The 72089-nt window shown below is 48.2% G+C and overlaps 1 long non-coding RNA gene across 1 annotated transcript; it reads left to right on the top strand.

Moving 5' to 3' along the window:
* Positions 1 to 34425: 34425 nt before the first annotated feature.
* LOC146032492 (uncharacterized) lies at positions 34426 to 70825 on the top strand. Its single transcript, XR_014457929.1, has 3 exons — positions 34426 to 34623; positions 69456 to 69589; positions 70507 to 70825. It is a non-coding gene; the product is annotated as an uncharacterized LOC146032492 (long non-coding RNA).
* Positions 70826 to 72089: the final 1264 nt, after the last annotated feature.

The following is a 72089-nucleotide window of genomic DNA, read 5'->3' as shown; positions in this document are numbered from 1 at the left end:
CAACATTCCATTAAGGCTAGAGCTAATTCCTGCCATGCAAATGAATGTGCTCGTTGTGCGAATGTCTACATCTATACATTAATTCGCAGACAAGCAAATATGTCCAAAACCCATCGTAACAGGCTCACCATTGAATGATTTTATATGCTGTTTCTGGTGCTATTTGGGCTCATCCATATGCATGCATAGTCTTTTGGTAATTGAATGTATTGCAAATCCACACAACAGTGCTCAACTCTGAATAATCCCTTCTGTTACAATTACTAGAGGAGGCATGGAAAAAACACTGGAACTCTCTGCCAATCATCATCTGTTCCTCTAGTGATGTCCCCATCAGTCATTACATGTTCTCAGTCTCTGTTCTCGCCGCCTCTGCCCTGTTGAGTTGAAAGCTTAATGTTTTATGAATTCCTGTGGCTCCAATTGACCTTTAAGGATTTGTAAAAGCTCTGTGGTCAAAGTTTGGGCACTTTGTACCACCGGGTTCCTTGTTTCCCAGGTCCAAGACATTCGCTTCTGAAGGGTTCCATAAATTTCTGAAAACCAAGCATTGCTAGATCCATTACCATTAGTCAGTCAATAAATTGGTTCACCAAAGTCACATAGCACACTTACCCTCAGAAACATCTACCGCCTGTATGGCCTGTATGGCTTATTGTAGGCTAAAAGTATAATCCTAGGCAAGTGGTCTTATAGCCAGAGATACTGAAAGCTTTTTATATAACCCAATGTTTGGCTACCTTAGCCTTCACAGTCTCAAATCCACAAAGATGTTGTACTTCCAATTTATAACTGTATACACCAATAGTCCAAATCGGCCGATTTTTATCTGGAAGAGTGGATTTTAGTTGTAATTAGAAAGCTACACGTGGAGCGATAGTCTGTGGGCAAACAGTCAAGGGTTAAGTGCAGGGCAGCACCTGTGTTATTATACGGTCTCACTTGTGTGACAGTCACCTCCAAAGAGCTTGTGTGTTATAGCAGCGGTCCTGCCTAAACTTTTTACGGTGGGGTGGCTGCAAGGAATGATTATATGGGTTCAATGTATATAGGACTTATATCCATAAGAATATAGATGTAAAATAACGATGTCTTTGCGTGAGTAGATTTACTCTCACGATTATTATTACTATTGCTCCTATCCCTGGTACACCCCATTCATTGCTGTCTGTTAGATCAATGGAGCAATGGATCGAGCTCACTGTGTTAAGTTCTATACTAGCCTGGTTGATTCGATGTTTATCTAGTTTGGGTTTATTATGCATATATGTATATATGTGTGTATGTGGTAGTCTATATATATATATATACATATATGTATGTCTCTTTTTCTGCAGGGGCTAAATTTGAGCCTCAAGTGATATTCTGTCCCCTTATTTCTCTATGTACATGATCCTTTTTACTCTGTCCCTATGGCTATATTTGAGTACTTATGTAGTTAGTTCTCCCCTTATATGCCTCACCACATCCACGGGAGAACTACCCTGGGAATACAGACCCGGCCAATTACCACCCGGAAGAACCAACACCAGTTCCCCTTGCCCCCCCCTCCTTTCACCCCTTAATTTTCCAATTGGATTACAAAACCCTGCAACAATAGTAGAGGTCGAGGACACAATTCCACCCACAACATCAGGCGATAGGAGTTGGTGATTCGTGCCATCTTGAGCCACTCCTGACATCAACATCTTCTTGTCCTCCGTCCATATTGCACGTTTGGGGACTGTATCACAGCTACCATTGGACGTTTTGGACCATCCCCACCACCAAGTGGGTGATATCAGTGTCCATCAACCTGGATGCTTGGGACTTCCTGGGTCAAACCCCTACATGGTTTGGTTTGGTGAGATGACGATTTTAATTATCTAACTACATTATTGTCATTTGTTTTTAGCCTGTATATTCTCTGGCTTGCAGTTTTTTAGAAAGTATATTAAATCATTTGTGATAGATCTAACCAATCTCTTAATTTTATTTTTATTATATGCAAAGTATTGCACACAATACCATTTAAACCAGCGCTGCCCACCCCCCCTTTTTCCTTTAGTTCTCCCCTTATATACACATAAAAAAGCTCTATAAAGCTGACATTGCATTTTTTATGACTTCTATGGCAATTTAGGATTTGCTTATAATAATCTAAAACATCTTAATGATATATATGAAGTGTATAGCTGCTTATGATATTTATCCTTTCCATATATATATTTTTTCATGGCCTGCCTCTTGCTATGATTTGACAATATCTGGTAAAATAGGATATATTGTTAACAGCAATAAATAATAAAATAATAAAATAATAAACAAAACACGGAAAAAATAACAACACAAAAAAAAAACAATAATAGTAGAAAATAGTAATTGGTGGTGCCGCTACTTGGGCTTGAACACTGGTCTCCTGGGTTGCACGGCGGTCACCTCAGCTGATGCGCCACAGGAGTTCCACTATGGAATTATCCCAATAAATAATACTTACCTTAAATTTTATATATATATATATATATATATATATATAAAAATTACGTTATGCTTATGACTATGTGTCTTTAGATCAGTTATCTTTGCAATAGCTCATTGTAAATCGTCTGGTGTTTCCTATATCTCTCTCTTTGGGTACTAATTTATTCAATTTTAAACTTGTTGCGGTTTACTTGCCATTGAAAGCATATACTATACTACTAGGTGATTCATCGCGCCCTACGGGCGCTCTTCACACCGTCGTAGGGGGCTGCGCCCCATTAAAATGACAACAAAATATTCGTAGGAATGAGTGGGCAAGGGTTAGTGGGGTGAGGGTGTTTTGGGGAAGGGGTGTGGCTCAGCGCGTAACGGCGCATACATAGAGGGCCATGCTCCGTGCATCGCAAGGAGAGGCTCCTTTAGGAGGCCTGTCCCTGCGTCCATCAGGTTACACATTGGTGCTGAAAGTCTTGGTTTTACCAAGCAATTATGGGCGTTAATGGGGGCGTTGGTGGTGTGGTGTTGTGGGGTTTTTGAAAGTCTTGCTTTTACAAAGCAATTTTGGGCATTAATGGGGGCGTTGGTGGTGTGGTGTTGTGGGGTGGTGTTATGTAGTGTTATGGATGTTATTGCTGTGCTGTAAGTGTAGGTAGGTGTGCATGGGGTGGTATAGAAAGTGTGTGTGTGTTACAATGGTGTGTGAAAAGTACCTTTTATCCGTTGGTGGTATAGATGAGTGGCCTGTTGGTGTCCAAGGCGGGCAATGGTGGCAGGCATCAGCCACAGTAGTTGTGAGCCAGGAGGGGGTGGCAGGCAGCTGGCTCAGGCGGCCGGTGGTGGCATGCATCGGCCAGAGTATGTTTGCGTCAGGAGGGGGTGCCAGGCAGCGGGTGCAGGCAGCCGGTGTTGCCAGGCATCAGCAACAGTAGTTGTGAGGGTGGGTGGTGTGCCAGGCGGCATCTGCAGGCTAGCGGGGTGGCAGGCTGCAGGAGGAAGTGTGAGGCAGCGGGCGCAGGTTAAAGTCTGCTTGCGGGGCTGAGCGCAGGGTTGGCAGCAGGAGGCAGCGGGCGCAGTGTAAAGGCATCTTGCGGGGCTGCGGGCCTCAGCGCAGGGTTTGCAGCAGGAGTCAGCGGGCGCACGGCTTTCTCGGCACAGTGTGTGTGCGAAGCATGTTCCCGCGAGAGTTGTGACGCGACACTGACTGCCCTGAGCGCAGAAGCCGGGGCACAGGGACCGTGCTGGTGGATTTTGGTGCATTGCTTGTTTCAAGGTGTGCGTTATTGCGGGGGTTAGTTGGGCATAGGCTGTGGTGTAGCTAGGTTCCACGGTGCCCGGAGCTAGGGCATGTTTTGCGCCCCCCCCCCCCATTTGTTATAGGTGGGACCCTTGCGCGGCGGAGGGGACTAACATTATGCCACGCACCGTAATACCCCCTACACATTAAGCCACACACCGTAATGCACACTACACACTATGCCACAAACTGTACTGCCCAGTACACAATATGCTGCACACTGTGATGCTCATTACACATTATGCCACACATTGTTGAATGTAATGCCCCCAGTGCTTATAAATAATAAATAATGGCAACAGTAGTGCAGCTTTCACAATGCCCCTCAAAAGTGCCACTTACATTTTGTTCCCAGTCCAGCCAGGCCGCCCAACATTTGCTGACTTCACTGCTGCTGTGGTGATGGGAGGAGACCAGAGCAGCTACACAGAGTAGAGATGTGCTGCAGCTGTCTCTTGTGCTCGGTGTGGGGTGGGAGTGGGGGAGAAAAGAGGCAGCTTCCCTGCTGCGTGCTGCTGCCAGCAGGGGGGAGGGCATCGTCAGAGGGACGGTGAAGGACGGCAGGAGGCGATACTGCTCCCTGGTGGGATGGGAGGCAGCTTCTGTCTTTTTGGCAGCAGCAGGGGGCAGCGGTGTAGCTGGGTGCCACGGTGCCCGGAGCAAGGTCATATCCCCCCCCCCCCAGGTAATGAATTGGGTGCGTGGCTAACATGTGTTGGCATGTTACATTTGAAATATATGACGCTGTGGCAGAATCTGCTGCGCTATATAAGACACTGTAACGGAATCTGCTGCGCTATGTAAGACGCTGTAACGGAATCTGCTGCGCTATGTAAGACGCTGTAACGGAATCTGCTGCGCTATATAAGAAACTGTAACGGAATCTGCTGCGCTATATAAGACCCTGTATCATAATCTGCTGGGGTATATAAGACACTGTAACGGAATCTGCTGCGCTATATAACACACTGTAACGGAATCTGCTGCGCTATATAAGACCCTGTATCATAATCTGCTGCGGTATATAAGACACTGTAACGGAATCTGCTGCGCTATATAACACACTGTAACGGAATCTGCTGCGCTATATAAGACCCTGTATCATAATCTGCTGCGGTATATAAGACACTGTAACGGAATCTGCTGCGCTATATAACACACTGTAAAGGAATCTGCTGCGCTGTATAAGACACTGTAACGGAATCTGCTGCGCTGTATAAGACACTGTAACGGAATCTGCTGCGCTATATAAGACGCTGTAACGGAATCTGCTGCGCTATATAAGACACTGTAACGGAATCTGCTGCGCTATATAAGACCCTGTATCATTATCTGCTGCGGTATATAAGACACTGTAACGGAATGTGTTGCGCTATATAAGAGACTGTAACAGAATCTGCTGCGCTATATAAGACACATATAAGAGAGATTAACCCCACCCCCACAAATCCCCCAAACCCCATAATTATTTATCTTTAGTAAAAAACTAAAATCCACCTTGAGAAAAGCAGGGTGGCAGCATAAACCAGAGAGACCCAACCCCCCCCCCCCCCCCCCCGACCCCACCAAACCCCCAGACCCCATGATTATTCCCTTAATTCTTTATTTAAAAAAAAAAAAAAACGAAAAAATCTACCTTGAGGAGCACAGACACTGTCATTCCTTTTAGTACATCTCCTTATTCCTGCTGCTCAGCGCTGCCCGGGAGCCGGCCCGAGCAGCAGCAGCAGCAGCTTGGTTAGGGACTGGAGTGAGACATGTGACGTGACCCCATCACGTCGCGGCCGGGACCAGGTGAGCTGCCGGGCAGACGGGGCAGGTGCTGGTCAGGGCAGCCACTGGCGCAGGCTGCCCTGCGTGTGTAGGGCAGCAGGACTCTCATTTGCGGAGGGGAGGCGGCGCCCTGCGCCCCAACTCCGCCCTCCCTACGCCTCTGGCAGGGGGCACAGTGCGGGACACGGGAGTCAAAGCTCCGGAGGTGGACTCCCGGCTGACGCATGTCCCAGGGGAGGCAGGGCAGCGCGCACAATTTTGTGTACATCAAGTGTGCGCCGGGCCCGTCCGCCGCTGTCACTGTTGGGGGCGTGCCCCAACTGCGGAGAACCTGGGCTAAGCTTCCTTCCGTCCCCCAAAGTCTCCCTTGCATTCGCGGCGCACACTGGCTGTATTAGCAGGGCGGGGGAGCCGGCGGCAGAGCTCCGACGCCAGGAGGTACGCCTCTGGGCATAGGTGTGTGGCGTGCAGGGTTCTGTTCTCTTATATATTTGGCTACGATTTTGCTGGCTGGCTGGGTGGTGTGTGACCCCGCCCAGCGTTACAGCCGCAGATGATTGACAGATGTAGCCAAATATATAAGAGATGTAATGGTTTGCTATTGATTGCATACGTCTGTTGTACTAATTAAATGACTGAATACGGGTGATTTACACACCTCCATGAATTTGATTGGTGCTTAGTCTTTTAAAAACCAGCAGAATACTAGGGGCAGTATCTTCTGAAGAAACCGTCATACCTAAAGGACGGAGAAACGCGTTAAGAGTGCCCCTATCCCGGCCTGACTGTCACCTGCCACCAAGTCGGACCTTGCCAAACCTGGGATACCTTGATCACAATAAAGGAGACCCTTCAAAACAGGTCTGTGGATACGGAACTTTCACCTGTTAAGTGGAGCGCGGTGGATGCCGTGAATCAATCGACAGGAGTGGAGGTAGCTATACGAACGAACTGTGTATCTGTATTCCGTCTAGCGTCTGCTCCCAGCTGAGTCTGAGCAGTCGGCTCCCTGACGCAGTTAGCTCACCTCACTGCTGCGGTCAGGTTTTGGATACTAAAGCCGGTCATTACATCCAAGGCTACACGATACCTCACACTGTCAGGACCGCTCCTTCACCACACAAGCTCTTTGGAGGTGACTGTCACACAAGTGAGACCGTATAATGCCCTGCACTTAACCCTTGACTGTTTGCCCACAGACTATCGCTCCATGTGTAGCCTTCTAATTACAACTAAAATCCACTCTTCCAGATAAAAATCGGCCGATTTGGACTATTGGTGTATACAGTTATAAATTGGAAGTACAACATCTTTGTGGATTTGAGACTGTGAAGGCTAAGGTAGCCAAACATTGGGTTATATAACCCCCCCCCCCCTCTCCCCTATTTTATATTTGATATTAAACTGTAATATATCTGTATTTATGTACTAACTGACATTGATGTTCTTTATGTGTAATAATTTACAATAATACAAATTAATTTAAACGTGTGCTTCTTGCGCTCTCTAGTTTTTACTATTTTCTTATAAGTGTAGCGATTGTTAAGGAATCAGGGAGCCTTAATTGGGAGCAGCAAGCTACACATGTATTGAATTTTTCAGTGATTTATATTTCAAGTATAGTATATTGGGGAGCCCGATTGTCCGGCTTTCCCTTCTCCTTCTCGGTTTCCCCCGACACCGTGTGTTTAAATATATCACACGCCTGCCGGAGGTTTGCCGAGTTGGGCGCAGGAGTGAGCCGGGTCAAAAATAAAAGTATAATCCGGAAGAGTTTCTCCTGACCATCGTTTCCAGGCATGACATTTCATTCTCAATTCAGAAATAGCACTGGTTTAAAAACTGGCTGATAATCTCAAAAGAATTTTGGGGGTTATTAAGAAATGATCACTTTTGTGAGAATTCGCAATCCATTCCAGGTCAGGGGTGCCACCATGTATGCTGTAACAGGCCAGGGGTGCTATCATCTGTGCCGTATAATTCCAGGTGTGCTCCATGTGTGCCTGTATCAGTCCAAGGGTGCTGCCATGTGTGGCGTATAATTCCAGGGGTGCTGCCATGTGCAACATATAATTCCCAGGTAGTCGCCATGTGTGATGTTTCATCTCAGGGGTGCCAATTTGTGTGCTGTATAATTCCAGGGGTGCCTCCTTGTGTGCCATATAATTCCAGGTGTCCTACTAAGTGTAACTTGGTAGCACCTCTCATTATGTTTAAAAATATGGTGTGCAGTCCAGTCCCCCCCTCTTTCCCAAATATTTGTGTATATATTGTACACTGAAGGTAAGGCTCCTTCATTCTGGCACTGGCACCCCTCCCATCTACCCTCAGGTGTTTTAATTAGCACAGGTTCCTACATTGCTGACTGCATGTTAATATGGGCTCTATTTGAAGGTAAGACCTAGATAAATTTATATAATGTATTAGTATTAGAAATGTTAGGGACCCATCTAATGAAGTTCACCTGGACGCGGTGGATGGGCCCACATATTTGCGCAAATGTGTGCTAAGAACTTCAATTATACTCCATGTTAATTGTAAGAGTTATCAAAATTATTTTTACTATCAGTGTTCTTAGCACCTAGAGTGTGCATCAGTATTGTTCTTTTTTCCTGTATGGTACTAGAAGCCTTAACTTGGTAGCACCTCTCATTATGTTTAAAAATATGGTGTGCAGTCCAGTCCCCCCCTCTGTCCTACTAAGTGTGCCATATCAGTCCAGGTGTCCTACTAAGTGTGCCATATCAGTCCAGGTGTGCTACTAAGTGTGCCATATCAGTCCAGTGTTTGTGCCGCCCACTTCTGTCTCTTAGCTTAGTCATCCAGCTACCTCGGTGCGACCTTTTACACTAAAAGCAATATTGTGAGCTGTGAGGAATACACTGGAATGAGTGGAAATGAATGTTATTGAGGTCAATAATACTGTAAGGAAAATACATTCTGTGATTTTAGCTTTTTGGATAATTTTTTCGAAAAAAAATACAGATCCAAAATCAGGTGGCAGGTGGCTGACGTCTCATGATGTCAGCCACCCGTCCCTGTCCTCATCCCACAAATAAGAGTCAGTTGAGTGTTACATGGCTCAACATTGGCATCTACTACAGTATGGTGACATCTTTTATGGTGAAGATCAATTGCTGGAGACAAACTTAAATATGGTCAGACCTTTGACCCGGGGAGCGTGTTCTGGACCTTCCACTAGATGGATTTCGATGGAAATGTCACAGACTGATGACAAAAGGTCTGCGAGTGCTTGGGTTCCTGGTGTGACGTCCTGTTGGTGGGCGCCATGGACATAATTGACCAAGGGAGCCTCTTCTGGGCTTTTCAGTGGGCAGTTTTAGATGAAAACTTCACAGAGGGGCGGCAATTGGTTTGGGAAGCAAAATTGGGAGGGTTGGGAGTGCAGGAGAGCTACAATGCCTTCTAAACTAAATCAATCTCTGGGCAGGGCGTCCTCTGATGCTAAAAGAAAGGCAGCGGCAAGAGCAGCTGAGACTCCTGAGCAAGACGCAAGCTCAACTGGCAGATCAGGCATTGCTTTGCCTGGGGGTCTACAATGATGTTAAGAGGAGAGGGGGGGTCTGCTGGAGGGCAGAGACAGATATATGTATAATGGGCACTACTGTGAGCATTATGTATAATGGGCACTACTGTGAGCATTATGTATAATGGGCACTACTGTGAGCATTATGTATAATGGGCACTACTGTGAGCATTATGTATAATGGGCACTACTGTGAGCATTATGTATAATGGGCACTACTGTGAGCATTATGTATAATGGGCACTACTGTGAGCATTATGTATAATGGGCACTACTGTGAGCATTATGTATAATGGACACTACTGTGAGCATTATGTGTAATGGGCACTACTGTGAGCATTATGTGTAATGGGCACTACTGTGAGCATTATGTGTAATGGGCACTACTGTGAGCATTATGTGTAATGGGCACTACTGTGAGCATTATGTGTAATGGGCACTACTGTGAGCATTATGTATAATGGGCACTACTGTGAGCATTATGTATAATGGGCACTACTGTGAGCATTATGTATAATGGGCACTACTGTGAGCATTATGTATAATGGGCACTACTGTGAGCATTATGTATAATGGGCACTACTGTGAGCATTATGTATAATGGGCACTACTGTGAGCATTATGTATAATGGGCACTACTGTAAGCATTATGTATAATGGGCACTACTGTGAGCATTATGTATAATGGGCACTACTGTGGCCATTATGTATAATGGGCACTACTGTAAGCATTATGTATAATGGGCACTACTGTGAGCATTATGTATAATGGGCACTACTGTGAGCATTATGTATAATGGGCACTACTGCGAGCATTATGTATAATGGGCACTACTGTGGCCATTATGTGTGTCCAAGCTAGACATTGCCATTTTTTTGTAAGCAAAATCTACATTGTTGCCAATGCTCCCCCCTCCTCCCCCCCCCCCCCCCCCCCCCCAGCGAGTGCTGCAGTGTCAGCGAGGTGCATCGTTCTCCTGTGCTGAGAATGTCATGTGCCCGTTATCTATTTTACAATTGTATTACATAAATATTAATGTCATAATATTACGTGTATACCTGATACTGAGATTGTACACAGCTGTAACCAAACATTTCGCTGATTATTACACTCTGTGTACAGTAAACATGATACTTACCAATGTTCCCCTCAACTCCTATCGATAACAAGATAAGTGATAGATAATACTCTGTACTAAACAAACAATATAAAACATGGATCAGCCTTTTTGAAGGGCATTCAGTTCTGACTTAATTACACAAACATTATGTTCCTAATGATGTGCAGCAAACATAAAAGGGTATCTGGATGACAGCTCGTCAGTCACAAGGGGAAACAGTCAATATGTTGACGACATATAGTCGACGCCTATATGGCCGACATGGTGACATGGTTAAATGCAGTGGCGGTTTTTACCTATGGTTTTTACCCCCAGCTAAAATCCGCCACTGTCTCTGCCTAAAGTGAAGCTAGATGCACTCTGTGAGACTGCACTGGCTTCACTGTGACTGGCAGTGACTTCCTATTGGAAGTCTGACCTGCCAGTCACTCAAGGCATCCCATTGGGAGGTGTTCCCTCCCTCCAGGATGCCTCTCTCTGCGCAAATACGTGGCAGCCCCCAAAATGGGTTCTGTGCATGCGCAGTACCACAGACCATACTGCGCATGCGCCGAAACCCGGGAACCCGATCAAGGCTCCAGGGGCTGCTGCAAAGGCAGCCCCCGGAGGCTTGGGCCAGTGCATGCACAGTATCTATGAAATTACTGCGCATGCATTGGCCCCATACAGGGGACTGGGGTGCACATGCGCAGCTTCCGGAGACGGCGGCAGCGCCCGGGGATAACAGCGGAGGCGGCCGGGGACAACAGCGGAGGCGGCCGGGGACAACAGGGACAAAACTATCTGTGCCCCACTTCCTCTTGAAGCCTTTTACTGCGTGACCCACCTCCTCCAGGAACCTCATACCTCCCCCTGTGACTCACATCGTCCAGCAGCATTTCTCCTCCCTCTGCAGCCTTGCTCCTTGCCCTGTCTCCAACTACCTCTATCTGGCTCTCGCCTCCTTTGTGGTCTTCTGCTTATTGTCATTACATTACACCATGGGTCTTCAAACCGCGGCCCTCCAGATGTTGTGAAACTACAAATCCCAGCATGCCTTGCCAGTTTTGCTATAAGGGAGTGTTAAAACTGTGGCAAGGCATGCTGGGATTTGTAGTTTCACAACATCTGGAGAGCCACAGTTTGAAGACCCATGCATTACACAGTATTCATGTTACACCCCACAGTAGTGCCCCTTATTCATATTACACCCCACAGTAGTTACCCTTATTCATGTTACATCCCACAGTAGTGCCCCTTATTCATGTTGCGCCACACAAAAGTCCCCCCTATGCCCAGACACTCCCATGAAACGGCCGGTTGCCACCACGCCTACTTCCTGTCAATCACCTTGCTAACGGCCATCATCACAGGACTGCACCTCGGTTACGTACTACGGGCCGTACCAGTGTCGTTTCTATTATATGTGCAGTGTGTATGGTGCACACGGGGCCCCTGAGTCCCAGTGAGGCCCACACCACACACACACACTGCACCTATTTTGGGAATGCTTTCCCTCCGGAGTCCAGCGGTAGGAGTGCTGCAGAATTCGCTGGGAAAATCTGCGCATCTGCAGTGGAGTCTGTTCGCTCCGGTGCTCAGACTCTACCACACAGCGGAGGTTCGCACATAGGCAGTAAGGTCTGAGCACTAGAACGCTCAGAGTCTACCGCTCCCGGCAGAGAGGAGGGAACGCAGCTGTGGAGGCTGCTCACAGGACTCCTCCTCTCTTAAGATATCCCTGGGCCGTACGTAGATGTGCAGATAATCTGCCTGCTGTGCGAATTTGCAGCCGTGCGAGCAGGTCTGATTTACCCCCTTTATGTAGAACACACATCCTGCAATCACTCTGTGTACTATGCTAAATATTATCTCAGATGGAGCATGAGGAAACTGAGCACAATAGGTCCGCAGACATAAAAGCAATAGGAAGGAGAGTCCTCTGCTCAGGAAATATTTCAGATTGAGCACTGATGAATTCAGCCGCTGATTCTCCGCTGTAATTGGTAAACGAACGACTGTGATAATTAATTTCCTATTATGTCTGTACTCAGGGCAGTTCATAATCAGTGTGTTGGCTCCAGCCACCGACTCCAACATGGGGATGTCATTTATTTAAAAAGACAATAAATTCTGCACCATCATGAGAGGTAGAAGAAATGTCCTCACTGACAGTTGCAGAACAATCAATAATAAAAAAAATACCAAAGCCTGAGCTTTTTCTTGCCACAGCTTGTGTTGAATGGCAATTTGGTAGCCGGATGCCTGCCCTTACACTCTGGCTACGCCCTTTGGGTCCGCAGATGGTGGTTCCTGGTCTCACGGCACCTGGCCAATAGGGGATTCCCTGTTACCATCAGTAACCGCCTGTTACTGACTCCACCCACTACGCAGTGGGCGGGGATATCGCTGCCATCACCAGACTCCTACTACGTGGCGCCTGGAACCCTAGTTACCTCCTCAGGCCCAAATGCTGGCACCTGAGTACTACCTGCTGGGGTGTATGAGTCGACACGCTACTGACACACCCCCAACTGGCTTCGGTTGGTTCCCCACTGGTCATGGTCCAGACCTCTGCTTCGGTAGCTGGCAGAGTGGAATTTGGAGGACGCTGGATTCTGTTACCCAGAACAGCCAGAGAACGGAATTAGTGCAGTAATTCTGTTGGTCGCAAGATGAAAACGGTCGTCTTGAGACAGAAAGATGTTTATTTGCTCATAGATCTGAAAAGATTTCTGCTCCTATCGCTAGGAGATACAGCATACAGGTAATGTTATAGCATTCAAGTCAGGCAGATGTACAACTTTACAAGCAAACCTTGTGCCTTTTTATCCAAAATCCACACAGCATACCACAGGGGGTAATTCCACACTGTTCTCCCCACCCACTCAGCATTGTGCAGGAGCTGTACATGCCTGGGACATTTACATTCATATATCAACTGGAACATTTTCCTGTCACAAATAGATCCAGATTATGATGTCAAAGTGTTCAATCGAATTTCCTTAGAATATTTCCCAAATGGACAGGAAAGCATGGATTCCTTGACACATCGCATACACAAGTCCCCTGTTCAGGGCCGGTGCAAGGCACCAGAGCGCCCCAGGCAAGGGGGGGTGGGGCGCCCCGGTGCCTACGGGGGGGTACCTGCGGCACTGTGTGATCTGGCGGCGGGGTCCCTGCAGTGATGCGCGCTATCCGGCAGCCAGGCGGCGGCGCGGGAAACGCTGATGGGTTTGAAAACTCGCTGCACGCTAATTGGCTGAATCTCAGCCAATCAGCATGCGGAATGTGTTCAAACCCAGCAGCGCTTCCCGCGCCGCCGCCTGGCTGCCGGATAGCGCGCATCACTGCAGGGACCCCGCCGCCAGATCACACAGTGCCGCAGGTACCCAGCACGGACACCCCTGCAGCCTCCATGCGAGAGGCGAAGTGCCGCCCTCCAGTGGCTGGCGCCCTAGGCAAATGCCTAGATTTGCCTAGTGGTGGCGCCGGCCCTGCCCCTGTTACTACTAACACCTTTACACAGGAACTACAGACACAAAGCCTGCTACCCGCTGTGCCGTGTCATTCTCCAGACATTCTGTTAGCAAAAGGACAATTTAGCATCTCGTTTCCTTGTCACAGAGACTGCTAGATTCCTTCCCCCAGAAAAGTGTATTTTAAGTTTAGAATGCATTCCTCAATACAATATACAAAATATATGGTGCAGTCCCAGCTCAGTGCTGAACATACATTTCATAAATACATATACTGTACTTTGTGCCTTGTGCCCAGCAGCAGGCTTAAACTCACAACAGCGCTGCAGCAGGGGACCTGTCCCAGCTCAGTGCTGCTCATACAGTTTAAAACATTTTAAACATGTCAAGTGCCCTTGTCCAAGATGGTGCTGCAGCACAGAGGGTTTACCCCTTCAGTGCCGTGGCAGCCATTACCCATGTGTCCCGGGGTCTCCAACCACAGGTAGTGTTAAGTTTATCTGCACTAAACTCTCTCGTTATTAGAGGTGCTTTTTCTTTGCCACTGTAAAATATTGTTACTTGATTTTTTTTTTTATTTCAGATGCCTTGAATTAAACCCTGTATGCCCTTTGGCACCGGCTTTAATAGATGATATTGAAAGACTAGTATCATAATGACTGGTGGCAGCAGCTGCAGCACTAGTATTTGGTTGCTGCTCCTGCTCTTCTCCAGTTTGATTGTTATCCACATTGGTGAGCCCAAGACACAAATATTGTTTAATGAAAAAGACCACTTCTTTTTAACCTTTTTTTTAAAATGGCAACAAAATTCTGGAGAATACCGGAGTTTGATATGAGAGGATCTGTCTCACCTGCCTCACCTACCAACACATCATTAATCTCACACTGGAAGCAATTTATGATCAGACCACTCACTGTGACTTTTATCAGCTTTCTTTTCGGTTCTGGAAATTAAATCAGAGACAATAACATTGCAACAGATTCTATGAGTACAAATGCAGAACGGTCTGAACTTCACAATGTATCATGCTAAAGGAAAGTGTTCCACCCTATCTGCATATTGGCAGAGCTCTGAACTAACATCTTATTAATGACAATGAAAAATCTTCTCACCTACATGTTCTCAAACATCTGAGTTATTAGGCTTGGGCGTGCCATACTGTGCGTTTGCTCTGTACAAATTTCCTGATACTCTGCAGAAAGACAAAGATCATTGGTATCAGCAGTATGGTGTCAGCTATTAGCTGCCAGTCACTCGGTCGTCCAGTTTGTTGTTTCACATTACAAAGAGAACTAGTTTAATGTAAGACTCTGGGGGACTGATACAGATTTGTACATGTGTCTTGGTGTGAAATATGAACTAACGAGTATGATGATGACCATGATCAGCAGCCAGTTGAGTTGCCACCTTCCATCTGCAGCTCCTGGCTGTGCTTGTACCCATGACAGTCCCAGCTTCCCTACTTCAGATGTTGGTGTCTGACTTGCCCAATAGAACTATTTCCATGAAGCCCCTTGATGACAATCTCCATGCCGTATGACTTGTAGCTGGAGTTTCCCATAAGACCTACAAGTTCTTTGCCATAACAAATATATATTGCTGTACACTCCTGTAGATCTTCATACCTTCTTCTTCCCACCGAGCATCCAACGTATTGTCCTACAGGAGTGGAAGGCTCTCTACTCTACTTTCCCTATCCTCAGAGCAGGAGCCATGGTGGAGAGTCTTGAGTTCTAAAAGGAAATTGAGAAGTCTACTACGGAGGCACCTTATTCAACCTGGACTTTTCCCAATATTGTTCCAACTTATCACTTTCAGCTATATCACGCTGGGTACTCTCTTTTGAATTTTGTTGTATGCCAATTTATACCATATGGCAGTAATTCCTAAAAGGTTTGCCTAGGTGCTGCAAGAGCCTCAGAGAGGAAACCTTGCATTGGGGGTCCTGGATCAAGAGATAAGTGATAGGCAAGACCAGGGCTCATGGCTGAAAATCATATCACATGACCAATTAGAACCACAACTATGTCCACAATCCCATAAATTAACTTGAGGAGGAACAAAATACTGATTCTCTAAGGCGCCATGATTCAAGACAGTTGGCCACTGCCATAAGGTTTTTTCCTAGATCTACGTAGTCCTAATGTAGTGCATAGGTTTACAATCTATGGGGGGGGTACTCAATCCGTGATTCTGACTGTCAGAACGTCCCAACAGTTGGAATTCTGGGCCATTATTATTCATCCGATTCCACAGTAACTAGACCAGAATTCAATGTGGAGGGTCGAAAAGTCCATGGATCTGCAAAAACAGCTGCAGATTGTTGAAAAATGGCATTGAATTCGACAATCCACGTCCGTTTCTGTCAAAACAGATCGGACTTTTAAAAAAAGGTATGATTATTATTATATGTTAGCAGTTTCTTATATAGCGCACACATATTTACAGAGAATAGTTGAACATTCACATCAGTCCCTGCCCCAGAGGAGCTTACAATCTATATTCCCTACCACATGTACACGCACACACAGACAATCTAGGGTTAATTTTGTTGGGAGCCAATTAGCCTACCAGTATATTTTTGGATTGTGGGAGGAAACCGGAGCACCCGGAGGAAACCCACGCAAGTACGGGGAGAATATACAAACTCCGCACAGTTAGGGCCATTATGGGAATGGAACCCATGACCTCCGTGCTGTGAGGCAGTGATGCTGACCATTACACCGTCTGTGCTGCCTTCATTGATGTCGGTAATGGCAGCATTGAAATCGGCAGGGGCGGATTGGGATTCATATTCAGCCCGGGAGATAAACTGAAGGGGGGGTTCTGATGGAGATAAGCAGCAGCGGGGGGGGGGGTAGGTGCTGGCAGACATAAGCAGCAGCCCGGGGGGGGGGGGGGTGCCGATGGAGATGAGCAGCAGTCGGGGGGGTAGGGGGGTGGCGGACATAAGCAGCAGCCCGGGCAGGGGGGTTAATGTCACTAACCAGAGTACAGTCGGAGAATGTGTCCACAGCCCGCCAGCTGGAAGCGTGCACTGTGCAGCACTCCCGCGGCCAGCTTTAATTATGTCATAGCCAGCCGCCGCCATATTTGGTTTGGGCAGGAGTCGGGTGACGCCGTGGCCACTAGCAGGGACCGCGTCCAAACGAGGGGACGCTGCAGCGGCCCAGTGGGGGGACAGGGAAGCAGCCAGGTGGACCGGCCCACTGGGAAATGGCCCAGTTTCCCGGTAGCCCAATCCGCCCCTGGAAATCGGCAAGTTTTTTATTGGATTCAATTGTTTGAATTCTCCTTCTACCTCTTCAGGGTATAGAAGAGGATGGTGACCTTTGTACAGCAGATATATTTATATATTGTCTACGTGTAACAGCATGCCCGGCAATAGGCTCGCAGATTCCCGTTTGTACAAAACAATAAACAAAAGATTACTATAATATACAATACATTGGATCCAACCCTACTGTAATGTAATAGCTGCGACTACAAAAATAGGTTATTTTTTAAGCTTCATTACTGCAGAACAAAACAAATCTTTGGCCAGTTTGGATGTAACTTGCGCCTTTGCCAGAAAGCACAGGCTGTGATTTACATTACTGAAACGTGTTGTTTTCCCAAAGTTCCGAGTCCTCACCCCCCTCCCGCTGTCATTAACACCCGCCGCCTGTAACAGGCTCATTGACAAGTTTGCCAATAACTTGAACTTTACCGAGAACCACTTCTTTGTGTTTCAGTTGGTTCTATTTTCATATGTACTTTATTTATGCCGATACCATCTCTAGTGCTATAAATCTCCCCTGGCCTGATAAACCGTGTACTGCCTATTAAAGTCAATAGCTGTGAAATTTATAGCATTTTGTACTTAATAAATTATCTACATTGTAAATTACAGATCTGGGTTTTGAAATATCCATCAGGAACGCAAGAGAAAGTACTGTTGCATTGGTAAGAACAGAGAAAGGGATTAATAGTTTCTTCATGTTCAATCTAATACCCTTAAACTCCCCATCCGGTATCCTTATGCTTAAACTATTAACACTTAACTTAACCTAACTTAACCTAAAAACAAAGACACGGACAAGTGCTGGCGTTTCAAATAATGAATGTCAAATTTATTATTGACAACTGACTATAAACTATAAAATGGTGGTGGCACCAAAGAACGGTCAGAGGAAAGAAAAGGGGGGTAGGATCACCATACCATTCAAACACCGCTGGCGATCAACTCCCTGCACAACCACCCGGGCCAGTGGTGGCAGCCATCTTCTGTGCAAGAAGTATGGCTCATGACAATCGATGTCGGGAGAGCGCACACACTATCTACACGCTATTCCATCTACACAAATTACCGTTCTTTACCGCCACCCAAGGAAAGAAATAGAAATAGGGATGGGAGGACGGGGAATGTTCCTCAAAGAGTCAGATTACCCACTGCAACCCATTGGCTATGACCATCACAACACTTTCAATAGCCCCTGCCAAACTGTTAAACCAATAGTGCAGCACCAGAACCCTTCAGTGGTTTATGTCACCTCTGGCTTATGTCACCTCTGGCTACCGGTTTTTCTTTCACACCACCAAAATAACCCAAGTTGATGCTGGGTCGAACCGGGTCTTGGCTCGGTGTGAAAGGGTGTTTGACCACTGGAATAGAAGTCACAGGTCAAGTTATATTCTATGCATTAACCCTTACGCTAGTAGCAGATCCAATGGTGAGCCAATTTAAAATAAGAAAATTAACAATGTAGACAATTTTTGAAAAAAAAAATGTAAAAAAATTATAATTCATTTAAACCAGGATGTTTGAATTGCAAAAAAAAAAATTTGGACTGCAAAAGGTTAAAGCTGATTGAAGCCAACATCACCATGTCTGCAACATATGTGTTACATTTTTTGGACATTGTTGAGCTTTTCGGTTTAATGCGGAAGACGCTAAAGAGAAAAAAGTAACATATTCATAAAAAATGTAGTAGATCCAAAAGATAATCTGTCTATCAGGAAGCATACTGTATGTTCACTAATTAGGTCAAAAGTGTCTAAGTCAACCACAAAGAGACAACATGTCCAAAGCCAACATGGGAAAAGATCGATGCAAGCCAGCTCTAAAGGAATGGGGGGGGGGGGCAGCTGACATCCGGTGATGTCAGCTACCCGCCCCTGGCGCCCACATCACTGGGCAATTTCCATTGGAGCGCCCATCATTTTCATGGGAACACCCATGAAACTATGGGCGTTCACATGTGGAAACTCCCCCGGCGAACAATCTGTTTGCCGTGGACGCATGCCATGCACATGCGCAGAAATGCGCATGCACGTTTAAAAAACTTTTGCGCTTGCATGCAAATTCGCAGGTGAGCATACGGACATGAATAAGGTCCTATATTACCATTGGAGAACGCTCACATTTCACGCATTGGAAGCAGCCATCCAGCTTTGTGAGACTAAGAAACTAAAACGTTCTCTGTAGAAAGAGTCAAAACTTGGACTCCGTCAATCATACTTCTATGTTAGACCCAGGGCCGCAAAGGGTGGGTTGCCCTGGGTACAGCTGTCCCAGGTCCCAGCCTCTGGACCACCCCTCCTCCCCCCCCCCCGCACCCACATACCGCCTGCCCAACCCGGCGGCCCCCCAGCCAGGCACGCAAGTGCAGCCTGCTGAGCGCCGAGTCTGGACACAGAGGGGCTCTGCGCTCTGTGCAGGGTGCGCTCCGGACCTGACCGTGGAGGCTGAAGGAGCCGTAGGGCGATGCCGCAACGCGTGTGATGGTAAGTAATGGTAATGGATGGTAGGGGGAGGTGGGGTGCTGGCAGGTGCTGGCGGGCGGGGGTGTGGGCCGATGGAGATATGGTGCTGTGCCGCTGGGGGCCCGGACTGTAGGTCAGTTCCTGGCCCTAGCATTTCTAGTGGCGGCCCTGGTTAGTCCCATGCAACCTTTTCTTGTATATACTAAAGATACTGCTCAGTTGAGGTTGTCTTCAATATATGTGTCACATTTGTGGGTGTATTTTATCTGGGCAATGTGAGTCTTTGAGACAGAATTTTGGTCAGCTCTGCACACTTCCAGCATGCTAAGAGACAGGGTGGAAATGCAGACGCGGAACTAGATTATTTTAGTTTTCCAACAAAGATCTAGAATCTTTTTCGTACAGTATGCATTGTTAACACACTGGGAACTGTCTCTTCAAGAAAGCCACCATGGTATTTAAAGCTCTGGACTGTAACACCAGTAGCGATTTGGGGGATCTGCATTGAGTTGGCATTAAATTAGAATCACATAATATGTACAGTATTTCTGCAAAGTATATTTAAAGGTCAAGCAAGGCATTGTAAAGTAGCAAGGCACCTGGAAAAGATCTCACGTAAAGTAGAATCTTGTACTCCGACTGATCTCCTCACATCTAGGGATGGCCATCAGTGCAGTCTCCATTGATGGATGCCATCGATGGTGATTCTGCAACCATCCATCGATAGTTACAAGGTATGTACCGGACAACCATCGATAGTTTTAGCTATCGATGGTCATCCATTCTCTTTGACTGATTGGTCCAAAGGCCAATCAGAACGTTGGGCTTCTGGGTTGTCGGGGGCGGAGCTATGCTCCGTCTCTGCTTTGCCATAGATGTAGGGAAACCGTCTGATTCTCCCCCATCGACGGCAAAAGTATTCGACATCGGTCATAAACCATCAATGATTTCAAATCATAGATGGTCAATAGCCATCCCTTCTCACATCAGGGACTTTTAAAAAGAGGTGGAGGCCTGTGAGCAGCCTCCTCCAGTCAGGCCCCCTTCTATCTGCTGCACTAGAGTGCTCAGACCCTACTGCGTTCACCGGGGAGGACCTTAACTCCATCCTGGTGAATGCATCCCCCCCCCCCCAACCCCCTCCAGAGCTCCAAACATCGGAACGGGGCCAAATTCACTGAGTTACCAGTTAATCAGAATCACCCCCAAAATGTGCTGGAGTTTGCCCATAGGGCCAAATTAAGATTGCAATGAGTGATCCGGAATCAGCCCCATTGTGTATAAATGAGGGCTGCCTACTTTTAGACTGTCAGCAGCACTTCGGGGGCGGGGCCTGATGTAGATGTCACCAAGCCACACCCCCAGTACTACAAATTCTTCTAGGAGGGGGCGGGACTAAATGATATGATTTGCATCTTTAGCCCAGCCCTGTCCCCCCGAATCGTGGGAAATTAATTCGGGGGGGGGGGGCGGTATCCGGGAGGGTTGAACGACCCGGCAAGTGTGAAAGTCGTCGAAGGCTTTCGCTCTGAGGGTCTGCACATGTGAAAACCCCAAACATCGGCTGGGATAGCGAATTTGGCCCGCACAGAGCGAGTCTAACGTGGGGCACATTTCTTAATCTTTTTTTTATTTTTAAGATACAGTCGGAGAGTCCAGAACACCGAAAAAAAAAATTATAATAAAAAAAGGTAATGTGGACTTCCGGTTCCGGGTTCATGGCGTGAGGCAGCACAACCCTTCTAAACTCTTCTCCAGCCTCCACCGCAGCCTCCTCCTTTCCCTCACACCGACTGGCAGCAAGGCATGTAAAGATTTGTCACCCCTTCAGACGCAGGTGCCGCGCTCCCACTGCGGCAGGAGAAGCGCCGTGCAGACTCCAACATGGCGCCAGAGAATGGCGTCTCTGCGCTTTCCACGGCCAGCAAAAAGGCTACAGCTGAAAGTTTAGACCCCCAAGACAAGCTGGCCCGCTCCCTGGACTCCAAGGTAACTTATGGGGACAAGAGCCCCATGGCTCCCATTCAGATGTTTGAATTGCCTGCACAAGCAATTAATATGGTCAGCCTCCAGACCGAGACATTCAATAGGAGGGAAATAAACTTTTAATTTACCAAGACTACTCTGTGGAGCTAACCAATTCTCATAAAGCTTTTATCCCTATTTGCACCAAGCTCATTGCAGAGGGCCATAAATTCGGTCTCCTATATCCCGCTTGATTACGCATTTATGACAGCACCTCCCATAAAGACTTCTTATCGCCCGAGGCGCTGAGGCTTTTATGCGCAATAAAAACTCTGAATACAATCAAGATATCTCTGACCCAACTCCCCCCCCCCTCCCTTCTGGAGCCTCTTCCCACCCTGGATAAGAATCCCTTGAACCTTGCCCCATGTTTTTCTCCAGAATCATTGTTATGAATATAGCCTAGGGTATTTCACGGAACCTGGCAATGTGAACTAAGGGCGCCGGTATTTCTTCGGCGGCTTTCCCTGGAACAAACTTTTCCCGTTTATTCATATTCTTGCAGCTGATATATTCTTCCTTATATTACTCTGGATAATGGAGTTTATTGAATTTAAGGTTTTTAGACGACTAAACAGTTTTGTGTTATATTTAAAATTGATTGAATTCGATAATGTATAACTCCTCTGAGTCACACTTGTTTACATGTATAATGTTCGCAGATGGTCTCTGACTATCCCCCTCATCCTCTCCCCCACCCTCTCCCACCCCAAAGACGCACACTTAGTGCAATCCCCTCCTTTCCTCCCCATTTAAGGATAATCACAAGACTGCCATTGCTTAACTGCTTTCTTCTTTATTTCACCAATTATGATATATATTTGCTGTTTCATATATATTAGATCAAGGGTGGCCAAACCGGTCCTCGAGATCTACCAACGGTCCATGTTTTCCAGATCACCTTGTGGGTTTGACTGCTGCGAATAGACTCAGGCGCTGGACGCCACATGTAAACCTCTGGAAGTTGGTCACCTATCACTCTACTATCTACTTGTGGACAAAAAACTTTCGTTTTGTTGGCGACCTAGTTGAAATAGTAATTCTCCATATGATTTATTATGTTAGTATGTTCCCCTGAATCTCTCTTTTCCCTCCCTGTCCCCCCCCCCCTCTTTTCCATCATTTATCAGGTACTATTGCGAACTGTGAGCTGTGAGGAAGATCTGTCTTATGGTATTACGGGCTTCTCTGAAAGCCTACAAACTGTAGATATATGGCGAGCCCTTCACCCTGCAGATAGAGAATTCTCATGTCTTTCTGCAGCGCACACCACTTTTTCCAGGTTTGATAACATTTTATTATCTCACTCCCTCCTCCCAATGGTCAGCTCGGCTGACATAGACCCCATCATCATTTCGGATCAGGCACTCATCACCTATGTCATTGGCCTCACTCCCTCTTCTAAAGCGGCCAAAGAATGGATATTCCCGGCCTACTTAGCCAAATTCCATAAATTCCAATCTCACCTTAACTCCCTCTGGGACACATACAGACAAGACAGCCTAACTCACTTAGAGCAAGAACCGGCCTTATTCTGGATGACTGCCAAGGCGGTAATCAGAGGTGAAATAATCTCCTATGTAGCCAATATGAATAAGAAATATACATCTACATATTTGGCCTTTCAGTCAGAAGTCACCTCGACCTATCAGACTTATAAATCGACTTCACAGGCCTTCTCAACCCTTAACCCAGTGTTTTTCAACCACTGTGCCGTGGCTCACTAGTGTGCCTTGAGCTGCCTCCAGATCTAGAGATGCCCAAACCAGTTTACAGCCACCACCAGTTCAACTGTTATTTACTGGTCTCTTCTTTTCATGTAAAGGGCCAATGTATTTTATTTTTGTTACCTGTGGGAACCAGTGTGATTGTCTTTTATATGTGGCTAATAGTTTTTTTTTTTTTTTTTTCTGTGGGGGCCAATGTGATTTGGCCTGGGGGGATCTCATGGTGTGCCTTGGCAATTTTACAATCTTATTTAATGTGCCGCAAGGTAAAAAGGTTGAAAATTACTGCCTTAACCCAAGAACTGCCTCCACTGGGCCAGTATTGCCAGGCCTTATCTGTGAGCCCAAACCGACACGCATTTATAGTGGGACTGATTGCCCGTTTTCTTTGCCTTGGACATGACACCGTGTCCCTTTATTAAAGACCTCTTAAATGTCAGGCCCAACACAAGGGGCCCCCTGTTTCAGCCAGAGCCCGTACCCCGAGTTTATACTCCCATATCACAACGTTAGGCTAATTGGGCCATTTATTGGAACTTTTTGTGAGTAGACTTTCAGTGTTGGCAGAGTGCCAAATGCTATTATTACTTCAAAACAATACAATGCACCTAGGCCAAATGTACATTACACTATAGGGAACTGCGCAGTTCCTGGACTCTTTATTCAAATCCTCAGGACACTTATATACGTTACTAAACTCATATTTTATTGTATCCTTGCTGATTTACTGAGATAGTGCTTAGATCGCATTGTATTGTATTCTTTGTTACATGAATTGCTTGCCGGTGATTTAAATGAATCGTACCATTTGCAAATTATTTAATCAAATTATTGTGCAGCATATCATGCGAACTGTGGCCTAAAGGTGCCTGGGGACCCCACCGTGCATGATATTATTTAAGTCAATTAATTCTTTGGTCTTTTATCTTTGACTGTTCTTGGTATTGCATCATTCCATATTTTTTTCCGTAATTCTTTTGGCTGCCGAATAAAACCTTTTATCACCGTCCTCACGTGTGGTGACAGCATTGTGTGGTTGTGATTGGGGTATTGTTTTCCCAGGGTTCTGTTGTCCCTCCGCCCTCCTAATTGCAGGCAGGTCGCAGATTGACAGTACCAAGTCATTCAGGTACCGGTCACACCCATACATGCAGTCTGACAACATCCCACTATCACTACTCAACCTTGACTATAAACTCTTCACAAAAATGATGGCGGCTAGGCTAAAACCGATTCTCCCGTCCATTATCCACCCAGACCAGACTGGATTCATATGGGGCAGACACTCTGAACTTAATGTCATTAAAACCCTTAGAATTATTTCCTCAGACTCCTCCACATCTTGCGATCCCATGCTTTAGTCGCTTGATGCGGAGAAAGCCTTCGACCTAGTGGACTGGCACCACCTATTCACCACTCTTTTAGCTTTTGGTTTCCCAGAGGACTTTGTCCGCTTCATCCGATGTGTAAACTCAGACCCCCAGACGAGAATAGCTTGTAATGGCCGACTCTCTGAAACCTTTCAAATTAAAAAAGGCACACATCAAGGCTGCACATTATCCCCGCTATTGTTTGCGATTGCCCTAGAAACCCTTGCCCTTACAACCTTCAATCTATATTCCGGAATACAAATTGGCCCTATTGAAATTAAACTCTCCCCTTTTTGCCGATGATCTGCTACTTTTTATCTCCAACCCCTCTTCCTCTATCCCAGAAATATTAAGGCTGATAGACTCATTCAGCTCAGATTCAGGATATCGCATAAAATTATCTAAATCCAAACTCCTTCACTTCCATCACCTCACTGCCCAAACCACCACATATTTAGCCTCCCTACCCTTCACCATCGCAAAATTACACATTAAATACCTAGGGGTGAACATCCCATCTGACCTCTCTACTCTTTACTCTATTATCTACACCCCTGCCTTCACTAAAATAAGGACCCTACGCGTTTTGATCCACCCTAGGATCTTCTTCAAGGTGTCTCACACCTTGAAGAAGATCCTAGGGTGGTTCGAAACGTGTTGTGGGAGCAGAGGAGGATTGACCTGATTGTTGACTTAAAGACTGTGGCCCATAGTCCTATGCTTCCTGGTTGGATATTCCAGAATTCATTCCAGGTTGTAAACTATGCTTTAACACCTCCCCTATCTAGAGTCCAGAAGCCTTAGTGATATCCTCACCATTTTTATTCTATGTTTTATTCTGTACGTTGAGAAAATGGAAGCCATTAAATGTTTGTTGTGACCCTACATTGCATAGTCTCAAAGAAACCGTTATGGGAGCATGATACTACGTTTACCAGTGAGTTGGGGTATGCACCTCATATTCTCCTTGGTGACACTTCTTTTGGTGGTCCTAAAAAGATACCTTTATATGAAAGAACAACATTTGCGCACTGTGAGTTGGGGTACGGTCAGATTAAAGATACCTCGATAGGCTTCAGTACATCAATGTTGATGTGAGTCGGGTACGCATTCTGTTTCCTGAACACATCCGGTGGAAGGAAAAGCCACACAGAGCCTATGGGTGAGATTTAATAGGATGAGAGATTCAGAAAGTGAGAGATTTGGTGAGAAATCTCCAGTTTTTTTAAAGCAGCAATCATTTACACTGCAAAACCAGTCTGATTTTGGCGCTTTAAAAAACTGGAGATTTCTCACCAAATTTCTCACCAAATCTCTCACTTTCTGAATCTCTCATCCTATTAAATCTCACACAATATATCTGCATGGGTGTAGATAAGGATTTTATGTGGACGTACTTCACTATATACCGTGTATGTTTTTTTTTTTTGCATGGACAAATATATATGAAAATTTGCTCCTGAAGAAACATCTGTGTACTCCTTGATGAACAATCTGAACATCATATATGACAGCACTCTTCTCCCCTTTCTCTCCTGTGGCACTATTACACTCCCCAACTCAGGCTATCCCCTCACGTATTAAAAATAATATCTTATTCCAACATATATATCACACATGGCGAGCCATAAACAAGAAACTACACAGAAACCCATTGCTGACGGTTCAAGTACCCATTTGGAGCAACCCTGCTTTCCCACCCTCTCTCACGAACACTTTGTTCCATACTTGGAGAGATAAGGGACTGGCAGATGCCTCACAGGTCTTTTGCCAAATAAAATCATTCTCCCAACTTTGACCAGTTACCACCTAACCACTTTTTCATGTACTTGTAAGCTAGACACTTCCTCACATCCCTCCAACCCAACAGGCCCTCTCTCACAGCTTGGTTAATTAGTGACCCACTACAGAAGATTATCACCAATGCCAAATTACACACATACAGAACAAGACCCCTTTACCACTTGCTGATCGATTCACTCTCCCATTCTCACTGGGATAAACTATACTCTCAATGGAAATCGGATGTACCCTCGATCCCCACTCCCACTTCAATCAGTGCACACTACACATTGACAATGAAAATCCTCAATTCCTCATATCTTCAAGAAGTTCATTATAAGACAATCCAGAGAGCGTACATTTCACCGGCAAGATTAGCACTTGCCCATCGGTTACAGGGAAAGGCCCTAAATGCCATACTGTATATCTTCAGCCTCTTTTTATCACTGCCTCTGAGAATGTAGTAACGTCAGACGCTTTTGGAATAAAATTCTTGGCTTCTTATCCACTAAGCTTCAAATTCAACTGACCCGTTATCTTGCCTCTGTACAAACTTTACCAACTGGCATCTAGGCCCACGAAAACATTTACTGATTCCGGTCCTTACTGTTATAGTAACTATAGTTAAAAAAAAGAATTCTCTCACACTGGGCGGCCAGCACCTCCCCATCCCTTACGGAGCTAGTAGTAGTAGTAGTAGTAGTACATTTATTTATAAGGCGCCACAAAGTGTCCGCAGCGCCGTACATAGGAAACAAGAAACAAATTACAAGGTCACGTACAGGGTGTGTTGAAAAATACAGCATAAATAGGGGTATAGCTGGTAGAACTAAAATCAGCATCAGTTCAGAAGTAGGTGTCAAAATTGTCGAGGAGACTGAAGATGAAGTAGAGGAAGGGAAGAACAGGGCAGGAGCACAGGTGAGGTAAAGAGGTAGGGTGAGTACGTGAGGCAGGAGGACCCTACTCATAAGAGTTAACATACTAAAAATAGGTGGGTGGACGAACGAAAAACAATAGGATAAGTAGGAACGGAGGCAGGATAGGAGGATCAAAAGAGGTTAGGAGGAGGGATAGGCTAGTCGAAAAAAGTGGGTTTTGAGGGAGCGCTTGAAGGAGGTAAGGGAATCAGAAAGCCTGATGGGTGGCGGGAGGTTGTTCCAGTGCAGGGGGGCAGCGCGAGAGAAGTCTTGGACACGGAAGTGGGAGGAGGTGATTAGCTACAAATAAAGATCTTACAAATTATGTACTCGGACAGAAAATGAGCTATGATAGTAGCTGAACCTGGAGTGCTCAGATTTTATAAAAAGTGGGGAATCTACATAGATTCACTACCACAGGCCACTCAAACTCTTCTCCGCTTATACCGGACTACTATCTACTTCACTCACATTAGCATAATGCTTGATTTTATGTCCATATTTTAGGTCTATATTTCATGTAAGGAAATTCCCCCCCCCCCTCAATCGAGCTCCTCTGAAATAAGTAACACCTCCACCCCACCCCCCCTCTACCCTCTTGTGTTTCCCCCTTCCCATTATTGCTACTATTAATGTTACTATTATTGTTATTAGGATCCTGCTTCGCGCATTATACTCACTTAGTAGATATACTGACTTATGATTCCATAGAATGGTTGATTTTATTAATATATTTAGTGTTTACATAGTATTACTGACTACAACTAGTTATGCATCAAAGATCTACCTCTGTGGAGAAAAGTTATAATTAACAAAATAATTTATACATCTTTCCATATTGTATGTATTGAACTATGCAGCTATAGAAAATAATAATAATAATAATAATCAGCCCATGGCGGTCCCTTTTTTATTTTATTTTTTAAATAATCATACTGTAATTTGTTTCTTGCAGTTGCTGACTTTAGTCACAGAAGGTTGCCTAGCAGACATCCTGTTAAATCTATGATTTATATAATGAAATATATTCCGAAATTCCTTCATTTTTGAAATGCCGTACACAGTACAGTCGCTTCTTTGGGGTTTTCAGGCAGACAAACTTATCAGTCATCTCCTAGAATCTAGCGCGATATTTTGGTCAGATCATACACAATACTTCTGAAATCTGAATTTTTAAAATGGAAATTTACAAAGTACAGGTAAAATCTGTGAAAAATGTGACCTGTATGTTATTTTTTGGTTTCGAACGATAATCAGGAAAGATCGCAAACAGTGTAACGACTTAGGGGGGATTCCAATAAAGCGTGAGTCAGGTCCTTTTTACAGCAAACTCGCACTGCGAATTTCATTTTCAATCCAATTCCAAACTCACATTTCTTTCAGCGGAAATGTCGGGACACAAAGTAAAACATCTGGGATACCCCTCCCAATGAATAATTGTGCATTTTAAAGACAGGGATAATGAGATCCAGTTTGGGGTTTCCTAAGATGTATTGGGAATCACTGTCTGCTAATTAACAAACACCTGTTACTTGCTGCTATAGGTTTGTCCAGAGCAGAGGGTCAGTGTTCCCAGTGCCTTTTAGTGGCTGGGCCATAGGCTGGGGAGAATGTGGGGATTCTCTGGAGCAGGGGAACGCCCATTGTTATATGGGAATACCCTAGAAAATGATGGGTCCATCCCCTGGAAACCCAGGTGTGGAGTTCCCTGCTCAGGGTGGGCGGGTGACGTCACATGACGTCAGTGCCCGTCCCGTCTTCAGTCACTGACATCCTTCATTTATAAATGTCAGTAGGACTTTCTTTGGGCTGCACCCATTCTGTGGAATCCCCTCCCATGCACAATCAGACTCTCCTCCATTCTCCAAACCTTCAAGCGCTCCCTGAAAACTCACCTCTTTGGGCAGCTTATCATATGCCAGAAACACCCACATTACCTTCATAGACCTTTCCTATCCAATCACATCCCCACTGTACAGACCATATATAGCCTCTCCTATTTTCTCTCTCACTTTCCCATCCTCCTGGCCAACATTGCTGGGTCACCGTTTCATACAGTCCACCAAGAACCTTTGCAATCTGGTTTACAGTATATTCTGCAATAGATAACACTTATCCTTGTCTGTCAATGCCTATTTCCCTATAGATTGTAAGCTTGCGAGCACGGCCCTCCTACCTCTATGACTATTTGTAACTAACCAGTTTTCTGTTGTTTCCAATTGTAAAACGCATCAGGATTTGTGGGGCTACATAAGAAACTGTTAATAAATATTTTTGAATATTATTTACATGTATGTGGTTCCACTTACTTTTTAAGGATCATTGTATCTGATACTACTGTAGTTCTTTATTAGAGTAATTCAATTTTGTTTTGTTTTTCATTTAAGATGTGGACCTAATTTCAAATATACCAGTAAATGGGTGTTTATGTGTATCGGTTGATTATGATCTATTTTCACATACAGTATAATGTTATGGTATATTGGGGCAGATGTATTGAGCCATAAGAAGAGATAAACGCGAGGTTGATAAAGACTTTTAAATGCCCAGCCAATCAGCTCCTAATTTTCATGATGTAGGCTGTTTTGAAAATGGGGTACTTATGTATTATCACGGCGCCCAGTTGCATTGATTGTATGCCTTAAGTGTTAGGCATACAATCACATGCGATTGACGCGATTTTGCAGTAAAATCGCATCGATCTCATCGCATGCGACCAAATCGCACATGCGATGCGATCGACGCGATCGACAAGGTTTTCCCATAGGAATCGATGTTAAATGGTTAAAAATGGTCCCTGACACCCGATTTCACTTTAGGGGCAATGTTAAATGCCCTTAAGGGCCCCCCCCATTAGGTGTATTAGCCCAAATGCCCCTGCATTGTTAACGCCACCCCACCATAAACGCCAACCCGAAGTGTGGCAGGCGCAGCGAGCACGCGAAGGGCGGCGGTACGCGTCCTCCGACCTTTTCATACCCCCACTATCCGTGTCGGCGTGGAGTTGACTTTATATAGTGTGGCAAGTGCAGCGAGCCACCGAGGCCGTAGCGTGGCGAGCCAAGCGAGGGGACAAGGAATACGAGCCCGAAGCGTGGCGAGCGCACGCAAAATACATGTTAAGTAATCCGTGTCCACTGGCGGGGCTCGCTGCGATCGCCTCACTATATAAGATCAACTCCACGCCGACGTGGATAGTGGGGGTATGAAAAGGTCGGAGGACGCGTACCGCCGCCCCTCGCCACGCTTCGGGTTGGCGTTGATGGTGGGGTGGCGTTAACAATGAGGGGGCATACACCTAATGGAGGGGCCTGGGGGGCATTTAACATTGACCCTAATGTGAAATCGGGGGTCAGGGAACATTTGGAACCATTTAACATTGATTCCTATGGAAAAATTGCGTCGATCGCATCGAACGCATCGCGTGCGCGATTTGGTCGCATGCGATGTGATCAATGCGATCGATGCGATTTTTCCGACGCAATGGAAAAATCGGGCGCCGTGATAATACATAAGTACCGAAAATGGCAGTTAGGAGCCAGTTCAGTGACATGGTCAAAAGGTCAACGTGATCAAAAGGTACATAGTCAAAAGGTCGACATGGAAAAGGTCAACAAAGCTCGATATATATATATATATGGAAAAACTCCTGTTGGTCCTTTTTACCATGTCAACCTTTTCACTGTCGACCTAGACACTGTAGATCTAATGACAGGATACCGTATTATACATGGGTGTGGATTATTAGATAGACAGGGGGAAAGACGCGAGTTCTAGTTCACCTGGGATGTTGCTATGGGAAGCCAATCAGAATCTACTTCTTATTTATTTAGCAACTTCTAGAAGATAACAGATAGTATCTGATAGGTTGGTATCTGATAGGTTGCCTATAGCAACATCCCATGTGACATAGAATTCCCCCCCATAGTGTCTAGATAGACTGTTTTTAGACCTTTTTGTTCGACCTTTTGACCCTTGTTGACCTATTACATGTTGACCTTTTGGGTTAGACCTATCGACACTGTAGACACTGTAGATCAGGGCTGGCCAACAGGTTGATCACGGTCTACCTGTCGATTGCAGAGCTCTCGCCGGTAGATCGCGTACAAGTACCTTGCAAATAGCGGAGAGGCTTCAGCAATCCCAAGGATGCAGTGTGCGGGTGACGTCATGACATCACCCACATACCCCAGTAAGGAGCGCATGCGAACCCATTTGAGGCTAAGCAGGCGGGCAGGCTCAGCAGTGGGTAGGATGAGCGGTGTCAGGACTCAGGGCTGTCACTGGCAGCGGGAAGGCTCAGCGGTAGCGGCAAGCTGGACTCAAGCAGCGGGAAATCCTATTTTACAGAAAGAGTTTAAAGTGCGGGCATGCGCTGCATGTGGGGGGATGGATTTCTCCACAATATTTTTATATAGGCTCATTCCGTGTGTCATTATGTGAATTTTGCCACTGTGTGGCATAATGTGAATTTTAGCTAATTTTTTATGGCATAATGTGAATTTCAGTACATTCCATGTGGCATATTTAGATTTTTTTTTTTTTTTTTGCTCATACTGTGTGGCATAATGTGAAGTTTGGCTCATTCTTGTGGAATAATTAGATTTTTTGGTACTTGTTTCCTATCTGGGCGCCCAGGTTTTCTACGTACGGCACCATAATGAAATCGGATCGCATCGCATCGGATTCGGTACTCGATGATGTACGATGGCATACGATGCTATCCGATCCGATCCGATTTCATTGTAAATCGGATCGCATCGCATGCGGTGCACAATGCTGTACGATGGCATCCGATCCGACTACATTTTGTATCGGATCGGAGTGGATGGAAGGGTGGCACTTGGGAATCAAGGGAAGACACTTTGGTACCCAAGGGAAAATTTTACAATTTTATCCCGAAGCGTGGCGAGCGGCGGCGGTACGCGTCCTCCGACTTTTTCATACCCCCACTATCCACGTCGGCGTGGAGTTGAGAATAGAAAGTGTGGCGAGCACAGCGAGCCACCGAGCCCGAAGCGTGGCGAGCGCAGCGAGCCCCGCGAGGGGACGCGGATACCTGTGAAGCCTGCGAGGGGACACGGATACCTTCACAGGTATCCGTGTCCCCTCGCGGGCTTCACAGGTATCCGCGTCCCCTCGCGGGCTTCACAGGTATCCGTGTCCCCTCGCGGGCTTCACAGGTATCCGCGTCCCCTCGCGGGGCTCGCTGCGCTCGCCACGCTTCGGGCTCGGTGGCTCGCTGCGCTCGCCACACTTTCTATTCTCAACTCCACGCCGACGTGGATAGTGGGGGTATGAAAAAGTCGGAGGACGCGTACCGCCGCCCCTCGCGGGGCTCGCTGCGCTCGCCACACTTCGGGATCACGTGGATAGTGGTGGTGTCGTTGGTAATGGGGCGGTAAATTGCCATTATCAGTCCACTAAAAATTAAATCGGATCGCATCGTTCAATATCGTGTATGTGCATTTGTGGTATCCGATGCGATGCGATCCGATTTTTATACGGAGAATAGCATGGTGCGCAATTAACGTAGCGGGCACCCAGATAGGAAACAAGTACCGATTTTTTTTGCTCATACTGTGTGGCATAATGTTATTTTTGGCTCATACTGGGGGTTATTCTGCTTCGTGCGGTGGGACCGTACGTGGTCGGATCGGGTTTTTTGTCAATCTGCGCATGCGTAGCTTTTGCTATGCGCATGTGCGGCGACCTCACACCGCTCACGGACGGGTCTCTCTGTGCAAAAAAACCTGTCCACAAGAGTACGGTCATTGTGGGCGGCATCGGGGCGTTTTTAGGGCAGCGGCCGGAATAATGAGGAAAACTGGGCGTACACGGGGTGTGCACCAAAAATGTACGGTGCTACAACCGCTCGATCGGTGAACATTTTGGGCCAAAAACAGGCGGACGCCAAAGATAGCTCCAGACCACCCCTAGAGATACCGCATGAGAGTGGATGCCTGGGTCTGCTAATTACTCAAACACATACACCTGAATGTAATAAGCAATGCTGCAGCCTATTAAGTGAAAACCATGATTTCACTACCTGCAAGCCACACACTGCCCTCAAACACATTGGAACCTTATCTTTCTACACTTCTCTACATGTAAAGGTTGGTTTAATTGTAGGTAAGATTAATTCTAAGACCTGCTTATATATGTCAAGGTATTTATTTTATAACCATCTACACCCATTCAGAAAGTGTTTCTGTATACTTTAAAAAGCAGGACACTCAATTCACAGGAGTCGACATGTGTCAACTTTTTCACTGTAACACAAACATACCAGTTTTTTATTAGGAAAAAGACACATAAACCACATCTAAGACCAACAAGGATGTTTTTGGACTCAATTTCTACTTGCACTGTGGTGTACGCTCAGATATACGCAAGATGTCGGTGGGAAAACGGACGAGACCCGTCCATATACGGTGGCGTACGCTCTGTTGTACGCCAGTTATCGGTGTCTAAGAGGGGATCCGTCCATGCACGGTGGCGTACGCTCAAGTGTACGCCACTCCCCTTTGTCGTTGTTTGTGACCGTCTGTATACGGATGTTTTGTGGGTGGACTTTTGCTCACCGTCCGCGTACGGGAAACGTACGGTGAAACGGACCATACCTCAGTTTCACCGCACCAACCAGAATAAGGCCCACTGTGTGGCATAATGTGAAATTTTGGCATAAATGTATAAAGGGGCTTATTGCACTGGGAGGGGAATATTTTGCACAGAGGGAGACGCTGGTAGATCACCGGTAAGTAAGTGTACAAAACGTAGATACCGGGTTACAAAAGTCCGTACTCTCCTGCTGTAGATGTATCACCCGGAACCATTATACATAGGACTAGCTACGTACATGTCTGTTAGCACCATAAGGTGAAATATGACCGTGGCAATCACTGTGATTTTGCCGGCCAAACACTGATTGTTCTCACAGTACCGTGTGTATAACTATTTCCTCTGATTAAGAAATTCCGTCTTATGAAACATAAAGTCACTTCATCGGCTTTTTATTTAGAAATATCGCAGGTTCCTTCCTCTGAACAATGGCGCTGTGATTACGGTGATTGCAGCCCGATACATTGTTTCTGTTTGTCTGAGTGCGAGGTCGTTGCACTCCAATGAATTCAGATGTCACCAGGGCAGTTCCTTTGTTATTTATGTTTGTTATATTTTTGTTGTTTGCTTCATAAGAACACGAGCTAGTAAGCTGCTGGCTACAGATTCTTGCAGTATTATTATTATTATTATTATTATTATTGTTGTTGTAGGGTTGCAGTCAGCAACCCAGAAGTCAGGATCCCAGCATTCAATATACCGATGCCGGCATCCCCATTGTTGTCAACGCCGGAACTTCAACAGGGATCAGGGATACCGAATCTGGAATACTGATTGGTAAGTATGCGGGGGGACATTAGCGTGTGGCTGAGGGTTCAGTGTACGCATTATCAGGGGGGGGGGGGGGCTTTTAGTTAGGTTGCATGGTGGGGAACAGAGGTGTAACTCTAGGAGGCAATGGAGTCATCTGCTGTCGGGCTCCTGCTCCCAAGAGGGCACCTCTCCTCCCCTGCAAGTTTGAATCAGTTCATTGAGAATTGTCAATATCGCTTCTGTGGCTGACTGTCCCTCCTAGCAGCATAGGTGCCGATTCTGTGGGTGCTCAAGGGCCAGAGCACCCACAGAAAACTATGAGCACCCACTGGTCCGCAGCCTCCTAAGTCCCATTGCCAGGCCACATCCACCTGCTGATTCGTGTCCGTTGCACCCACACCACCGAATCTGCCGCCCGGTGAGCAATAACCAACAGGCAGAGTGCAGCATGCGTGCTGCCCAATGTGTGCTCTCCCCGTACACACACCGCCCTCTCCGTGCAGCATGTGTGACCACAGTGTGAGGCAAGCACACCATGACACAGGGCCGCCCAGGCCAGCACACTGCAGGGCCACACCCCCTATCCAAATGACACGCCCCCCTCATGAGGCCACATCTCCCTGAGCAGCCTCCAGCAAAAACACAAATCGGCACCCTTGCCTAGCAGGACCATAGACGTCACACTCTCTGGATGTTAAACATAATATACATAACATACATACATACATACATACATACACATGCATGCATACATATTTATGTAAGGTGCTGTGTGTATGTGTGGGGGGGGGGGGGGGGGGTTCGGGCACCAATACTCATCTTGCCTCCGGGCAACTGGGACGAACTTATTCAAATGGTGGGGAACGTTACATTTAGGCTGAAGGGAGGTGGGTTGGTTTAAGCACTTACAAGGAGGAGGGGTTATGGTGAGAGGCAGGGGGTTAGGTAGCGGATAAGGGGGTTAGAGATAGGCACTAGGGGGTAGGGGGAGTAGCTTAGGGTCTTAACTGAGCCCCTGATTGGATTCTATGTATCAGGATGCCAGGGTCGGAGTTTGATAGCCGGCATCCTGACTGCCGGGATATTGCATGTAACCCATATAATACTAGATACCAGTCCAGCCTACCCTCCTGGAATGGCAGAGAGGGTCCAGGGAATCGGGTCACGTTCCCAGCCCTCCGGAAAGGGAGTTAAGTATCCTGGAATGCTGGTAGTGTCCCACGACCCCCTCGGCAGGGGGTCCGTATAACCAAATGACGCGATTCATGGCCACGAGGATGCGGTCGCACCGGCCATGCCCCTAAACATAATGTCCTGCGGACACTCCTCCCCCCCCCCCATAAATAACAAAGGAACTGCCCTGGTGACAACTGAATTCATTGGAGTGCAACGACCTTGCACTCAGACAGGGGAGTGCGGACTTTTGTAACCCGGGATCTACTTTTTGTACATTTACTTACCAGGGATCTACCAGCGTCTCCCTCTGTGCAAAATATTCCCCTCCCAGTGCAATACGCCCCTTACACATTCATGCCAAAATTCACATTATGCCACACAGTATGAGCCAAAAATAACATTATGCCACACCGTATGAGCAAAAAAAAATCGAATATTCCACAAGAATGAGCCATTATGCCACACAGTATGAGTCAAACGTCACATTATGCCACACAGTATGAGCAAAGAAATCATATTATGCCACAGGGAATGAGCCGTAATTCACATTATGGGGGTTATTCTGGTTGATTCGCAAGGCTGCGAATTCGCAGCCTTGCGAGTCCACCAAACCCTGCCCGGCAAATGACTGCCCCCCCCCCCCCGCCCCCTCAAAGTGCGGCTTCGCCCGAACAGCTGCGAATGGATGTTTTGCATAAACATCCGTTCGCATGGCTCGGGTAACCGCCCACATCTTTCGATGGTTACCGACCATCGAATGATGTTTAGCGTGCACGCCTATAAAAGTGACTTTTCAGTTACTTACATTTGCGTGCACACTGGCGTGGATATGGCCGGGCAGCTGACATCCATATGGTAATGGGGCAGCCCATCTCCGCCCCCCCCCCCACGCCGCCATGGGTGCGTGCACCCGGCGAACCGAAAGGTCACTGTGGGTGCACGCACCATACGCCTGCACATGCGCAGATACCCGCCTGTGCATGTGCAGACGCGCAACATCGGAACTGCGTGCGAATGCACGCAGATCTGAATGAGGCCCTATGCCACACAAAAATTAGTCAAAATTCACATAATGACACACGGAATGAGCCAAAATAAAAACATTGTGGAGAAATCCATCCCCCCATGCAGCGCATGTCCCCACTTTAAACTCTTTCTGTAAAAGAGGATTCCCGACTGCTTGGGTCCAGCTTGCCGCTACCACTGAGCCTCTTTGCTGCCACTGACAGCCCGAGTCCTGATGCCGCTGATCCTACCCACCGCTGAGCACCTCTGCACAAGCCTGCGCCAGCTAAGGGAATCTGGCTGAGAGGCGCTCCATATGTAGACAATGTCTAGGCCAACAGGTAGTAGGGTGGGGGTGTATGAAGGAGGTGGTGTGCAGGCAGGAGGTGGTGTGCAGGCAGGAGGTGGTATGAAGGAGGTGGTGTGCAGGCAGGAGGTGGTGTGCAGGCAGGAGGTGGTATGAAGGAGGTTGTGTAGGCAGGGGGTGGTAGGAAGGAGGTGGTGTGCAGGCAGGAGGTGGTAGGAAGGAGGTGGTGTGCAGGCAGGGGGTGGTAGGTATTGGCAGAGTGTATATAAGTACGTGCAGTGTGGTTGTTAGACCTCACACTTAGAAGATATAACCAGTTTGAAGGGTTTATTCAAGTGGCAGGCTTGTAGGTTACAACAGTACTTTAGTAGTTAACTTCAAGCGGTAATACAACTTGTACATTTGGTAACGACAGTCTCTGGTTGTTACTTAGCTGTAGCGTTTTGGCGCGTGCAGGGTAAATGACAGTCTGCTGGTTTACGCTGCGGTATCTCTTCCAGTCTCGCTGCTGCCAATGATGACTGATCTCCCTGTGCAAAAGGTCACGCTGGTAACGGGTTTACAGCGGGGGCTTTCTCCTATGCGCTCCGGTGCACGTGGAGCTACAAACAGCATGGACGGAGTCACACACGATCTGAGGCACACTCTCTCTAACGCGGGGACTTCCTCACAGGAAAGAGTAACGCTGCCAGCAGGGTCAGGGGTCTCTGCCCTGCTATTCGCTTAAGCGACCTGTCACTCAGGGTGACGCTTAACTACGTTGGCTGCAAGGGGGAAAAGGAAGACTGTAAGTCTTACACTAAGCAGTGTATGCGGAGACAGGCGCTGAGCGCTGCAATCTAACACTCCCCCTCGCTTAAGGCTGTCTTCGGCTACATAAAAGAACTCAATACAATGCTTTGTCCTTTTGTAATACCTGTAACCGAAAATATGGTTAGAGAGAAAAAACATTCAGAACATCAAAAAACTTCAAATCAACATTTTTGAACTTAGACAAGTCCACAGTCCTTCACGAACTTAGTAAGCAAGTTTCCCGACAGTCCTTTAGTAAGCATGTCAGCGACATTCTGTTCACTTGCAATGTATTCAACATCAATGGACTTGTTCTCCACTAGTTCTCTGATGAAGTGATGTCTTATCGCGATGTGCTTTGACCTTCCATGGTGCTTGGTAGTACAGGAAAGATCTATTGCTCCCCTGTTATCACATGCGATACTGATAGTCTCTTCTTCATAAAGTAGACCTAACTCACACAAAGTCTCTTTGATCCAGAGTGCTTCTTTTGATGTCTCTGTAAGAGCCATGTATTCGGCCTCGGTTGTTGAGAGAGCAACGGTCGGTTGTTTTCTACTCGCCCAACTAACTGCTGCTCCGGCCAGTGTGAACAGGTAACCGGTGTGGGAACGACGATCATCTTCATCTGCTCCCCAGTCGGCATCGCAGAAGACTTTCAAATTTGAATTGCTTGTCTTGGCGAATTTTAATTTCAAGGAACTTGTACCTTTTAGGTATCTCAGAATCCTCTTCACTGCGATCCAATGTTGTCTTCCAGGATTTATTGCAAATTGGCTCACCCGACTGACTGCATGAGTGATGTCTGGACGAGTTCCAATACTTGCATACATAAGACTTCCAATCACATTCTTGTAAGGAACATCTTGCATTTCCTCTACTTCTTCTTGTGTGGTTGGTGACATACTTTTTGTAATCTTGATGCTTTTGTCAATTGGTGTATTCACTGACTTGGAGTCTGCCATCCCATACTTCAAGATTGTTGCCTCGATGTACGTTTGTTGGTCAACTGTGACTGTTCCCTTTTGCAAGTTTTGAACAATCCTCATGCCCAACAGATGATTGGCTGGACCTAAGTCTTTCAACTTGAATCTCTGTTTCAGTTGATCTCTTACACTTGTGATGTGATCTTCGTGACCTGCTATAAGTATATCATCCACATAGACTGCTATGATGAACAACTTTTCTCCCAGAGTTTTGTGATAAAGGCAGTGGTCAGTCTCTGATCTAATAAAATTCATTTCAAGTAGTACTGTGTCCAATTTTATGTACCAGCAACGACCACTCTGCTTTAGGCCATATATGGATTTCTTCAGAAGACACACCTTTTCTGTCTGAAGTTCATTCTCATCATAATGATCTGGTGATTCCATATAGATCTCTTCAAGTAGTTCTCCATTTAGGAACGCTGAATCGAAGTCTAGTTGGTATAGCAGTAAGTCTTGTAAGGTGGCGGCTGCAATTACTAATCTGAGAGTGTTATACCTCGCAACAGGTGAGTATATCTCCCCATAGTCAATTCCGGATCTCTGTGTGTATCCCTTAGCAACAAGACGGGCTTTGTAACGGGCAACTTCTCCGTCTGAATTTAACTTCTTGCAGAAGACCCACTTGTTCTTGACTGTCTTGCGGTTGCTTGGCCTGTTTACTATGGTCCAAGTATCGTTCTCTCTCAGTGCTGATAGCTCTGTGTCTATTGCAGATTTCCATTTCGCCCAATCACTGCACGCTTTCGCTTCTTGAATACTCTGAGGTTCACTGAAAACAATATTCGCATATTCTTCCTCATATCTTCTGGCTGGTATGCCCTTGTTTCTTCTTACAGAGGCTCTTTTAGTTGGTTCGCTTCCTTCTTCAGAATTTTCTGTTGCAGGTATGCTTTCTATTTCACATACCTCTACTAGTGCTTGCTTTTCTTGCTCTTTTGCTTTTGTGGGTGATGCTGTTTCTTGAAATATCACATCTCTTGATTTCAGAAGACGTCTGTTCTCTGCATCCCAGAGCCTGTACCCTTTGCTCTCCTCACAATAGCCTAGCAATATGCACTGTCTTGATTTTGGGTCAAGTTTCTTCCTTCTCTCTTTTGGTATATGTGCATAAGCTCTGCTCCCAAAGACACGAAGATGACTGATGTCTGGCTTCTTCCCAGACCAGGCCTCTAAGGGAGTTTTTCCCTTCACGGCCACTGTAGGTGTTCTGTTTTTCAGGTATACTGCAGTAGATACAGCTTCTGCCCAAAAACTCTTCTCCAGGCCAGCATCGTTCACCATCGCTCGTGCTCTTTCAACGATTGTTCTGTTCGCCCTTTCACTTACGCCATTCTGTTCAGGCGTGTAGGCCATCGTCAGCTGATGCTTTATGCCATGCCTTTTTAGGAAGTCGGTTAGTACTTCATTTTCGTACTCTCCCCCATTGTCGGATCTCAGGACCTTTAGCTTTAGGCCCGTCTGAGTTTCCACTAGGTTCTTGTACTCCACAATTTTCTTGACCACCTCACTTTTCTTCCTTATGAAGTATACGTGTGTCATTCTTGTGGCGTCATCGATGAGAGTCATGAAGTACTTGTAACCACTGGTTGACTCCTCTTCCATTGGTCCGCACACATCTGTGTGTACCAGAGCTAATTGCGTTTCTGCTCTGCCTGCTGACTTGGGAAATGGGTTGCGGGTCTGCTTGCCTTTTATGCAACTCTCGCACACAGGTCTTCCGGTGTCTTTCACTGTGATTCCTGTTGCCATCCCATCAGCTAATTTCTGGACATTATCATATCCTAAGTGTCCCAAACGTCTGTGCCAGAGCTCCATGGACTCATTTTCAGCAGAGGCTGCCAAAGCTACATATTCATCTGTGTCTAGGACGTATAGTTGGTTGCATCGGGTTGCTGAAGCAATTACAGTCCCTCTTTCATTATGCACCATACACTTGCCCTTTGCAAACTGGACTCTGTAGCCTTTTGTCTCGAGTACGCTGATAGCGATGAGGTTACTTCCCAATTCTGGTACATACAGGACGTCTTGGATATCTGTGACTACTGTCTGTCCCTCAATTCTTAGTCTCACTGTGATTGTCCCAACACTTGAAGCAGTAAGGATCTTTTCACCAATCCCGGTAACTGTTGTGGGTGTACACTGTGTTAAAGAATTGAACCACTCCTTGTTGCAGCTGAAGTGTCTAGAGGCTCCCGAGTCCATGTACCAGAGATCCCTCCTTGGCTTGTCTGTTACATTCAGTGCTGACTCGTTCCTTTTATCATGCCGCTTGTGCATGCCACTAGTGTTCTTCAGCCTGCATTCTGAAGCCTTGTGCCCTACTTTGTGGCACACATAACATTTGAATGTGCATTTCTTGGGTTTCGCACCCTTTGCTACTAAGGCAGAACCCTCAGCCATGGCATCCTTGTGGATTCTCTCTTGGAACTGTAGTAGTTTGGCTCTCACAACTTCAGTTGTAAGCTTGGTCTCATTTGACTCTAGTGCGACAACTAGGAAGTCAAATTCCTCTGTCAAATTCTGCAGCATTACCATTGCTACTTCTTCCTCATCCACTTTTGCTCCTACACACGCCAATTGCTGAGCTATCGATAATATTTTATCAATATAATCGTTCATGTCCTTGCATGCATTCAATTTTGTTCCATACAGTGTGCGTCTCAGACTTATCCTTCTCATTAAGCCTTTATTTTCATAAGCACCTTGTAGAGTTGTCCACATGTCCTTAGCGGACTCCTTCCCACAGATAGTAGAATAAACATGCTGCTCCACAGCCAGGCCTATTGTGCCAATGGCCTTGTCTACCTCTTCTGGGTTTGGACTATCTCCTGGGGCTATTGTGACTTTCCATAGCTTCTCCCTCTTAAGCTGCATTTCCATAGCGAACTTCCATGTAGTATAATTCTCTGAGCCTTTGAGCTTTGGAAAGTTCATGCTATGCCCTGTACTGTGCATTCTCGTTAACTCTTCCACAAATGGCAATTTAGAAATAATTCCTTTGTGTTCTTTTATGTACTGCGCTAGCACTTTGTCTTCAGGGGGTTAATCTTCGCGCACGTGACGTGCTGGGCCCATAACCTATTGGCAGAGTGTATATAAGTACGTGCAGTGTGGTTGTTAGACCTCACACTTAGAAGATATAACCAGTTTGAAGGGTTTATTCAAGTGGCAGGCTTGTAGGTTACAACAGTACTTTAGTAGTTAACTTCAAGCGGTAATACAACTTGTACATTTGGTAACGACAGTCTCTGGTTGTTACTTAGCTGTAGCGTTTTGGCGCGTGCAGGGTAAATGACAGTCTGCTGGTTTACGCTGCGGTATCTCTTCCAGTCTCGCTGCTGCCAATGATGACTGATCTCCCTGTGCAAAAGGTCACGCTGGTAACGGGTTTACAGCGGGGGCTTTCTCCTATGCGCTCCGGTGCACGTGGAGCTACAAACAGCATGGACGGAGTCACACACGATCTGAGGCACACTCTCTCTAACGCGGGGACTTCCTCACAGGAAAGAGTAACGCTGCCAGCAGGGTCAGGGGTCTCTGCCCTGCTATTCGCTTAAGCGACCTGTCACTCAGGGTGACGCTTAACTACGTTGGCTGCAAGGGGGAAAAGGAAGACTGTAAGTCTTACACTAAGCAGTGTATGCGGAGACAGGCGCTGAGCGCTGCAATCTAACAGTAGGAAGGAGGTGGTGTGCAGGCAGGAGGTGGTAGGAAGGAGGTGGTGTGCAGGCAGGAGGTGGTAGGAAGGAGGTGGTGTGCAGGCAGGAGGTGGTAGGAAGGAGGTGGTGTGCAGGCAGGAGGTGGTGTGCAGGCAGGAGGTGGTATGAAGGAGGTGGTGTGCAGGCAGGAGGTGGTAGGAAGGAGGTGGTGTGCAGGCAGGAGGTGGTAGGAAGGAGGTGGTGTGCAGGCAGGGGGTGGTAGGAAGGAGGTGGTGTGCAGGCAGGAGGTGGTAGAAAGGAGGTGGTGTGCAGGCAGGAGGTGGTAGGAAGGAGGTGGTGTGCAGGCAGGAGGTGGTAGGAAGGAGGTGGTGTGCAGGCAGGGGGTGGTATGAAGGAGGTGGTGTGCAGGCAGGAGGTGGTAGGAAGGAGGTGGTGTGCAGGCAGGAGGTGGTATGAAGGAGGTTGTGTAGGCAGGGGGTGGTAGGAAGGAGGTGGTGTGCAGGCAGGAGGTGGTAGGAAGGAGGTGGTGTGCAGGCAGGGGGTGGTAGGAAGGAGGTGGTGTGCAGGCAGGAGGTGGTAGAAAGGAGGTGGTGTGCAGACAGGAGGTGGTAGGAAGGAGGTGGTGTGCAGGCAGGAGGTGGTAGGAAGGAGGTGGTGTGCAGGCAGGAGGTGGTAGGAAGGAGGTGGTGTGCAGGCAGGAGGTGGTATGAAGGAGGTTGTGTAGGCAGGGGGTGGTAGGAAGGAGGTGGTGTGCAGGCAGGAGGTGGTAGGAAGGAGGTGGTGTGCAGGCAGGGGGTGGTATGAAGGAGGTGGTGTGCAGGCAGGAGGTGGTAGAAAGGAGGTGGTGTGCAGACAGGAGGTGGTAGGAAGGAGGTGGTGTGCAGGCAGGAGGTGGTAGGAAGGAGGTGGTGTGCAGGCAGGAGGGGGTAGGAAGGAGGTTGTGTGCAGGCAGGAGGTGGTATGAAGGAGGTGGTGTGCAGGCAGGAAGTGGTATGAAGGAAGTGGTGTGCTGGCAGGAGGTGGTATGAAGGAGGTGGTGTGCTAGCAGGAGGTGGTATGAAGGAGGTGGTGTGCAGGCAGGGGGTGGTATGAAGGAGGTGGTGTGCAGGCAGGAGGTGGTAGGAAGGAGGTGGTGTGCAGGCAGGAGGTGGTAGGAAGGAGGTGGTGTGCAGGCAGGAGGTGGTATGAAGGAGGTGGTGTGCAGGCAGGAGGTGGTAGGAAGGAGGTGGTGTGCAGGCAGGAGGTGGTAGGAAGGAGGTGGTGTGCAGGCAGGGGGTGGTAGGGAGGAGGTGGTGTGCAGGCAGGAGGTGGTAGGAAGGAGGTGGTGTGCAGGCAGGGGGTGGTATGAAGGAGGTGGTGTGCAGGCAGGAGGTGGTATAAAGGAGGTGGTGTGCAGGCAGGAGGTGGTAGGAAGGAGGTGGTGTGCAGGCAGGAGGTGGTAGTAAGGAGGTGGTGTGCAGGCAGGGGGTGGTAGGAAGGAGGTGGTGTGCAGGCAGGAGGTGGTAGGAAGGAGGTGGTGTGCAGGCAGGAGGTGGTAGGAAGGAGGTGGTGTGCAGGCAGGAGGGGGTAGGAAGGAGGTGGTGTGCAGGCAGGGGGTAGGGTTACCACCCGTCCGGGATTACTCCGGACAGTCCGGTAATTAAGACCGGCGTCCGGAGTCCGGGCGGGTGGCTTTCCCGGACTATACATAGTCCGGGAATAACCCGCCCGCCGCTGCCGCCCCCTCGTCTCCCCGCTCCCCCGCTGCCCTGCTCCCGTCCCCTCACGTCTCCCCCGCTGTGTATGCGGGAGAAACGTGCTGCTGCGGTGCTGCATATGCTGCTGGACCGCTAGCCAATGGCCGCTCGCGGTCCAGCAGCCACCAGTTGATTGGCTGCTGGACCGCGAACGGCCATTGGCTAGCGGTCCAGCAGCGGGAGTTAGAAATGTTAAAATCATACAGCACAGCAGCACGTCTCTCCCGCGAATACAGCGGGGGAGACGTGAGGGGACGGGCAGGCAGGCACAGGCACACTGACAAGCCTGTCTGCCTCCCGCAGGCGGGGGAGGGGGTTTCTATCCCCCTTGGCAACGAGCACACTGGCACAGATCAATCCCCCTCGGCAACGAGCACAGAGGCACAGATCAATCCCCCTCGGCAACGAGCACACTGGCACAGATCAATCCCCCTCGGCAACGAGCACACTGGCACAGATCAATCCCCCTCGGCAACGAGCACAGAGGCACAGATCTATCCCCCTCGGCAACGAGCACAGAGGCACAGATCAATCCCCCTCGGCAACGAGCACAGAGGCACAGATCAATCCCCCTCGGCAATGAGCACACTGGCACAGATCAATCCCCCTCGGCAACGAGCACACTGGCACAGATCTATCCCCCTCGGCAACGAGCAGAGGCACAGATCTATCCCCCTCGGCAACGAGCACAGAGGCACAGATCTATCCCCCTCGGCAACGAGCAAATTCAGTCCACCTTGGCATCGGCATGAAGCCCCTGGCATTGAGCATATAGGTAAGTGGCACTTATGTGTCAAATGTGTATGGTGTGTTATACAGTATGTCATGGGCATTGCTTAGTGTTATATAGTATGACATGGGCATTGCTTAGTGTTATATAGTATGACATGGGCATTGCTTAGTGTTATATAGTATGACATGGGCATTGCGGTGTTATATAGTATGACATGGGCATTGCGGTGCTATATAGTATGTCAAGGGCATTGCGTAGTGTTATATAGTATGTAATGGGCATTGCAGTGTTATATAGTATGTAATGGGCATTGCGGTGTTATATAGTATGTCATGGGCATTGCGGTGCTATATAGTATGTCAAGGGCATTGCGTAGTGTTATATAGTATGTAATGGGCATTGCAGTGTTATATAGTATGTAATGGGCATTGCGGTGTTATATAGTATATCATGGGCATTACGGTGTGTTATATAGTATGTAATGGGCATTGCAGTGTTATATAGTATGTAATGGGCATTACGGTGTGTTATATAGTATGTCATGGGCATCATGTGTGGGCTTATGAGTAATCGGAATTACAAAGTTCATTAAAACGTGCAATGGGCATTACGGTGTGTGGCATAAAATGTAATGGCCATTATGGCATGTGGTATACTATATAATGGGTGTGCGGTGTGTCAGCATTATGACAAAAATTTTGCTGCGCGCCTTCGGCGCGCACTGTCCATGTTTACCATCCTGTGCAAAAATTTGGTTGAGTCCTGGCATAATGTGTAATGGCCATTGCAGTACATGGAATAATACATCGTGATTGGCATCACGATGTGTGGCATAACTTGTAATGGCCATTATGGCATGTGGTATACTATATAATGGGTGTGCGGTGTGTCGGCATTATGTCAAGAATTTTGCTGCGCGCCTTCGGCGCGCACTGTCCATGTTGTCCATCCTTTGCAAAAAAATTGTTGAGTCCTGGCATAATGTGTAATGGCCATTGCAGTACATTGCATAACACGTAATTGGCATCACGATGTGTGGCATAACTTGTAATGGCCATTATGGCATGTGGTATACTATATAATGGGTTTGCGGTGTGTCGGGATTATGTAAAAAATTTGACGCGCGCCTTCGGCGCGCACTGTCCATGTTATCCATCCTGTGCAAAAATTCTGTTGAGTCCTGGCATAATGTGTAATGGCCATTGCGGTATATGGCATAACACGGAATTAGCATCACGATGTGTGGCATAACTTGTAATGGCCATTAATGTATGTGATATAACATGTAACTGGAATTATGGTATGCAAAATCAAGAATGAAATGGAAGCAAAGGTTTAAAAAAAAATCAACATAAGGTGGGTCTGGGGGCGGGTCTGGGGGTGGGGCTTGGATGGGTCAGTGGGTGTGTCAAGGGGCGGGCCAATGTCCGGGAATCTCTCAACAAAAAGGTGGTAACCCTAGCAGGGGGTGGTAGGGAGGAGGTGGTGTGCAGGCAGGAGGTGGTAGGAAGGAGGTGGTGTGCAGGCAGGGGGTGGTATGAAGGAGGTGGTGTGCAGGCAGGAGGTGGTAGAAAGGAGGTGGTGTGCAGGCAGGAGGTGGTAGGAAGGAGGTGGTGTGCAGGCAGGAGGTGGTAGGAAGGAGGTGGTGTGCAGGCAGGAGGTGGTAGGAAGGAGGTGGTGTGCAGGCAGGAGGTGGTAGGAAGGAGGTGGTGTGCAGGCAGGAGGTGGTAGGAAGGAGGTGGTGTGCAGGCAGGAGGGGGTAGGAAGGAGGTTGTGTGCAGGCAGGAGGTGGTATGAAGGAGGTGGTGTGCAGGCAGGAAGTGGTATGAAGGAAGTGGTGTGCTGGCAGGAGGTGGTATGAAGGAGGTGGTGTGCTAGCAGGAGGTGGTATGAAGGAGGTGGTGTGCAGGCAGGGGGTGGTATGAAGGAGGTGGTGTGCAGGCAGGAGGTGGTAGGAAGGAGGTGGTGTGCAGGCAGGAGGTGGTAGGAAGGAGGTGGTGTGCAGGCAGGAGGTGGTATGAAGGAGGTGGTGTGCAGGCAGGAGGTGGTAGGAAGGAGGTGGTGTGCAGGCAGGAGGGGGTAGGAAGGAGGTTGTGTGCAGGCAGGAGGTGGTAGGAAGGAGGTGGTGTGCAGGCAGGGGGTGGTAGGGAGGAGGTGGTGTGCAGGCAGGAGGTGGTAGGAAGGAGGTGGTGTGCAGGCAGGGGGTGGTATGAAGGAGGTGGTGTGCAGGCAGGAGGTGGTATAAAGGAGGTGGTGTGCAGGCAGGAGGTGGTAGGAAGGAGGTGGTGTGCAGGCAGGAGGTGGTAGTAAGGAGGTGGTGTGCAGGCAGGGGGTGGTAGGAAGGAGGTGGTGTGCAGGCAGGAGGTGGTAGGAAGGAGGTGGTGTGCAGGCAGGAGGTGGTAGGAAGGAGGTGGTGTGCAGGCAGGAGGGGGTAGGAAGGAGGTGGTGTGCAGGCAGGGGGTGGTAGGGAGGAGGTGGTGTGCAGGCAGGAGGTGGTAGGAAGGAGGTGGTGTGCAGGCAGGGGGTGGTATGAAGGAGGTGGTGTGCAGGCAGGAGGTGGTAGAAAGGAGGTGGTGTGCAGGCAGGAGGTGGTAGGAAGGAGGTGGTGTGCAGGCAGGAGGTGGTAGGAAGGAGGTGGTGTGCAGGCAGGAGGTGGTAGGAAGGAGGTGGTGTGCAGGCAGGAGGTGGTAGGAAGGAGGTGGTGTGCAGGCAGGAGGTGGTAGGAAGGAGGTGGTGTGCAGGCAGGGGGTGGTATGAAGGAGGTGGTGTGCAGGCAGGAGGTGGTAGGAAGGAGGTGGTGTGCAGGCAGGAGGTGGTAGGAAGGAGGTGGTGTGCAGGCAGGAGGTGGTATGAAGGAGGTGGTGTGCAGGCAGGAGGTGGTAGGAAGGAGGTGGTGTGCAGGCAGGAGGTGGTAGGAAGGAGGTGGTGTGCAGGCAGGAGGTGGTATGAAGGAGGTGGTGTGCAGGCAGGAGGTGGTAGGAAGGAGGTGGTGTGCAGGCAGGAGGTGGTAGGAAGGAGGTGGTGTGCAGGCAGGAGGTGGTATAAAGGAGGTGGTGTGCAGGCAGGAGGTGGTAGGAAGGAGGTGGTGTGCAGGCAGGAGGTGGTAGTAAGGAGGTGGTGTGCAGGCAGGGGGTGGTAGGAAGGAGGTGGTGTGCAGGCAGGAGGTGGTAGGAAGGAGGTGGTGTGCAGGCAGGAGGTGGTAGGAAGGAGGTGGTGTGCAGGCAGGAGGGGGTAGGAAGGAGGTTGTGTGCAGGCAGGAGGTGGTATGAAGGAGGTGGTGTGCAGGCAGGAAGTGGTATGAAGGAAGTGGTGTGCTGGCAGGAGGTGGTATGAAGGAGGTGGTGTGCTGGCAGGAGGTGGTATGAAGGAGGTGGTGTGCAGGCAGGGGGTGGTATGAAGGAGGTGGTGTGCAGGCAGGAGGTGGTAGGAAGGAGGTGGTGTGCAGGCAGGAGGTGGTAGGAAGGAGGTGGTGTGCAGGCAGGAGGTGGTATGAAGGAGGTGGTGTGCAGGCAGGAGGTGGTAGGAAGGAGGTGGTGTGCAGGCAGGAGGTGGTAGGAAGGAGGTGGTGTGCAGGCAGGAGGGGGTATAAAGGAGGTTGTGTGCAGGCAGCGGGTGGTATGAAGGAGGTGGTGTGCAGGCAGGGGGTGGTATGAAGGAGGTGGTGTGCAGGCAGAGGGTGGTGTGAAGGAGCTGATCTGCAGGCAGGAGGGAGATGTGCAGACAGAGGGGTGGTGTGCAGGCAGGGGGGCTGTGTGCAGGCAGGGGGGCGGTGTGTAGGAAAGGAGGTGTGTGCAGGCAGGGTGGGGGTGTAGGTAGGGGAGTGGTGTGCCATAGGGGGATGGTGTGCAGGCATGGGTGGTGTATAGTGAGGTCAGTGGCAAGTGAGGCACCCACCCGCCTTTGGGATTTTGGAGCAGGCCCTGGTTCCCAAAATATGGGGAAAAAATTAGTAGTGGTCCCCCATATTTTGGAACCAGCACCGGGCTCTTGAGCCAGCCCTGGTTCCAAAAATAAGGGGAACAAAATTAGTGGGGTCCCCCATATTTTTGGGATCAGCACCTAGGGCCTTATTCTAGTTCACTCTTTCTGACAAAATCCTTCTTAGATGGACAAAACCATGTGCACTGCAGGTGGGTCAGATGTTACTTGTGCAGAGAGAATTAGATTTGGTGGGGTTTTACTTCAAAGTGAGATTTATATTGCAGTGTAAAAATAATGCAGCCAGTATTTACCCTGCACAGAAACTAAATAACTTACCCAAATCTAATACTCTCTGCACATTTTACATCTGCCCCCCTGCAGTGCACATGGTTTTGTCCATCTAAGAAGGTTTTTGTCAGAAAGAGTGAAATAGAATAAGGCCCTTAGTTCCAGTAGCAGGGAGTGTAATGCCCTAGCCAGGGTACACGCTTGACGGGGTCCTGTGGCCATAACATTACCCACCCTAACTAGTTGGCCCTGGCTGGGAGATCTTGAGGAGGTGGAATCTCCCCCAAATAAAGGGGTCCCCCCTCTCCAGGGCACCCCATACCTGGGCTGAAGCCAGTGGCCAGTGTTTTAAAGTATTTTTTTTTACTTAATTTTCTTTCTTCACCCAGGTTGACACCTCCCCACCCACCCCACCACCAGGGCTTCTGCTATGTCTTCACCTCTTTTTCTTTGCCGCTGCCTCCTAGGACTTTGGCGTCTTCAGGAGATCTTCTCTCCTCCTCCTCCTCCGCCATCGCACTACCTGCCCCCTGGCTCGTGGCTAATATAGCCCGCTAAAGGGGCGGGATGATGATGAGGCAAGCCTTGATTGGCTGGCCATGGCCATTTAGAGAAAAAAAAAATATTATAGATTTTTTGTCGATGCCTGCTACCCTCGGCACCGCTGATGCTCGCTACCCCTGTTGTCACGGTCATGTGTGGGGAGAAAATAGCATCCCCAGGAGATGAAATTAGCTGGGGAGCAGGGAGCCCATATAAAATGCAGAGGCTGCTATCTGGTCACCCAACAGAAGTTATTTTGGGGGGAGGGGCACCAAATTACTTGCTATAAATCCTAGTTTCGGCCCTGGTCAGTGTGTCCTATCACATATGTCTCTGGTACAGGTAAGGAGTGGTATGCAGACAGGTGGATAGTGTGCAGGCAGGAGGTGGTGTGCAGGCAGGTGGGTAGTGTGCAGGCAGGAGGTGGTATGCAGGCAGGGGGTGGCATGCAGGAAAGAGGCGGAATGCAGACAGGGGGTGGTTTGCAGGTAGGAGGTGGTGTGCAGGCAGGGGGTGGTAAGCAGGCAGATGGTGGTATGCAGGCAGGGGGTGGTATGCAGGCAGGAGGTGATATGCAGGCAGGAGGTGATATGCAGGCAGGTGGTGGTTTGCAGGCAGGGGGTTGGTGTGCAGACAGGGGGTGCTGTGCAGGCAGGAGGTGGTATGCAGGCAGGTGGTGGTGTGCAGGCAGTGGGGTGGTATGCAGGCAGGAGGTTGGTGTGCAGGCAGGGAGTGGTGTGCAGGCAGGGGTTGGTGTGCAGGCAGGGGGTTGGTGTGCAGGCAGGGGGTTGGTGTGCAGGCAGGGGGTGGTATGTAGCAGGGAGCGGTGTGCAGGCAGGGGTTGGTGTGCAGGCAGGGGGTTGGTGTGCAGGCAGGGGGTGGTGTGCAGGCAGGAGGTGGTATGCAGAGAGGGGGTGGTATGAAGACAGGAGGTGGTGTGCAGGAAGGAGGTGGTATGCAAGCAGAGGGTGGTGTGCAGGCAGTGGGGCGGTATGCAGGCAGGTGGTTTGTGTGTAGGCAGGTAATGGTGTGCAGGCAGTGGGGGGGTATGCAGGTGGGTGCCGGAGAGGGTCCCTACAGGCATTACCCAACGTCGGGATCCAGACTGTCAAAACACAGACAGCCGGGTTCCCTACGGCCACCTGCTATTTTCGACCCCCATAGAGGGAGAATAGAATAGGTGGCGAGCGTAGCGAGCCACCATGCCCGCAGCGCGGCGAGCACAGCGAGCCCGCAAGGGGCTTAGTTGCGCTCACCATGCTGTCTGAGTCCGGACAGTCGAGATCCCGACGTCAGCTACTGACTGTCGGGATCCCGACTGTCAGAACTCTTTAGCACAGCCATGCAGGCAGGGGGTTGGTGTGCAGGCAGGGAGTGGTGTGCAGGCAGGAGGTGGTGTGCAGGCAGGGGTTGGTGTGCAGGCAGTGGGGTGGTGTGCAGGCAGGAGGTGGTGTGCAGGCAGGGGTTGGTGTGCAGGCAGTGGGGTGGTGTGCAGGCAGGGGTTGGTGTGCAGGCAGGAGGTGGTATGCAGGCAGGAGTTGGTTTGCAGGCAGTGGCAGTGGCGGATTCAGGGGGGGGCACCCGGGCACGTGCCCCCCCTGTCATTTATTTTGTAGCTGAGGACCAGGGCTTTCCAACGAGCCCAGCCCCGTGTCTCTAGCCCAGTGGGAACCGGAGATATCGCCTGGCAAAGCTGTAACGTTTTTTCCCCATAGGATAATATGGGACCCGTCAATTCCGACCCCCACCCGGTTCCGACGGCTGCCAGTTCCCACCCTGGCATCACATAAGCTTGTGGTTGATCTCAATTCCAAATCGCTGGGCCTTCAATATGATACCAGGCTGGTCCATATCGGTCAATCGGTTCTAGAGATATTGCGTGTAAACCGATTTTTTTATTTTTAAAAATGTAATTTCATGGCTGTCCATGTACTTTGAGGGCAGATTACTCTGGAACCAAATTTCCAGTTTCACTGGACCAAAATCATTCAAAGCACACTCAAAAGTTCTTCAATATGATACTTGTCTCATGTAAATGGGTCAGTTGGTTCCAAAGATATAGCCACTTAAATGAGATAACTGGTTAAAGGGGGAGGGGTGATTTTTTCTCCCCCTCACACCAGAAAATGCAGGGACTAGGCTGGTGTAAAAGGGGCCAACCTGGGAATGCATTTTCTGGTGTGAAAGGGGTATTATTTCAAATAGCCAGGACCTGCAGTGCTCTGAATACAGCCAGGCTCTGCCACTGTCAGTGGCTATCACTTCTGCCTGGCGGCGGCTGTCCCCCATTTACCACGAGCATGTATTCCCCCTTGGCAATGAGCATGTTATCCCACATGGCAACAAGCATGGAACCTCCGGCAATGAGCATGGAACCCTTGGCAATGAGCATGTAGAGAAGCAGCACTTATTTAGCATAATTTTTAATAGGCATTATGGTGTTTGGCATAATACATAATGCGTGTAACTTAAAGTGTAATGGACATTATGGTGTAAATGTTTAATGCGTGCCTTTGGTGGACAATGTCCCTGTTTATGAAGCGTATTGTGAATTTTGGCTTAATCTGTGTGGCATTATGTGAATTCTGGCTCAATCCATGTGGCATTATGTGAATTTTTGCTCAATACATTTGGCATCATGTGTAAGGGGCAAGTACAGATGGAGCTGGCCTTATTATTGCTGGCGGAGCGCCAGGACCGTGTCCCTGGCGATCCGCCAGCAATCTGGCGCTCTGGCTGAATGAGACGCTCGTGCGTCTCCCACGCACGAGCGTCTCAATAGCCGGGCGGCGAGGCGGCGCGGCGGGTGCAGTCCTGCCCGTCTCCAGCTTCAGGGAGACGGGCAGGGCTGCGGGGGGCTGCGGGGGGGCGGTGTGGACCGGCGGGGACCCGGGGAAGCCGGCGGGGACCCGGGGAAAGGCACCGTCGGAACGGGACGCGCGTGCACCTCGTGCACGCGCGTCCCCTTCCGACATACAGATGGCGAGGGGCGGGGGATGGCGGGTGGCGAGTCCTCCGCCATCCCCAGCAACGACAAGCCCGGCGCTATCTGTATAATGGGGTCTAGTATTTTGTTGCATAATGTGTAGAAGTTGTATATGGTGTTGTACACTACACTAAAGGACACGACCCCTGTTGAGTGGCCACACACCCTTTTACGGAGCGCGCACAACTACATCCTTCACTTTTGTCGCCATGGTGGGCCTGCGCACTTTAAATGCCAGGGCCTATTTTTAATCCCATTCCCACCCTCTCTCTGCTGCTCTCTTAGCATGTACACTGGCACCACTAACACCGCCCCTCCCCCACCTATACCCTCTTTTATCATGGTGCCCCCCCTGTCATTTTATCCTGGGCAGTGGGGTGGTGTGCAGGCAGGGGGTGGTGTGCAGGCAGGGGTTGGTGTGCAGGCAGGGAGTGTTGTGCAGGCAGGAGGTGGTGTGCAGGCAGGGTTGGTGTGCAGGCTGGGGTTGGTGTGCAGGCAGTAGGGTGTTGTGCAGGCAGTGGGGTGGTGTGCAGGCAGGAGGTGGTGTGCAGGCAGGAGTTGGTGTGCAGGCAGGGAGTGTTGTGCAGGCAGGAGGTGGTGTGCAGGCAGGGTTGGTGTGCAGGCAGGAGGTGATGTGCAGGCAGGGGTTGGTGTGCAGGCAGTGGGGTGGTGTGCAGGCAGGGGTTGGTGTGCAGGCAGGGGTTGGTGTGCAGGCAGTGGGGTGTTGTGCAGGCAGTGGGGTGGTATGCAGGCAGGGGGTGGTATGCAGGCAGGCAGGGGCGTAACTAGATGTTTGAAGGCCCCAGAGCAAAAGTTTGTATGGGCCCCCTATTTAACAACTGATGGTGATAAATGTATGTAAAACATATTACTAAGACAGTAAAGATGGGCCCCCTTCAGCTCAGGGCCCCATAGCAGCTGCACCCTTTGCACCTGTGTGCAGGCAGTGGGGTGGTGTGCAGGCAGGGGTTGGTTTGCAGGCAGTGGGGTGGTGTGCAGGCAGTGGGGTGGTGTGCAGGCAGGGGTTGGTGTGCAGGCAGTGGGGTGTGCAGGCAGGGAGTGGTGTGCAGGCAGGGGGTTGATGTGCAGGCAGTGGTGTGGTGTGCAGGCAGTGGGGTGGTGTGCAGGCAGTGGTATGGTGTGCAGGCAGTGGGGTGGTGTGCAGGCAGTGGTGTAGTGTGCAGGCAGTCGGTGGTGTGCAGGCAGTGGGGTGGTGTGCAGGCAGGAGGTGGTGTGCAGGCAGTGGTATGGTGTGCAGGCAGTGGGGTGGTGTGCAGGCAGTGGGGTGGTGTGCAGGCAGCCGGTGGTGTGCAGGTAGTGGGGTGGTGTGCCAGGGGCAAACGCAGGATTTTCAGAAGGGGGTTTCCAGAGGGTCGGAGCAAAGCACGGAGATGGACACTTAGGTGACCCAGTATATGCCGGGTCAGTTAAAGTATTATAGATAGACCAAATGTATATAAATAATAATAATAAAATATATATACATATATACATACATATATTTATATATATATATATATATATATATATATATATATATATATATATATATATATATATATATAGTGTGTACGGCTGGCACTTCTCCTTCTTCAAAAGGGTTTTGTGGGCCAGGTGCCTTCAGCGGGGGAGCAGCGGGTAGATGCCCCAAGCATATAGTGAGGATAGCGGCGGCACTCAGGACTTAGTGAAGAAAAGAACGACAAGTAGCCAATAGAGATGACGTTTCAGCCCTTACAGGCTTTTATCAAAAAACAGCTTACATGAATACATAAGGTGCTCTTACCTCTATAAGTAGTGCAGGATCAGTGCTGTAAGCAAGGACTGCGGCCACTCGTGGACGCCGGGGGCGCAGTGTGAGTGACGTCACTGCCTGTGAGACCGTTGACACAGCAACGCGTCTGTTCATCAAAAAATACAATAAAGTTTTGTTGAAAAACTGAAGAAAAAAATAGAAAAAGTGCTTTTAAATGCGTGCAGGGGTAAGCCACTGTCATTGCCTATAACACAGGTGCTGCAACCAAAAAACAACATCAAACAAAATAGTGAAACCATAAATACTGAAATGTGACAGCGGGATTATATTTAGATATATTGTTACAAACTATTAAAGTGACAGTGTGAGAGCTAATTATAATAGATATATTAGAAAAAAATTAAATTAAAAAAATACCTCATTTTGATTACCTGCCAGGCTATAACCAATGTGATCTAGAATGTAAGCCCGGATCACTAAATTCATTTTAATGCTCTAACTGCTATAACATCTATTAACCATAACAGGGATTAATTGCTGTATGAAGAATTAAGCTATAATTATTATCTTCTATGGGACTCCTTTTGGTGTCCCTATCAATTATTCATCTATACGTTTAACAATATCTGGCTATATGTAAAAAGATTTGCAATAGCACCTGTGCAGGCAGTGGGGTGGTGTGAAGGCAGTGGGGTGGTGTGCAGGCAGCCGGTGGTGTGCAGGTAGTGGGGTGGTGTGCCAGGGGCAAACGCAGGATTTTCAGAAGGGGGTTTCCAGAGGGTCGGAGCAAAGCACGGAGATGGACACTTAGGTGACCCAGTATATGCCGGGTCAGTTAAAGTATTATAGATAGACCAAATGTATATAAATAATAATAATAAAATATATATACATATATACATACATATATTTATATATATATATATATATATATATATATATATATATATATATATATATATATATATATATACAGGGGCATCAACAGCAGTGTAGTCCCCTGGGCATAGCAATGTATTGAGGCCCCTACCGATCCTCCAGCGGTAGGGATGGGGGAAGCTTTGATGTCCCGTGGGTGGTAGGGGGTATTATATCAACCGCTCAGCATGTAGGGCCTGGATCAGTAATTTCCACTAATTACCACTTTACTGCTCAGATGGTGGGATATGGGGTGGGAGAAGGGGGCATTGGGCTGAATGAAGGGGCCCTGATACATAACTTCCAGGGTGGTAGAGGATGTTTAATATGCAGAGGAGGGGTGTATAGTGGAGTGGGCATATTATTCATAATTTTCTGGTGGGAGGACAGCTTGCTTGATTGCAGATATCTCCAGTTCCCGGAAATAAATTTCTTAGATTTTAATGGAATTAAAAACTAGAGAATCCCACCTACCAAATGCTATTGGGCACTAGGGGATCAGAGTTCAGGAGGTAGAGCAATCTGCCAATGAGAATATAAAACTACATACCAGGTGTGTGGAGCTGGAGCAGTAATCAGCTGCTGAAAGGCTTATATCTCTGGTTCTGGGAACAGTAGAGACAAGCTACTAGTGTCCATCAAAGGGGGAGAGTCCCAGCTTTTGGAATGTACCGTCAGAAAAACTCTAATACCACTTTTACACCAGAATACCGGGTAGGACCCGGGAAATGGAACACAGGAAATTGCCAGGGCATGCCCTGCCTCAGACCCCATTTACACTGCAATTCAATCCGGGTTATTCCCGGGTAAGGCCCTTTCACACTGAAAACGGATCAGCCCTGTCTTTCCTTGCTGGTGTCATTAAAAATGGACCTTTGGGCTGTTTGAGATGAGGTCACAAGAAAGGGAAAAGGGAGGGGGTGGGTTCTGCTCCCAGCATTGCAGCAAAGATGGCAGACGGAGTAGCTGTGTTGAAGTTTGTGCTGTACTTTTTTCAGCAATTGAGAGTTTGAAGCAGCTTCTCACCCTGTGCTACTTGCTTCACACTTGGAGTAGGAGAGCACAATTCTTGGCTGACATCATCTGCCAGAGCCGCAGAAGCACCAATCAGCTCTTCGCGCCACTCTACCCACCAAATAACCCCGATAATGGCCATTTACACTACCCTGAGCCCCGGATAAGCCCCGTGTCCGACCCTGAACATTTGCCGGGTCAGATTCCCGGGGAACAGTACCCGTGTTATTTTTTTTCAGCCCATTTACACCATGCCCTGCCCCGGACTGGAGCGGCAATATCCCGGGTCCAAACTCTGGTGTAAAAGGGCTATAAGTCAGACAGAACATGAAATATCTGACTGGGAAGAGCAATAACAGGCTTGGATGGGGACCACTATTTTGAAGTCAGATATCTCCGGTTCCCAAGGGCCGATTTTTTTAATTCTTGTACCTATGGAAAGAGGGGACCCTCAGCTTTCAGCCTAGGACCATTAGACTCCTAAGGGGGTTTCTGGGTACTCATAAACCCCCCCTGCGTGCGCTACTGTGTGCAGGCAGGAGGTGGTGTGCAGGCAGTGGTATGGTGTGCAGGCAGTGGGGTGGTGTGCATGCAGTGGGGTGGTGTGCAGGCAGGAGGTGGTGAGCAGGCAGTGGTATGGTGTGCAGGCAGTGGGGTGGTGTGCAGGCAGGAGATGGTGTGCAGGCAGGGATGGTGTGCAGGCAGTGGTGTGGTGTGCAGGCAGGGGGTGGTGTACAGGCAGTGGTATAGGGCCTTATTCTGGTTGGAGCGGCCGGGCCGTACGCGTACGTCCCGGGTTTTTTTATGATCTGCGCATGCGTACATTCGCTAATGCGCAGGCGCGACCACTCACCAACGCTTACGGACGGGTCTCTACGTGCGAAAAAACCTGTACGCGAGTGTACGGGTATTGGGGGCGGCATAGGGGCGTGAAGAGGGGAGCGGCCGAAATAATGAGGGAAAATGGGCGTAAATATGGGCGTACACAGGGGTGTGCACCAAAAATGAGCGGTGCTACTACCGCACGATCGACTAAGGCACCGTTCATTTCGGACACAAAACAGGCGGCCGCCAACCGCCATCTCAAACCACCCCTACAGATACCGCATGGCAGCGTGTGCCTGAGTTTGCTAATTAACGCTGATTCCTACTCAAACACATACACCTGAATGTAATAAGCAATGCTGCAGTCTATTAAGTCCAAACCATGATTTCACTACCTGCAAGCCACACACAGCACTCAAACACATTGGAAGCTTATCTTTCTATACTTCTCTACATTTAAAGGTTTGTTTAATTTAAGGTAAGAATCTTTTTAAGACCTGCTTATATATGCTAAGGTAGGTATTTGTTAAACAGTTATACACATTCACTACGTGCTTTCATAGACTTTACACAGTAGCACACTCAATCTACACAAGTCGACATGTGTCAACGTGTTCACTCTAATACAAACATAGGTTTTGTATTTAGGATACAATAACATAAACCACATCTAACACCTACAAAGGATGTTTCAGCAATGTTTTAAGACCATGACCACTATTTTGCACATTAATTAATTCAATCAATTAATTAATTTTCATAATTATAGTTGAAAGGCAAGATTTGCAGGTCCATATATATGAAGGGTATGTCAGCGTACACGGACGTACGCTCACTCTCACGAGCGGTGACATAAACTGACTTTTCTATTGAAAACAATAGGGACCCGTCCGTGCAAGCTGGCGTACGCTCAGATCTCCGCAAGAAGGCGGTGGGAAGACGGACGAGAGACGTCCGTAAACAGCGGCGTACGCTCAGTTGTACGCCAGTTGTCGGAGTGTAAGGGCTGGCCCGTCCGTGTACGTTGGCGTACGCTCATTTGTACGCCACTCCCCTTCTACGTTGTTTATGCCCGTACGTATGCGGCTGAGTTGTGGGTGGACTTAACCCCAACGGCCGCGTGCGGCTAGCGTACGTTAATAGCGAACGTACGCATGTTTGGCCGCTCCAACCAGAATAAGGCCCATAGTGTGCAGGCAGTGGGGTGGTGTGCAGGCAGTCGGTGGCGTGCAGGCAGTGGGGTGGTGTGCAGGCAGGAGGTGGTGTGCAGGCAGTGGTATGGTGTGCAGGCAGTGGGGTGGTGTGCAGGCAGGAGGTGGTGTGCAGGCAGGGATGGTGTGCAGGCAGTGGTGTGGTGTGCAGGCAGTGGGGTTGTGTGCAGGCAGTGGTGTGGTGTGCAGGCAGTCGGTGGCGTGCAGGCAGTGGGGTGGTGTGCAGGCAGGAGGTGGTGTGCAGGCAGTGGTATGGTGTGCAGGCAGTGGGGTGGTGTGCAGGCAGGAGGTGGTGTGCAGGCAGGGATGGTGTGCAGGCAGTGGTGTGGTGTGCAGGCAGTGGGGTTGTGTGCAGGCAGTGGTGTGGTGTGCAGGCAGTCGGTGGTGTGCAGGCAGTGGGGTGGTGTGCAGGTAGGAGGTGGTGTGCAGGCAATGGTATGGTGTGCAGGCAGTGGGATGGTGTGCAGGCAGTCGGTGGTGTGCAGGCAGTGGGGTGGTGTGCAGGCAGTCGGTGGTGTGCAGGCAGTGGGGTGGGGTGCAGGCAGGAGGTTGTGTGCAGGCAGGGATGGTGTGCAGGCAGTGGGGTGGTGTGCAGGCAGGAGGTGGTGTGCAGGCAGTGGGTTGGTGTGCAGGCAGGGGGTTTGTGTGCAGGCAGGAGGTGGTGTGCAGGCAGGAGGTGGTGTGCAGGCAGTGGGGTGGGGTGCAGGCAGGAGGTGGTGTGCAGGCAGGGATGGTGTGCAGGCAGTGGGGTGGTGTGCAGGCAGGAGGTGGTGTGCAGGCAGTGGGGTGGTGTGCAGGCAGGGGGTTGGTGTGCAGGTGACAGGTGTTATGCAGGCAGGGGGTTGGTGTGCAGGCAGTGGGGTGGTGTGCAGGCAGGGGGTTGGTGTGCAGGTGACAGGTGTTATGCAGGCAGGGGATTGGTGTGCAGGCAGGGGGTTGGTGTGCAGGTGACAGGTGTTATGCAGGCAGGGGGTTGGTGTGCAGGCAGTGGGGTTTGTGTGCAGGCAGGGGTTGGTGTGCAGGCAGGGGTTGATGTGCAGGCAGGGTTTGGTGGGCAGGCAGGGGGTTGGTGTGCAGGTGACAGGTGTTATGCAGGCAGGGGGTTGGTGTGCAGGCAGTGGGGTTTGTGTGCAGGCAGGGGTTGGTGTGCAGGCAGGGGTTGATGTGCAGGCAGGGTTTGGTGGGCAGGCAGGGGGTTGGTGTGCAGGTGACAGGTGTTATGCAGGCAGGGGGTTGGTGTGCAGGCAGGGGGTTGGTGTGCAGATGACAGGTGTTATGCAGGCAGGGGGTTGGTGTGCAGGCAGTGGGGTTTGTGTGCAGGCAGGGGTTGGTGTGCAGGCAGGGGTTGGTGGGCAGGAAGGGGGTTGGTGTGCAGGTGACAGGTGTTATGCAGGCAGGAGGTGGAATATACCTCCACCTGCATGTGCATTGCTTAAGGGTCACATATGATAGGTTGCTGTGAGCAGGGTATAATATGCGTTACATACTGAATTAGGCCCAGAATCCATTTAGTACACATCGAGAAGCATGAGAGATTTTTTGGTACTTGTTACCTAGCACAGCGCCCAGATTTTCTACGTACGGCACCGTAGGGAAATCGCATTGCATGGGCCATTATAGCGGCATGCGATGCGATTTATTTTTTTTATGTCATTTTTTCTATGGCCAGTGTACCCCACTATATCGCATGGCATCGCATGGCATGTACCGCAAAATTGCATGCTATTGCATGCGATTTTATTGGGTGTCCGATGCCATGACATTAGGTATACAATAATATGATTGTATGTTCCATCCACGCCACCCCGAAGCGTGGCTAGCGGGGGCAGAATGCGTCCTCCGACTTTTTCATTACCCCACTATCCACATCAGCGTGGAGTTGATGTTATATAGTGTGGCGAGCGGACGCGGATTACTTTACATGTATTCCGCGTCCCCTCGAGGGGCTCGCTGCGCTCGCCACACTTTATAAAATCAACTCCACGCCGACGTGGATAGTGAGGTAATGAAAAAGTCGGAGGACGCGTTCCGCCACCCCTCGCTGCGCTCGCCACGCTTCGGGGTGGCGTGGATAGTGGGGGGGTCCGTTAAACCTATTTTTGGGACATACAATCAAATTATTGTATTGTATGTCATGGCACAGCACCCCAGAAAATCGCATGCGATCGCATGCGATTTTGCGGGAGGTGCAATGCCATGCGATGAGATTGCCCTGGGGACATAAAAGTAGGGATGTGCACCGGCCACTTTTCGGTTTTGGGTTTTGGGTTCTGATTACCTTGAGGTTTTGGGTTCTAATGGGTTTTGGCAAAACACCTCCTAAGTGTTTTGTGTTTGGATTTTTTGGGTTTTGGGTTCAGATTTTTTTAAAAAAAAAGCATAAAAACTGCTAAAATCGCAGAATTTGGGGGTTTTTTTTTGCTCCTACGCTATATTAACCTCAATAAGATTCATTTCCACTCATTTCCAGTCTATTCTGAACACCTTACAATATTGTTTTTAGGGCAAAAGGTTTCACCGAGGTAGCTGGATAACTATGATAAGCCACACAAATGTGCGGCACAAACACGTGGCACTGCAGCGGCAGACAGGATGGCAGTTTAAAAAAATAGGCCTCAAAAAGACCAGCTATCTGGCTTGATCGTGCACTGTTTACCATGTGCAGCCAAGGAGCGGTGGGTATTTTGTGCAGCACAGAGTTTGTCTGCAAGTGTGTAACTGTTTTGATCACTTTAACATCCAACAAGACCCCTATCTGGCTTGATTGTATGATTATTATTATTAATTAATGTAATCTGATTGTTTAATTTTGTGATTATTATTCATTTATTAGCAGTCGTCTCTTAAATCATTGCCTAATGGGTGTAGGGGAGGGGGCTAATCAATTTTAAGGTGGCAGATGGAAGAGTTCCTCCACCTCTCTAGGACCCCTGGGTTGGAGATGTATCGCTTTTTAGCAACCGGTGTCTTACTACCTAACCGTACATGTACAGGTAAGCAGCCAACAAGACCCCTATCTGGTATGTGAGGGCTATCTGGCTGCTACTTCTGTCACTCAATTGATCGCTAGGGTGGATTCAGCTATCTGGCTCGCTAGGCGGGTGTTTCCTTTCCTCCCTCACCGCTTCACATGCGTCAGGTGCAGCCCCGCTCCTCTGCCTATGTCGTAGGTGGCCGTGTAGGCTTCAATGGCCTTTTGCTGCTCCTCCATCCTCTACAGCAAGGGTGGCCAAACCGGTCCTCAAGATCTACCAACGGTCCACGTTTTCCAGGTTACCTAGCTGGTGCACAGCTGTAGTCATTACTGTCACATTTTCAAACCTGCTGCATCCATTCCTACTATAGATCCACAGGTTGCCTGGAAAACATGCACCGTTGGTAGATCTTGAGGACAGGTTTGGCCATCCCTGCTCTACAGCATATAGAGGGTGGAGTCCAGCGTGTCACCACCTCTTTAAGCTGATTGCAGGGCAAGTTGATGAGTTTTTGCTGCCGTTCCAGCCTACGGCAGGCAGTGGTAGAATGCCCAAAGTGTCCGCAAATTTTGCGGCCCACCGCAAGCATCTCCTTTGTTTGTCTTTGTTTGTCTGCAAGTGTGTAACTGTTTTGATCAGTTTAATATCCAACAAGACCCCTATCTGGCTTGATTGTGATTATGATTATTATTAATTTATTGGATGATCTGATTGTTTAATTTTATGATTATTATTCATTTATTACCTGTGTGATTAAGATTATTATTAATTAATTTAATCTGATTGTTTAATCTTTTGATTATTATTCATTAGCAGTCATCTCTTAAATCATTGCCTAATGGGTGTAGGGGAGGGGGCTAATCAATTTTAAGGTGGCAGATGGAAGAGTTCCTCCACCTCTCTAGGATGCCTGGGTTGGAGATGTATCGCTTTCAGCAACCGGTGACTTACTACCTACAGTAACCGTACATGTACGGGTAAGCAGCCAACAAGACCCCTATCTGGTATGTGAGGGCTATCTGGCTGCTACTTCTGTCACTCAATTGATCGCTAGGGTGGATTCAGCTATCTGGCTCGCTAGACGGGTGTTCCCTTTCATCACTGCTTCACATGCGTCCCTACTGAAGCTGCGCGCTTGGTCGATTAGGATGTCCTTTGCCGGTAGAGAAGTACTGATCTTCGTTCAAGGTTTTACGAGTAGCTGCACTCCCCTGCTACAACCTCAAAACAAGTACCAAGACCCCTATCTGTCTTGATTGTGATTATGATTGATTGATTATTAATTAATTTAATGATGTGATTGATTCATTTTATGATTATTATTTTGTGCCGCACTGATTTGTTCTGCGAGTGTGTATCTGTTTTGGTCAGTTTAATATTTAACAAGACCCCTATCTGTCTTGATTGTGATTATGATTGATTGATTGATTATTAATTAATTTAATGATGTGATTGATTCATTTTATGATTATTATTTCGTGCCGCACTGATTTGTTCTGCGAGTGTGTATCTGTTTTGTTCCGTTTAATATTTAATAAGACCCCTATCTGTCTTGATTGTGATTATGATTGATTGATTGATTGATTATTAATTAAATGATGTGATTGATTCATTTTATGATTATTATTTCGTGCCGCACTGATTTGTTCTGCGAGTGTGTATCTGTTTTGGTTAGTTAATATTTAACAAGACCCCTATCTGTCTTGATTGTGATTATGATTGATTGATTATTAATTAATTTAATGATGTGATTGATTCATGGTAGAAACCCCGTTTAACACCTTGTCTGATCCTGACTTTGATGTGCAGTTTGTTTCCGTGCTAAAAGATCCCAATCTCAAATGGCAGACTGAACAACCTGTGGATAGCCATATTTCTAAAAATGTGAATGGACTTATTCTGAGCAATACCTCGTTGACTGAGAAGATACGATTGATGATGAGCAGAGTTAAAACTAAGAGAAATGACCGAACTTGCCAGCTGCTGGGATACTGGAATGCAGATTCTAAAGAAGTACAGGTAATGGATGAGCTGGAGAGCTGTTCCTACCAGAATGGTCAGGGAGATCACATTCTCACCAAGAATGAAGATGGTGATGGTGACACAATTCTAGAAGAGGACAGAGAACAATCTCATGCACACGAGACCACTGTGCTTGATACAAGATAGACCAGAGTCCACCTAAAGGTGTCGCCTAGTACAGCATCCCCAAAAGTCTCAAGGCTCCAAAAAAAGAGGCTGCAGTGGCAGACTCCCAAATTAATGCAGGGTGAGAGCTGCAACCAGCAGTGGGCAGTGGGCGATTGGTGCAGCAATCAATTACTCTCATTAGTGGAATGCAAACAGTTGTATGCATTGAAAAGTACCACATATGAATGACTCTCAGCAGTAGGAATAATGAATGGTGATGCAAGATGGAATTGTCCTCCCACCCACCCTTATGTTGCGAAAATAGGACATGCACACTTTAACAAACGAAACATTTCAGCGGAGGAATACGGAGGAATCTATGGAGTCATTCATGCAGGTGAGATGGACTGCAGGACTCCCCCCTATCCGGATCGAGGAGGAATTTGTCGAGGAGGGAGTTGGTGGTGTGCTTTTCAGGCATTTGGCTCCAAAAGGAGGACCAAGTGATTTAGGTGTCGCTGGACTGCTAGCCGCAGTTCCTGTTCCTGAACTAAACACTGAACCATGACGCTTCTTTAGGTGATGTCGAAGGGAGGTTGTCCCTAGGTGGGCAAGATCCTTACCCCTGCTTATTGGAGTTTTACATAAGCTACAATAAGCTACAAATGGCAATACTTTTGATGTCCGGATTCAGATAAAAAAAATTACAGACCGCAGAGGTGGATTTATTGGTCCTTTGTCCAGGCATGACGATGGGCTTTTTCATCCCATGGACAACACCTTTTTCCCCCACAGGTGCCTCATTCCTCCCTGGTGCGTCATTTAAGCAAACCATCTCTCCATCCTCCTCGTCAACTTCCTCCTCAGTGCCAGCTACATCAATATCCTCCTCCTGGTGTACAACATCACCTTCACTAATAAAATCTGGAACTAGACTGTGGGTGATCCTTCCAGCATATGCAGAGGGCGTACTGCAAATGGTGGAAGGAGCCACCTCTTCACGTACAGTGATGGGAAGGTCCGGCATCACAACCACCGCCACCCTAGGACTCTCCTTGGGGATTTGGGATATGTCTTTAGAAGGCTGAGTTTTTTTTTCAGATTTATTTTCCGAATTTTTTTCGTGTTTTTTTTCTGGAATTTTTTCAGACTTTTTTGAGTCGGTGTCAGCCTAACTCTCTTTAATTTCCTATTGGGCGGGGGGAGAGGAGGAGAGCTGAGGCTGCACCACTAGTCATGAAGTTAGGCCATGGCCTTAGCCGTTCCTTGTCACTCCGTGTCGTAAATGGCATATTGTCAAGTTTAAGTTTCTCTTCAGACGATTTACATTTCATATTTTTATTCCTTATACAGAAGTTTGGTTTCTATTGTACATGCCATCTGCTTTCACACTGGGCATCGGCCGTGGCAGACGACGTTGTTGGCATTTCATCGTCTATGTCATGACTAGTGGCAGCAGCTTCAGAACTATGAGGAAGTGCATCTTCATCTTTCCTTTGTTTGTTAAACTCCATATTTTGGATCTCCATTATTTTTGTGGAGTTATGTCACAGGACAGCGCCACTGGAGTGCAATTAATATGTCAGTAAGTATGCACCAGCAGGCAGTTATTATTACAGATACGACAGTATTAGGCAGTGAGCCCCAGACCAGATGGTAGAAACGCCAGTATTAGGCAGTGAGCCCCAGACCAGACAGGTAGATACGGCAGTATTAGGCAGTGAGCCCCAGACCAGACAGGTAGATACGGCAGTATTAGGCAGTGAGCGCCAGACCAGACAGGTAGATACGGCAGTATTAGGCAGTGAGCGCCAGACCAGACAGGTAGATACGGCAGTATTAGGCAGTGAGCCCCAGACCAGACGGTAGATACGGCAGTATTAGATATAGCAGCCTAGTATGTACTAGGTAGGTACACTAGGTAGGCAGTAGCACTGCCAGTGGCAACAGTGGACTGAGTAACTAAATAATACTGGCAGATTCAGTGCAGGCAGCACCAGGGGACTATATATAATATAATTAATTATTCATATATATTACAACACAGCACACCAGAGGTAGGCCCCAGCACAGAGGAGACAGTAGTAATACAGGTACACAGTTACATACCTCCCAACTTCTGTCCGGAGGAAAAAGGGGGCGGGGCATATGCAAATGAGGGTGCGGTTTATGCTAATTAGTCGCAACCTCATTTTCATACGAGAATAGACGCTGTGCGCATGCGCACAGCGTCTATTCTACTAGATTGGGGGGTCTCCCAACTGCCACCCCCCGCATCGGGACAATGCCTGCCGCGGGTGGGACAGCGGGACAGGACCCGAAAATCGGGACTGTCCCTCTAAAATCGTGACAGTTGGGAGGTATGCAGTTAGACTGTCCTCCTTGCTAGGGAGAGCCCACCCTAAGCAGAGAGTAGAACAGAGTACACAGCAGCACTGAGGGAGACAGCCCCAGCGAATAAAATAATTAATGACAGCACAGCACACCAGAGGTAGACCGCACAGAGGAGACCGTAGGTCTACAAGTACACAGTTACACTACACATCAGCACTGAGAGACAGCCCCAGCGAATAAAAAATATTGCATTCAAGCTCAAGTTTAAGCCCCAGCAGCAGCACCAACACACCCTCTCCCAACCCCTCTACTAGACTGGAGTGAAGATGGCGGGCGCAGCAGCCGCTATTTAAAGCCTCGCGAAATCCGGCGCCGGGAGATGACGTTCTGACCACGCGGACGGACCCGAGTCAGGTGGGAATCTCCGAGCGCTGCTCGGAACCGGGCTCGGAATGATGACGTCCGTGGGGCTCGGATCTCTGGAATCCGAGTCTGCACATCTCTACATAAAAGCAGTGAATAAATTAACTTAAAAAAAATTGCATCGCATGCCAAATGGCATTGCGATGCGATGCGATTTTACAGAATTCACAGAATAGCCCTCTACGCAATTAACGTAGTGGGCACCGTGCTAGGAAACAAGTACCAATTTTTTTTTGTTTGCGCCCCTCAGTACATGAACCCCTAACGAAAGTAGTAGAACTGCGCAGTCTATATCTCCCCATATATTTCAGTTCCAATGGTATCTGACGCTGCTGCACGCAGTATCACCAGGTGGGCTATAAATAGTCTCTTCAGTACAATATTCTGGGAAGTCATATTATCCAAGTTATGACAATGCCGTACGTATGTATGAATCTGCACACTGCAAATACTTTGCATTGTTACAAATACTTTGCATTGAAAATGTTATGGAATGCATTCGGAATGCGGGTTTTAGAAAAAGAAAAAAATTACCAAACGTGCCTAAAACTATCTTATCTAAATAAACGTGTTCTATATGTTGAACATTATGTCCTTTTGATGTAGAACAATAGGTGTGTGTGTGTGTGTGTGGCAGTAAATTATTTTGCCCAGGGGCCCTCACTGATGTTGAGACGGCCCTGTACACAGCCTCATACACCCTGCAGCTCCCATTGACCTGTGCTGAGCGCAGCATTACGCACAGAGAGCCACTGCGCTAGTTGCCAGGTGCACTGGGGGAAATATACAGGATTCCCCCCGAAAAAAAAACCTCCGTGAAGAGGTCTGTGCTCCCCCACTGGTGCTGTTGAGAACTGTCAAGCACTCTCTGTGCAGTCAGAATATTTGTAATTATTTTGATCGAGGTCCACAAAATCTGATATCTGATATATATATATAATGATATTTGATTTTGTGGACCTCGATCAAAATAATTCGAAATATTCGGACTCCGTTAAAAATTACTTGCCTACCCCTGCTCTAGAAAGATAATGTGAATACTTAATATGTTCCTATTTATTTACATGTCTTGCTACCCTAATGATACTGTATGTGTGATGTTTTACTGCACCAACAACTAACATTCATGCATTTACATTATGTGTTATAATTATTTACCCCTAAAACCCACACATGCACACAACATTCACTTGAAATGACATTACACAACTTACATTACACATCTTACATGTACCTACAGTATGTCCACCTGAACTCAGAAAAACGTGTTACTAGAAAACCACATACAACTTCTAACTTGTAACAAACTTTTATTGTCATATAAAAATATTTTAAAGAATAAAATTTTGGCCATGCAGATGGCCAAGGAGCATGGCCACAAATATTAAGGGCCACTGCAGCTGGGCCACTGTGTGGGCCAAGTCCTCCTGTTGGTTTGGGGATGGGGGTCCAATGAGGGATGAGGCAGGGATGGGAGTAGGGACAAAGGTTGTTGGGTGTGGTGGTGATTGGTAGGGGTTGGAGGTGAGTGGTGGGGAGTAGTAGGGTGGTTGGAAATGGGGTGGGGGTGGTGGGGAGTGGATGGAGGCAGAGGAGGGGGTGTTAGGAGAGGAGTGGATGGAGGCAGGGGAGTGGGTGGAGGTAGAGGAGTGGGTGGAGGCAGGGGAGTGGGTGGAGTTAGAGGAGTGGGTGTAGGGAGAGGAGTGGGTGGAGGCAGGGGAGTGGGTGGAGTTAGAGGATTGGGTGTAGGGAGAGGAGTGGGTGGAGGCAGGGGAGTGGGTGGAGTTAGAGGATTGGGTGTAGGGAGAGGAGAGGGTGGAGGCAGGGGAGTGAGTGGAGGCTGGGGATTGGACGTGGGTAAAGGATTGGTTGCTGGTAGTGGAGGGGGAGATGGTGTTGACATCGCAGCTGCTGCTGCCGCCTCTTCTGTCTCCTCCTCCTCCTGCTGGTCCTCTTCTTCCTCTTCCTCCTGCTGGGCCTTTTCTTCCTCTTCTTCCTCCTCCTGCTGGGCCTCTTCTGGGCCCTCCTCCTCCTGCTGGGCCTTTTCTTCCTCTTCCTCCTCCTCCTGCTGGCCCTCTTCTTCCTCTTCCTACTCCTCCTGCTGGCCCTCTTCTTCCTCCTCCTGCTGGGCCTCCTGCTGCTGCTGCTGGGCCTCTCGTGCTCTCTGGCGTGCCCTTGCGCGTGCTGCAATGTGAATGTTGATTGAAGATTTATAATAAAAGATCAATTTTAACATAAAACAGTTATTAAAATATGAATCAACAAAAAAATCAAGTCTATTATTCAGTGTAAAATTAGCATACTTAAATAAAAAAACACAAACCATGCACATACACATATAGACATATACATATAAACATACACATACTGTATACACATACATACACATTTACCATAAATGTCCAAACCTTACCACAAAACTTACATCTTCGACCTATGCCGTCACACCTGGAGTTTACCCCCCCCCCCCCCTTCTCCCTGGAGTATTCTGCCTTAGATGTCATCCATGAGCTAAAGATCAAATGAGCTCCCGGTGGAGGTTTTTGCTGCAACTGCATTGTTGTTGTTAACAAACTATGGGGGAGATTCTCTAAACAAGAAATGCGGTAAAAACCCCGTTATCGGGGTTTTTACTGCATTTTGGGATGCTATAAGCATCCCTCGCCGGGTTAACGCGGCGGGGGGCATCGCCAGAAAAATCTGGCGATGCCCCATAGAAGCCAATTGGCTTCTACCACATCCCTCCGCCGCCCCGCGCCGACCCCCCATGCCCCGCATCGCCCCCTCCCCCCTCACCTGTGTCCGTGCAGCACAGCGCAGTGCTGCCCGGACCTGTGACCTCCTCCCTGCACTGATCCTCTTCCGGGTGCAGGGAGGAGGAGAGCCTGGCGCAGCAGCAGCAGCGCCGGGTGTGTGAGGGAGGGGGGAGCCGCCGGGACCTGCTGGGACCCGGCGACTCTCACCGCAAAGGACAGCTCTTAACGCAAGAGCTGTCCTTTGCCTTTATTATCGCATATGTTACAACATATGCGATAATTAAGTATGCGATGGGCGGCGAAGGGGGGCGGAGATTCTTAGAGAATCTCCCCCATTGTTTCTTGATGTGATGGTGACAATGTTTTTTTTTCTTCATAGCTGAGGTGGAGACTCCAGTGTCACCAGCAGCTTCCCCTTCAGGCCCACCAGAACAGCAGGCTCACAAACAGGCTGAGGAGGAAAAAGACAAAGGTTTGGGATATGTCCACTATCAGCGCCACAGATGAGGAGAGGTAATATTTAAGGATAATAAATACCGTTCCTCTTCTCCGTGTATGTCAATCAGGGATTTAACCAAAAGGTACCTGTGTAGTTTCATGGCACCAGCATGGCACCTTGCTACTTCCGGGTTGTACGCTCGCCACAAACTATCTAAAATAAACTAACTTAACTCCATGCCAACATGGATAGTTCATACCCCCACTATCCATGTTGGCATGGAGTTGATTTTAGATAGCATGGCGAGCGTAGCGAGCCAACGAACCCGCAGCGTGGGCGAGCGAAGCGAGCCCCGCAAGGGGACTCAGACACATGGCGCCGTGAAACTACACAAGTACCAACCGAAATGACAAGCGATGTTGAACTGTCTCCTAGGATGCTGTCCCGTTCTTAGGGTGTTTCATCCAGTGTATATGCAAGAAATGTGCAAAGGAAATGCATATAGTGCAATAATCCTTTTTATTTTCATGTGACACATACAAACATATACGTAAAAAACACAAGTGGGCAGTGGAAGGAGAGATGAGAAAGAAAGGTGGTCTGTAATTACCAGATCAATCTGAGAATTCCGTTTGGGGAAATTCTCAAATGAAGCATGGATTGAAGGAATAGCACCTGGTCCTGTCCGGATTCAGTCCCCAAAAGCGTCCCTTCTGTTGGTAATGATTACCTCTATCCTCCTCAGTTCCTCCACAGCCCCGTACATCAACGCGTTTCGATCGCATTCTGCAATCTTTTATTTATTCACAATGGATGCATATTTCTTAAATATTACCTCTCCTCATCTATGGCGCTGATAGTGGACATATCCCAAACCTTTGGCTTTTTGCACTAATTTGTACAGGTGGGAGGGCACCTAAGAGGGATATACCGTATTGGCAGCCTAGTGCGCACTAGCAGAGACTTATACGCCTCTTCTTTTTCAACATAGGCTGAGGAGGACATCGCAAGCCGGCTGCTTAAAACAATCTTGCAGCAAGGGGTGGAGAGTGGCGAACGCAATGAGCGCCAAGTGGCATTGCTGGAAAAGGTACTACTGACTACTGCTCCTGATGAAGACGTGTTAACACGCCAAAACGCGTTGAGCCTTCAAAACCACATTGCTCCAGTTTGCATCCTGGAGAACCAGACCTTCCAGACCAGCCTTCTTGATTCATGGGATTCCACCAACATTCCACCAACATCAACTTCCATCTGCAAGTGACTAAAAGTTAGGCGTCTTGACTAGGGTTACCACCTAGTCCCTTTAATTCCGGACACATGTTAATTACACAGGTTCTGTGGCAGTTTTAAATCAGTTGAAGTGGAGTCTTGAAGTCAGCAAGCCACAGAACCTGTATAATTAATATGTGTCCGGAATTAAAGGGACTAGGTGGTAACCCTAGTCTTGACACCTGATAAGTTTTCTAAATCAATTTGGATCCCTGTGCTGGGTAATTCTCCGGGACTTTCTCCTCAATCCACCCAATACCCAGGAGACGCTTACACTGATTTTCAATTCTGGTAACTATACCAATCACATTGGCATTTACGAACTGTCAACTCATCTATTTCTCATTGGAGCAATTATGCTAGCAGAGACTGTTTTTTAATCATGAACACTTTTTATTACCCAATTACTCTTTTTACTTTTTCTTTTTCTCATTTTTTTTTTAATTTCCTTCCCCCTACCCCCCCCCCACTTCCCCACACCCTCTTTTCATAGAGAATTCTCTTATAAGTATCATGTATATTTGACCCCAATGTAATAAATTTATTTTTTATTGCTTTAAATAGTCGGTATTTTATTCAGTCAAACCCTAGCGCTGTATACTTATTGCTGAAAAAGGTGGTTGCTGCCATGACTGATATGTCACAGCAGTCCAGCTGCCAGAATGACATTCTGGCGGCTGCCATTAACAACCTTGCGCAGCAAACCAGCCGCCAGAATGACATTCTGGTGGACCTTGCCAGCACCACCAGGGCGCTTGTTGCGGGCCAGTCAGCTATTCCACCTGCTGCCCCACCCCATGCTGCCAGAAGGGAGATACCACCACCCCCTTCCTCAGCAGCTGGGTCTCCTCAGCCCACGGTCCGACGAGGACAAAGACTGGCTGCCCCCAAGTCCCCAACATCCAAGGGGAAAAAAGGGAGGAAGAAATGATGTGGTGCCACCTTATTGACTTTGTGTGGTTTGCCCCCAAATCTTCACCTTAGCTCTGGAGTGCGAACTCTATTGATTCCCGTGCAAAGGGTACCAAAATCTGTAATTCACAATCTAGAAATGTAGGGTCTTGTTTTTATGTTGTGGATCCTGGCTAGCATAATTCCTGGATGATGCAGATCCGAAGCTGGTGTGGCCATTGATTTCACCATGCACCTGTTGGGTCTCACATGTTTCATGTAATGGCACATTTTGTTCTGTCTGTTTTTTTTTTTTCCCACAAATTATTATTGCAAAGAAAAAAAAAATTATAATTTTGCTGTGATGCTGAACATCAATAAATTATTTTACAAAAACTTACATTAACGTGT

Source organism: Crinia signifera, chromosome 1 (genome assembly GCF_055691185.1).
Source record: "Crinia signifera chromosome 1, ASM5569118v1, whole genome shotgun sequence".
NCBI lineage: Eukaryota > Metazoa > Chordata > Amphibia > Anura > Myobatrachidae > Crinia > Crinia signifera.
The sequence above is the reverse complement of the archived record's forward strand: the minus strand, read 5'-3'. Positions and strand labels throughout refer to the sequence as shown.